This window comes from Vespula pensylvanica, chromosome 25, assembly GCF_014466175.1.
Source record: "Vespula pensylvanica isolate Volc-1 chromosome 25, ASM1446617v1, whole genome shotgun sequence".
Lineage (NCBI taxonomy): Eukaryota > Metazoa > Arthropoda > Insecta > Hymenoptera > Vespidae > Vespula > Vespula pensylvanica.
This window is the reverse complement of record NC_057709.1, coordinates 1-70,745: the sequence shown is the minus strand read 5'-3', so window position 1 is coordinate 70,745 and position 70,745 is coordinate 1. Positions and strand designations below refer to the sequence as shown.

Here is a 70,745-nt window from a genome sequence, read left to right as displayed (position 1 = left end):
TTCCTTCGAAAGCCCGTGTCCATCCATCGGGAGTTAATGAGATCGACACCCCGGTAAACGAATACCAACACCGAACTAAATCCACGATGGTATTTGATCTTAAAAGGGACAACGACCCTTCTTAGACCTCTTCGATGTTTCTCTCGAGCTCGTCCAATCTCTTTCCGCTACTATTTTTCTTTCTCTCTCTCTCTCTCTCTCTCGTCTCTTTCTACCTCGTCCAATTCCATCATCCGAGCAACGTGGAGCCTCGTGGGTGGACACGATCGACATTAAGGGTGAGTACCATCGTCGGACATATGGGAGCACCATGTGGTCACCACCGTATCGTTTCGCCGACGAAAGCAAAGGCCGACCCCTCGATGCCACCGCAAGAGAAACCAACAACGATGGGGATAGGAAAAGAAGGCCTCGCAAACTCGAACGGTTCCGACGGCTAAACGCTCGCCGCAATTTGTAGCAATTTGTTAAGTAGCCAGCCAGAACATTACCTATATTGCGTTTACTCTCCCTCGAGCGAACCGGAAGATATACGGGGGCACGTTCAGATTTATCGTCTTTCTCGAACGGAACGAATCTAGCACCGCGAGTCTCGCGAATCCGTCCCGACGCGAACCTCTTACGCGAAAGTCGTACCGAATTACTCGAGATTCTGTGATATATGAGACGAGCAAGAGGAAAGGTTACGGATATTCGATGAGATACAAAATACGATACCCGATTCCATCTATAGTTTATCGAAGCCGAAGAAGAAAAGGAAAAGGATGCGTCGTAAACGACGTACAGAGATTTAACGTTCGCCGAGTTATTTTTAAGCCGATCTTGAACTCTCTTCCAGAGCAGAGGACTCTTTTGCGGCGGTAAGATGCTCTTTGGGGGCGAAGATTCGAGAATAAAGCGGAACGACTTTGGCTTTCCGCGGATGCTTTTAGTCGATGAGTTCGCTTCCCCATATCCCGTTTCGTTTTCCTCTCGTTTCGTACCACCACCGGCAGCATCGTCGTTCTGGCCTAACCCAGCTCGCTCATCCATATGTAACAGTCGCCTGGTATTAATGACAAGGGGAGAGAAGGAGAGAGAGAGAGAGAGAGCGGGAGGGACACGGTGAATTCTTTATGTCGCGGCATCTTTCCTTCCTCCTTCCTACTCGTCTTTCGCTTCCTTTCGCAGACTATTGCGGTTTTATCCTCGTCTTTTCATTATCTGATAAATATAATGGAATTGTTTATCCGCCTTTTGCCCAACGATTACGTCAGAACGTTCCAAACGTCGATTTCCATCGACGTTAGCCTTCCGGCTAACGACCATCGTGCATCGCTGCTCCTCGGATTTGTAAGCACGAGTAAAGAGATACGAAACATTTTTTATTTCGAAAGTCCATCAAGGCACATAGCCATCCCTTCGGAGACGGTCGCTGGACGATTGCCAGTGGCTCGATTCGACGTATACCCACCGTTTAATAGATACATAGTTGTATATGTACTCTCTGTCGTCCAGCATATCGTATAATCGATATTAAACGTGCCTTCGACGATCGTATCGTCGTGCCTCGTCCATATCGAGATAAGAGCGTGCGTATAGCCATTGTGGGCAGAGCGCACAACGGGTCGATCGTTAAAAAATTACCGACATCCGTTTATTGATTATTTTTCGTAGAACTCGAACCGCCTCTTTCCAGGTCAAGTGACGACTTAACGCACGATCGCAACAACGATGATCGATGTCGTCGATTACGACGATCGTTCCGATACGAGAGGACGCGTCCTGCCTCGTTCCTCTCTTCGAAGTCGACGCTAGTCTCCTTACCTCTCACCCGCTCTAAAACGCGCGTTTCAATTTCGCCGGTGTATTTTTAATAGCGTCGACACGACACTCTCGTTAATCGCGCGTTATCTGCCGCGAAGGATCGCCGCGAAGGATCGCCGCGAAGAAAAGAGGAGAACGCCGTGATAAATATTTCGATAAGGATCTAGCGTCCAATTTAGACCGCCCGGATCGCGTTCATCCATCATTTCGAAAGTACTAGCACGGAGTGGCACCGGTGCTTGACGAAAAGCGTGTCGAGCGGGCGCGTTTCTCTCTCAGCTTCCAACATTTCCTCGTAAAAGATCTAAAACGTTCTAAACTACGGTCGCGGAGACGAGCGACGCGAGAAACGGTTGAATACGAGATCGGCACCCTTTGTTATAGCCGTCGTAGACATATGTCAGAATTAGTCACAATGAACGGCGTACGTATAGAAAGCGAACGAGTCTTTCTCTCTCGCTCGCTCAGTAACCCAACCACTTTTTCCGTCGTCCGTAAGTACTTGATAAAGAGCCAGCAATCGGTTAACCTTTTTAAGCACTACACGATGACGGATACTCACCTGCAGCTCGGTGGCACTCCGAGGAGAGCGACAAAGAGATGAAAAGGTCGAGGAAGAGCGGTAGAAGGGATGAAAACGGACGTACGCCCGTTGTCCGTTTCAATGCTACCATCCGTCGACATCAGTTACGGTCTCTCGACTCTCGCGGTCTCCCTTTCAAGGAATTTCTTGTCAGCCTCGGATAATCTTACTACTCTTTTTATTTCGTTGTTCTCTTTTTCTCCCACCTCTTTCTCTTTACTCCTTCGTGCCAAAGAATCGACAGAATTCGAGACATTTTTTTACTTTTTGTTTTCTCTCTTTCCTTTACGCTTCTAATCGAATGATTTTTAACGCCCGTTTCATTCCGTGAACGCGCATAAGGCGGCATTAACGAGTAAGTAGGAACGATTCGATTCGTGCTCGTTGAAAATGGTCCCAGCGCGGCAGTTAGCCCGATGTAAATTGTCTCCTACTCCTCTCCCTTCGTCCTCTTCTCCGCGAACATCGGCCGTACGAATTACGCGTCGACGACGGAAGACCCTATATTCCGAGGCACCGAACCGAACGTTTCGTGCCCTGCGGCTTGGACGAAGAGTGAGAGAGAGAGAGAGAGAGAGAGAGAGAGAGAGAGTCAAGATTCGAACATGTGGCATCATTTGTTACGTGCAAAGTGGGCTTCCCCTTTGAGGCATGGCTTATCCAAGTCCGTTTAAATGCACCCACATACCCGGAAAGCCAAAGGCGTAAAGGAACGAGGAATCGTTGAACCGTGTAAACGCTTCGACGTCTCCTATCGACGGAAATCGAAAATAATCGATGGGAAAAGGGACAAATTCGCAGATGCGCGTCTCTTAGACGTACTCGCTCGCGTAAAGTACGCGCGATCGTTCGATAGGGAGACACTTTTCTCGACTTGGTGGAGAAAGAACTAAGTAGGATCCTAGCCGAGGATCCTACTGTTTCCAACGTGTACGAGCTTAACACCTTGGTAGGGTCCGACAGAATGATTTACATCCGAACGCAGCCGGTGACAGGTCGAGAGATAGGGTCGTCCAGGAAATATCTACCTTGAACGGCGAAAAACGTGCGTGGACTAGGCGAGAGGGTGAGCGGGGGTGGTACCCCATAGGGTTCCCACTTTCCGTGGACATATGGTCAGGCCGTGGCTCGGTCTCGTCGTAACAAAAAAGCGCTACAGAAAGTGCGACAGAAGTTGGGAGTGTCGGTGGGCGATATATCAGGGCTTAAACTGTCCCGTCGTACCAACCATGTCCTACCACCGACTCGTGCTCGGTAGCAACGTGCTTCTAGCGGAGCTCGACCGACCGAATGCTCACCGGCTTGCTTCGCTGCTTGGCTGGCTAGCTGGCTGGCTGGCTGGTGCGCGTATGGCATTGCGTTCGACAGGGGTCCTGGCATTAGTTAATAGGACTACCAGTGTATCGAGGACACACGCTAATACGTTAGAAGGAAGGGATATAACGTTAGGAACGGGACCGATCGACGTCTAACCGAATGCGGTTTCCAATCTGTTACGTTTTTACCGTCTAAGCCTAATACGCTTCGCGCCTGAAATGGTTCGGATAGATTATATCGGGAATTCGGCATCTTTTTTCTCTCTTTCCTCCTTTCTCTCTCTCTCTCTCTCTCTCTCTCTCTCTCTCTCTCTCTCTCTTTCTCCTAAAGAATCGCTCGTAACTACCTGCTGGCATAAATATCGACCGAGTGGCCTCTCCCTTCTCAAAGTCATTTGCGCGCGAAAGCCGAAACGAGAAGAAGCTTACCGTGGGAGTAACTCGACGGCAAAAGTACGTAAAGGCAAAGCTAATCAGAAGAGAGCGGGTCCACTCCGTCGCCAAGGGGAAAACTCGTTACACATTCAACGTGCCACCGAGATTATCATATCCCGGGTCCTTTGACGGCTGTGTATAGCGTATGGATGTATATGTATATACCTACGTGTACCTAGACTCGATCCTCGACGAAAGACTCTCGACGAAATATAAAACTTGAAGAATCTCGGCGCTTACGTCTCTACGACGATCGCTTCGGTTATATCGCGACGGTGACGGCTACGACGACGACGGCGACGGCGACGGCGACGGCGACGCCGACGGTGATGGCGACGACGACGACGGTTCCCGTCGTATCCTCGGCCGGCCAGCTCCTACCATCTCGAGAGCAAAACTTGCCCTCGACGCGCGATGAATAAAAATCGTTTGATGTATCGCTAGGTGCAAATTAATGCATAATCGTCAAACGTAATGAGCTGTCCTGACGATGACGCGAAGAGGCCGAGGTCGGTCCCGTAAAACGTTGTCTCGCTACCCGTCGAGTTTCCTCTCCTACCTTCTCGAAAGTTTGATTATTTTTATAACGACTTGGTACGTCGAGTGCGTCGACGGGAAAGTAACGCGTCGCGCGCTCTGAATTTCTTCCATCTTTCTTCCTTCGGACTTTCCGTGCTACCTTTCGCGTCCCTTTCGGGCCGGAGGGAGGAGGGGAAACGCTTTCATCCGGGCTTAACGTAAGTATCGTTCTAACGACGTTATGTAAATTCCTTACGTCAAATAATTATCAAGCAAGGTACAAAGTCACGAGCTAAGCGAAATATGTTTCTACAAAAGGTGGGCGCCTAAAAAACCGGTCCATCGAGAGCTCCTTCGCTTTCTAATATCTCCGCCAGTCATTAGTCAGAGGGATACACCTGCGTGCACGTACGTCAAAATAATGATCGCGGTGCGTACGTGTCCTTCGAATCGAAACGTCGATCAGGATTCATCGAAGCGTGAGAGGAGTAACTAGACGCGACCCGATGGAACTATGCCTCGCAGTAGATCGTAGCTTTTTCCACGGTGCTTACGCAACCCTTCCTACCGATCTCGGTGATGCTGGATCACGCGGTATCAATTAATTCCATCCATATATCTCGTCGCGACGCATGGAACGTATAGCACGCTCTCTCTCTCTCCCTCTCTCTCTCTCTCTCTCTCTCTCTCTCTCTATCTCTCTCTCTCCGTTTCTCCTTGTCGCGAGCCGACTCGTTTTCTCGGGGACCGGTCGTTCGACAAAACGACGACGGCCACGCTCGTTTTCTATCGCGGCACGTGGCCCGCTGCTAACAACAATAGCGCCAAGTGACTTCCCCGCATCATCATCAATCGCCATGGTCTCTCGCCCTTTCTGACGCACGCCCACCACCCTAGATCACCTCTGCCTAACTTTGAAATACCAAAGGCAAACAAGAGAGGAGCAATGCCAAAAAGCGTTCCTTCCCTTTTGCTCTCTTTCGATCTCTTTCTGCTCGCGAGAAAAACGTGCCTTGGGCGTGTCACTCTCACGCGCTTCTGGACCAAGCGAGCTTCCTCCTCTTATTTTATTGCTTCGGAAATTAATGAGATCGCCGAGCGATACGCCGGATACGCTCCGTCGCGAAAACGATCGGTACACGCGCTGACGTTATCGATACTTGGAACGTTTCTTTATCTCCTAAACGCATCCCTTTTCCGTGCATACGTCGAAACGAAACGAAACGAAACGAAACGAACGGGCGGCGATTCGACGAAAACTAGAGGTACATCTGGCGTGTTATGGTTGCCGCGAAAGTAATCGCCGAGGAATCCGTCGACCAACGGATAAAAACCACGATACTCGGGCTTGATGGATGAAGATCGATGTCGTGTACGCGGCAACGGCTTGCAAAAGCGAGCACACCCACCCTCACGACGGCGGCGACTCGCGCGCGCGCGCTCGACGTCGTTACACACCTCATATCCTTCCCTTCGACTTAATATCCTTCGACGCGCGAGAAAAGCCCCAAGGATGCGAGAGATGGTAAACGCGTCAGGTGCTTCTCGAGGCAGCAAAGCTTGTTACTCGAGTAGCTACTCTATCGGCCGCCTATTTCCTTTCCTTTCGTTTTATTTCGCTGTATTTTTTTATCATGCTTATTTATAAAACTCGTCGAGCCGTAAACGGAATGTTTACGAGCTATTCCTATCCATCGAGAAGAATTGGAATCCGAAAAGATCCAGCGGCTTAGGCCACGGCCGGACCTGTCAGAGAGCGATTATTGATGATACGCATTGATGGCCATCGAGAAAGAGCTGACCGCCGACTTTGCTTGGCTAACGCGAATATAATACCGGCTTCTTCGCCCTATCTTCATAAGGGCGGCCAACAATACAATTTTCATTCTCGGACGAAGGGTAAACGCTTCCGCTCGTTCGCTCTCTCTCTCTCTCTCTCTCTCTCCCTCCCTTCTTGACGTCGCCATCATTTTCCATACGAGTGGGATATTCATTTTGACGAGGCATCGTCGACATTTCCCTCTTCGACGTTATCGTTCTTTCGCGGACACATCGGAGGTAATGGCGTGTGCCCTTTCGAAAGCCCTCCGTCACGGACGATTTTGCCTCGCGGCGACATTATTTATCATTTTCCAGTGAAGTTTCTTCCAGCATGTTTTCTCCTTTCCGGTACCTCTCGTAGAAAGGCTAACGCATTTGCATAGTGTTCCTTTTCGTACATTTCATTTCTTCGGCTTCGTTCCTCGGCCTCTGTGATAACTCGTCTCCAGTTAGGATTATCCCGTATCGTTGGAAATAAGAATGAATAAGTAGGTGGAAGGAGAAACGCGAGCAAACAAAGCTGACGCTAGACACCGCACGTGTGTTTGCCGCTACCCGCGGTGCCCTGCGAGAGGTCCGTCAGGAACGAGATAGGACTCTTCCGCGAACCTTTTCTGCGGCACGGTATCTCTGACGCACGAAGAGCAGAGAGAGAGAGAGAGAGAGGGAGGGAGGGAGAGACTGACCCGTTGCGCAAATCCGTGAAGGGGAAGTCTCGCGATTCGGCATCCCGCCGAAGGGATCGCCCTTGCCACGTGACGTTAGTGTTTGCTGGGTACACAGAGCTCGGTGTTTGGTACACATAGTTCTGGAAGGCACAATGCTCGATGGGTTACCAAAACAGCGGCGCGACGCCAGCATAAGCGATATTTGTGTCAGCATAAAGGGTACCCTCTATAAAGCCACGTTAAAAGAACAACCTTTCAACTCTCTCTCTCTCTCTCCCTTCCTCTCTCTCTCTCTCTCTCTCTCTACTTCTCTCTTTTCTTTCACCCGCGTTCGTCGATTTTCGCGCAAATGTGAGAGCAGTCGAAAGGCAAGACTCGTTGAAGGAATTCAAATGCATACCGAGCAATCGGATTAATCTTCGAATATATACGCGGAGAGACGTCAAGAGTAAGAGCCGCTGCCGTGGGATTAATCGGCATAGATAGTCGTGTAGCGGAAGATTATGATGGCTCAACTAGAGTGCGTCAGCTCCCACGGAGATCCGACGGGAGACAACCCTTCGTACACGGTGAGCCCATTTGTATGCAACTTTGAAAACAGGTAACAATTTTTCCTTTTTAAAAGACGCTTATTATTTAAACTCGTCGTCGATCATTTAAAGTTTCTTTTCGTCGTCGACTTTGACGCGAAAAAGAGGCAGCTGAAAAAATTGGTCGATCATCGACCGCTACGCTAGCCAACAACATCCCGAACGAAGCAAGGATTTCGAGCTAAACGACCGTTGACTAATGTCGCCAAAGACGAAAACGCTTTGCAGCCGGTTCGTACGCCGACGACAGTCGCATTAGCCACAGGACGAGATTACAATGGACCCCTCTGTTTTTCACGCTCGATCGGGGCAACTCGAAGGGAGAGGTAACGCAGCAACCCCCTTGCTTTATCCTTCAGGAGCACCGTATTTGCCGGAGGAGATTTGTGAACTAGTCGCGAATCTACTTTCTACGTGTCAAAAATTTATCGACCACGCTTGGAGATAGCCTCGAAATATTTGCAACCTAGCCAAAGAGATTCTTTTTCTCTTCTCCAAGAAAATAAATAACTCTGATAGAGAGCCGGAGAAAGAGACGGGGGGAGGGGGAAGGGAGAAAGAGAGAGGGAAAGAGACTCTACGAGGCTGGTTTTACACCGTCGGTGTCACGCTAAATCTCCGATGCATTGTTCGCGCCCCTTCTCACCGCCACGATTTTCCATCGGCACCCCTCGGAAGCGCGTCACAGTCAAGCCAACCTCTCTACTCCCCGTTGGACTTTTCGAAACTCATTCCCCTCCGCGCCAGAAAGCATCGGGGGTGATCGCGGAACAAACGTATATATCCGTCGAATCGATTCTACGATAGTTACGCGCTTGGATCCGTTGCGCGCGGAAACAGCTAACTCCTTTTTTATACCACTCGAACGATCCTTTTCTATTCCGCTGATTTCTTGAAAATGCGATCATTTCAGGAAAATACGATCGCGAAAATTCCTCTCCCCGGTCCCGTTTATTTCGAACGGAAAGAATAAATACATAAATAATAACGCTCGCAGGCGATTCGCTCGATTAGCGAAGGCGATTAATAATTAAGATCTTTGGCGCGGGACCCTAAAAAGCCGCGGGCAGTCTCCTCCACCGTCGAGAACAGCGGGTAATGGCAATTTACGCGTCCCGCGGGACCAGATAACTTCATATCTGCTTGCTGATCATTCATTCTCTCAATGGCCATGATATTGCCAAATTGAATTAGATAAGCGAAGGCATGTATCTTGCGCGTACGTGCCTGGACGCAAAAGAATACGTCTCTCTCTCTCTCTCTCTCTCTCTCTCTCTCTCTCTCTCTCTCTTCTCTTCTATATGTGACGTCTCCTATATTATTCCCGATACTTTTCCGACGTCGTTCGCGAACGATTTTCCTTTCGCTCTAATTAACGAAGTTTAAGGGAGCTAATTACAGAGGCGAGCTTCGATCCGCTAACTTACGATCCGGCTAAACTAAACCATAACGGATAAAAGTAAGATAAGAAAAATTCGACACTCGGATAAACAACGCAAAGACGAAGTAGTTCTGTGCGCAGTCACGTTTATCGTTAGTGAATTCCATCGAGGCTCGTTGGCGGAGACGTGAGGGCGGGTAAACGGTGGTGTTTCGTTACCACTGATGGCGGATCGGTGCCACGTGGCCGAGATTAATGTGTTTTGATTTTTGGACTTTGTATTATAACCGTCGTAAGCCTACCCCGTCATCGCATACGAACGTTCTCGCACGGCATGGTGCCTCGTCCTGACGTACTCCACGTGGTGCTAGCTCGCGTTATTCTTCTCTCGTGAATCCTCTAGAATCCTCCTGGAAAATCGCATCGATCTTTCTGACACGCGACGGATATTTACCGTGGAAATATTTGAAAAAAAAAATGATGCGATTCCTTTCGCGAACAGCGAAAGTTTCCGAGTCGTAAGGGTTTAGAAGAAAGGAGAAAAGGACGGGTTGCTTGCTATACGCGTCGTTTCAATTTATCTCCCGTTTTTTAACGTTTCAATTTAATTAACGACACTCGAGCGAGCTAACGTCGGTCGCATGGACGATGGGAGTGGGAGACGACCCGATTAATTCCTTTGTCGCCTATCCGCCGTTGAAATAACAAACCTCTTCGACGGACGGGAGTCGAGAGGATACAAGGACGATAAAATCACGAGGGTTCACGGGATAAAAAGGCGGCTCGAGGAGGATGAGGAACGAGGAGGGTGGCGACGGGCAGAGAGGAAACGATGATCGAGAATGGAAGAGTGGAGTAGGGACGGTTTGTGGACCTCCGACACTCTCTCCCCCGCCTTCATTTTCCAGGTTCGCGAAAGCCGACGGAGAGAGGAATAGCAATTAAAAGTATCTGGTACAATCTTCGTTAAACTTCTTCTTCCTCGGTCCTCGTCGGTGGCGGAGAGACTGGCGTTATTAAAAGGTGCACTCGGAGATGCGAAGGACGATCTCGCGCGGTCGAAACTATCGAAACTATCGAAGATTTACAATCTTCGTTACTTCCTCTCTTCGCTCGTTTTGACCTTTTCTATCGGAGAAATTTCTTAAATATATATATTTTTCCTTCTCGCAGGACAAAACGCAGAAAAGAATCTAATAACGCGAAGAGGAGATCCAGTTTCGCCATTATTCCGTCGACTCTCGAAATACGGGAGTGAGAGCCTTGGATGAGGACGAAAAGGAGGATAAGAGGAGAAAGAGGATGAGGGAAGTAGAAGGTCTGTAGTCTCCTGTCGGGAGCAAAACGTCACGAAGGAAGCCCCGGTTTATCGAGAATTTTGAGAATGGTAATGTAGAGGGTAAGAGAGCCGAATTCGCAGACGGAGGAAAGAGGAAGGCGCAGAGTCGTGGGAAGAGGAAAGGGAAGAAGCGGAAAGGTAAGAAAGGGAGAACTTCTCCGGGTCTCTCCAAGTAATCCTGCTGCCGGTAGAGGAGAGGGAAGAAGGTAGGAGAATATAGGATGAAAATACCTGGAGTTAGAGAGGTCTTACTCGACTCACCCTCGCGCTTTCTCTCTCTCTCTCTCGCTCTCTCGTCACCATCTCCGACCAGGCTTTCTCGTACCGCACAGCACACGCCAGTTGGTCCCAAATAAGACAAAAGTCATCATATAATTCCACGGCTAATACTCGGCTCGCATTAATTTCTCGCGAGCTTTGCCCAACTTCTTTTCGAATTTCTTTCGAGGAAAAGTTGTATCAACGAATACCACCTTCTAACGTTTCTGACTTTAACTTGTACGCAAAGAAACCACTCGATAGGAGGGAAAACTTTGACTAACTGTGGAAAATTACCAACGATAGGATTACTCGAACGATTACGCGAGATATTCAATTGCGTCGCAGTTGTCGAGAACGGCTTCCACATTTACGATTGACAATCGTAAGGCACATGATGCGGCTCGATTATTCTAATTCTAATCTAATTTCTAATGGATCGCATCTCTTTTATCGTTGTTCGTTGTTCGCTCTTCTTTGTTCGTTGTTCGCTCTTCTTTGTTCGTTGTTCGCTGCTCTTTGTTGTTTCTTGTTTATTGTTCGTTGCATAATAAAATTTTAAGGGCGTTTTTCGCTATATAAATATACGCATTTAACCTATATATATATATATATATATATATATATATATATATATATCTACATCTATAAACGCATCGTAAAATAAGCTATAGAAATTATCCTACGATAATTATATATATATATATATATATATATATATATATATATTATATATCTCTAAAGAAGGAACGTTAACCTAATCGTAAAATTATCATAAATTAATCTTAATACGTAAAAGCCGAAAAGAGAAACTTACGTCTTACGTGTATTCCCTCCGACGGTCGGATCGTCTTTGACCGCGGACTTTCCAATGTAATACCACGAATGACTTTGAAGAAACTAACAAAGTCAAATACAAAGATCGAACGTGTTCTAAGTTGTTATCAAAACGGAACAATAAAGATCAACAATCGAAACAATATCATTACATTCCGGTAACATAACAATATTATCTTGTTTACAAAGAAGCGGTATAGACGAACAAAGAGAGACAGAGAGAAAGAGAGAGGGAGAGTGAGAGAGAAAAAGAGAGAAGTGGAAAGCCGGCAAGCGAGAGAAAAAAAAGAAATGAAAAAACGAATGTCGATGAAAAGGCGAGGTTTGACTCGACGGTGCTCTCTTCTCGAAGAGGAGGAGTAGAAGAAGAAGGAGGAGGAGGAGGAGGAGGAGGAGGAGGAGGAGAGGGTGCTTCGAGAGCACGACGAAGAATTCCGTCACGATCTCGTCCACGTTCGCTTTGTCCTCGGCTTTGATTTCTTCTCTTCTTGTTCCTCCTCTGCCTACGAACAAGAAGAGAGTAAAGAAGAGAGCGAGAGAGAGAAAGTCCACGGAGAGATGCAGACAAAGAGCGGAGGGAGGAGAAAGAGAGTGAGAGGGTTCGAGAGAGAGAGAGAGAGGGTTCGCTCGGTTCAGTACCGGGAGAGTGAGCGATATTTACATGCGATTTGCATACTAGTTGATCCCTATTGCTTCCATCTCCAACGAGCCAGCAGGGGCGGCAGACCTACGCCCGAACCCTCCGTCACGGTTCGTCCTCTTCCTCTTCCTCTTCCTCTCGTTTCGCGATTCTACGAGTATCTATATCTCGCGTTCTCTCTCTTTCTCTCTCTCTCTCTCTCTCTCTCTCTCTCTGCATCTCTTTCCGAGTAGTCTCCGAGTACACCACGTACATTTCGCGCGCTTCTGGCAGAAACGCGTAAGCGAACCCCTTAACTACTAAAGCGAATCCGAGAGAGCGAGCTTCGACGTTCTTCGAATCCTCCTGCTCGTTATCGTGACCCTTAACGAAGTGTCCTGTAGATCCCTCTGCTTCTCCTACTCTCACGTAACTATCGCCGTGTGCGAGTACACGCGTCGACGGCGCATCGTCGACGCATCGTCGCTATATGCTTCGGAGGATTCGAGGGAAAGAAAAAGGAAAAGAAAAAACATCGAAGAGATAACGCGACGACAATACTGCACTCTATAGATATGCCAGAAGAAACACGGCTAAAGCTTTCGGATTTCGGTAACAGGCTTCGCGGATTTAACAGAGTTGGCAGACCAACGTAATCGGGTCATACAAATGTAGCCGGCTAATTGCAGATAGGCGGACCGGATTGTCTTACACGTTAAAGACACCGTGGAAAGGTAAGGCGCCAGAGGATATTTTGGTACTTGATGGACGGAAAGAGAGGACAGAACGGAGTTTCCTATCTTGGGAACCGAATGGATAAGGGTAAATTAGTCGGAATAATCAAGGTAACAGCGAAGAAAGAGGAGGAGGAGAGAGTGAGAGAGTTTCTTTTCCATGGAGCAAAATCCCGACTACGAGTGTTATGCAAACGAAGATGTAAAATAGCCGAGCATACAGGTTTATATAAATATCGAAAGGAAGTCGTCGTCGAAGCGACGAAAGGAGTGGGTGGGAAAGTTTGAAGGAAACCGCGCGTGTCCTGGTCCATCCATTCTCGGATGGCTACCGAGAGAAGAGCCGATTGATATCTGAGCCTCGTGCCACGGCGTCTAATTAACTCCGTGACTGGCTGACCCCACATGACCCGTGGCTCGTTGCATGCTCGTACGGTGCGCTCGTGTGCACAGCCGCACACGTGAACTTTTCTCCCTCTTTCTCTCTCTCTCTCTCTCTCTTTCTCTGCCTTCGTGCCTCAACCGTACACACGTGTTGCATTGGCTCGCACACCTAACGGATCGCTCTCTTTCATCGCGAATAGAGACATCATCGTACCGCCGAGCCGTTCCCCGCGCGTTAACCTTAACGCTGCTGCTTCCTTAAGGACGAGCCTTTCTCGTCACCTCGAGCATCACGCTCTTACGATACTCCTTTCGTTTTTGACGCGAGCCATCGTTTCGTTATTTTTTCCCGCTGACAAATCTCAGAGCCGTAACTTTCAGCCGCGCGAAAAATAATCGATCCGATTGAATTCGTAATCGGTACGTTCTCTCTGCCTTTTTCTCCTTCTTTCGGTGTATCGTTAATTAAAACGAACGAACGGGTTAATTTTATGCGGGTGGCGAGTCCCGCTCGGTATGCACGGCTTTCCCATTACGGCAATGGCTCCTTCTCCCCTTTTAGTCGGCACGCTCGTCGTCCGTTGCTGTCACAAACGATCATGCTCTCCAATCGTGTTATCGTCTTGTCGGCGATTCGTTCTACTTCAAAATCTAAAAGTAGAAATGTATCGTACAAATACAACAAACGATAAAGGGAAAAGCAATGGGAAGGTAACGAGTTCTTTAAAAATGCGTTCGCGATCTAACCGCATGTCCGTATAAAAATGTTCCAACGTGGGTGGAGAGAGAGAGAGAGAGAGAGAGAGAGAGCAATTGGAAAATTTTGAAAGCGCTACGTGACGAGGAGAACGGTGGTAGCTCCAGGGTGAAACCAGCGTGGTACGCAGGGTGTGGCGCGTGAGAGCTAGCTCACCTGAAACAACACAACGTTTTCAGATCGCTGATCCCATAAGCGTCCACGTTTGATCCCTCCGTTCGTTGTTTTGCGAGCGCATTCGCTGCTTGCCTTCCGGTTAATTCGCGAAAAACTACACCGACGTACTTGGACTCGGCGAGGATCCTCGCGCTGTATCAACCAATACTGACCGTGTTACCGGACGAAACAATAGAGAAAGTAAACGTTCTTCTCAAAAGCAAAGTTTCTTCTCTGTACCGGTAAAGTATCCCTGGTACAGGTAAAGTTTCGATCCCAAATACTCGTCCCACGAGCGGTGCGAAAAAATCCCTGAGAGAAGGTGCGAGAGAAGGGTGAGAGCGCGACCGTAGGGCGAGGGCTAGCGAGTCGCGTACAATGCTGGAGATATATCGTGGCATAATATGCAAAGCGGATCGGCCGTACCCGGCGGGGGGTGAAAGCAGGAGCCAAGGGGTGATTAGCGGGACAAAAGCCGACGCCGCTACAAGTGGAACCAAATTGGTAGAAAATTGATAATCAACCGCCAATATCAACCTCCATCGGGAGGCATGGCTCGGTGTACGTTCGGCCAGAAGCGAGAGAAGTCGGAGGGTAAAAAAGCGCGTATAACGGGGGAAGGGAGAACAAAACACGCGCGCGCGCGCGCGCGTTCGTCCCTTCGCCCTGCGCCGCTCGTTTTACAAGAGGAAAAGCATTTATCCCTTTCGATCGGCAGGATGTAAAAATGAGAAGAGAGAAGGCAGAGCAAAAAAATGGAAAACGTTATGGTTGAAAGAACGTCGGCTGGGTGTATCCGAATGGGTAGGTATCGGGGTGTCGCATCTATCCGAAAAGTTCATCCTTCGAAAGGGCTCCACTAAAAGAGTTTTCTCTAGAATGCGCGAGCTAAGTTCAGAAACGACGTGGCAAGTGTGTAATCGAAAGAATCGTAGAGCACTTTTCTCATGCAAATACGGCCCGACGCTGCTCGCAGGGAGATACGAGTAACTTTTTCTTTGGTCTGCTTAAAACTTCAAACTTAGGTCCCTTTTAAATTTAAATGCTTTCTCCTCCCCCACCGCCCTTCCATGGCTGACTCCATGTGTTCCGCTTCTTCGGGGTGACTCGCCGAGGTGAACCGGATCGACGACGAAGAATAGCGGAAAATAATAAAGCGACTCCGCTGACAAATTGACGGCTGAACTTTCGAACGGGAGATGCGCAACGTATTCTCCTCTCTCCTTCTTATCTTCTAACGGGAAGCGATACGAACGTCTACGCGTTACGTGCGCGCCGACGAGGAAAAAGGAAGAAGATAGCGAAAAGTAAAGAGAAAGAAACGCGCGAGTGTCCGATTCCGTGCGAGTGCCGTTCGATCGAACGTCACGGGGAGTTATTAAAATGTAAATATAAATCGGCAGGCCGCGTGTAAGCCAACGTGTCCCGTTAAGCCGCGATGCCGCGCCGTTCGCTGAACCGTAGTCTCGAATATGCACGAAAGTGCGAGGACGTTCGGAAACGCAGCATCGATAAAAATCCAATCGAATTTCTTTTTCGAAATCGCTTAAGTACATCTCAGGAACAAGCGCGTTTTCATGATAATAACGTGATATAAAACCGAGAGAAAGGGAAAGAGCCGCGCGACGGTATTTTTCTCGGCTCGTTGAGATCAAGAGTCAAAGGGATCCAACGACGATCGTAATAATCGAAAAGACGTTCGGGATCGTCTTCGACGAAGCTGTTGGAAATAAAAATTTCTCGACATTCTGCTTCTGTTTTTTACGAGGAGCCTCATAAATTTATGCTCAGGGATCGAACTCACCCTGCGAGTGCGCCTTACTCTCCCCGTACCACGTACCGTGTTCCGCGTCGCAGATTTATGGACTTATAGATTCTTCCTGCTTCCTGCGACTTTCTCCGGATTCCACGAGGAGCTGGAATACATATAATCCTGAACAGCAGACAACTCTCTTTCTCGTGCTCTTTCGCGATATTTCTCCTCCGAGTGTCGTCGTTTTTGCTTTCGAATTACTATGCGGAAAACAGAAAGAAGTGGAATCTGCTTGGACCAGATAAATTTTATAAAAGAAGAGAGTACGAAAAGTCGGCGTGATCGGAAAGGAGACAGATACATCCGTTAAGAGCAAGCTCTCGCAGGATATGACAGTAATCGCAAACGGTTCCTTCCACGACTGCGATTTCATTCTTCGACTCTTCCTTCTCAATCTTCCCCCGTCTTCGCTCTTCGGCAAGGGGTCTTTTCCTTCTTCTGCTCTCCTCTCTCTCTCTCGCTCTCTCTCTCTCTCTCTCTCTCTCTCTCTTTCTCTCTGTCGTTCACTCTGCGCGCCAGCGGCCGCGATAGCTCATAAATATTCAATGGCCACGCGGCCAAGATAAACTAATTAAAACTTAGATCTCGGTAGTCACTTTAGATTTTTACTTACACAAGAAGCATTTCAGCGACGGCTGCCCGCCACGAAAAAAGAGAGGAAAAAGATGGAGGGAGCGAGAAAAAAAGAGAAAGAAGGAGAAAAAAAAAGAAAAGTCCATACTGCCAACCGCGAATCCGATTGGACTCTTCCCCTCGCACCAAAAGATTCGCGACCGGGGTTTCGAAGCAAAAGAAGACGCAAAGAAGAAAGCTTTACTCTGTACTTCTCATTAAGGAAACCACGTTTTCTTTCCTCTCGTCCTTCTTTTGTTCCGGACCCAAGGCCCTTCCCTTCGTCGTCGTCGTCGTCGTCGTCGCGAAATCAGTATCCTTTTTCTCTTCGAGCTTCGAGCGCATCCTCGAACCATAACGGGTGTCCTCGAATCAAACGTATCGAATCTCGTAGCTATGTATGTACTTTAGGAGGAGCGACGGATCTCGGTAACATTCTTCCGCGAAGGAGAACAAAATCTCCGTCCTCTCGTTGGCAAGATTGTCGAGAGTCACAATTCGTTCGCCCTTTTCCTCGTCCCCCGTATTTTAATTCGTCGTTCGTGTTTTCGCGTACTCTCCTCCTCGCCTTTCTCTCTTTCTCTCTCTCACGACTTTCGTCTGGCAACTTACTTTTTTTCCTCCGTACCCTAGGCCAGGTTTACTTAAGATATTAAAGCACCCACCCTCTTTCCTCCTTCCCTCTTTTCTCGGAATCGTACTCTTCCTCTTTTCTTTCTTCGACTCCTTCCAAGGCAAAACTCTCCGGGGAATTCGGTGCAGCTATGCCTTAATTTGTAAGCGGATTTTTGCACTAATCAGCGAATTTAAGGAAGCAAACGGGGGTGAGGGAGCACGTAACCGCTCAAAGACGAGAGAGGTGTGGCCGAGGAAGAAGAAAGTCATTTGAATTTATTTTAATTATACTAACGAACAAGGTACTGGAAGGAAGGCCTAACGAATTATTTGCTCGAATATGATTGCGCGGAATTTCTAACGAACGTTCGGCCGATCTTACTTGTCGTCGTAAGTTGTCTCAATTCGTAACCATTAAGATGGTCGATTTTTCGCGTATGGGGCAAGGCAACAAAAGGGTCGCAGGATGACGAATAGATCGTCCGAGATTTCGTCTGGATCTCTCGCAGGAGACTAGCGTGACCATCGAATTCACGCCTACGACGTGGCCCCGAGGGTGCATCGTTGGCTTCGTTGCTCCGATCCCGCGAGTCGTCGAAAATCCCAAAAATCTCTCTCTCTCTCTCTCTCTCTCTCTCTCTCTCTCTCCTACCTATCCCGAACTACTTGGCTCTGGCGTAAAAGCCGAAAGCGATCGAGGGGGAAAGAGATCCGCCGAAACGGCGACGATAGTTCGCGAGCATCGATCAGCACGTTTCGTTTACGCCGCGTGCAAAGTCGTTATCGTCTTTCGCGATCTGGGAGGAGGAGGCCACCTCCCCCCGGCCCCGTCGTGACCGCAAGCAGCAAAGTGGCAGAGCGACTGCGGAGGGAACCGAATGCCGTTCCGTGGCACGCGGAACACGGAACATCCGTTTTAGTAATGAGCTTACTTTAAGGCCGCGCACACAGCCCAGTCACCCCTCACGGCCACCTTTAGCTCGCGCGTGGGATCCGTACGCGCGATGGAGATCGGTAATTAATCATTTAGGAAGCCTCGGAGTGCCGGGGCTAGGCCCTTCGCTCTTCGCCCTTCGCTCTTCGCCCTTCGCCCTTAGCCCTTCGCCCTTTACGCAAGCATACGAAAGGCGTACGTGCGCGCGGGCGCACCTCCGTGTGTTTATACACATATATATGCGCGTAGAACGCTCGGCCGAGGAAACGCCAAATGGCCAACCGGGACTGAGATTGGCCCCGGCCACGAACGCGCTGTTCCGGCTTACTTGGAACTGGGGCTTCCTTTACATACGTACCACCTTCCTCGCACCGGCGTAGGATCGAGGGACGCCCTACGAGGGTCTCTCCGTTGCTCCAAAATAAATTCCTCGAACGGACTCGAGATAAACTTTTCGCGATCTCCCTGCGGTCCCCCTCGATATATTTCTAAAAGAGATATTTCCGATCGGAAAGATGTAGATGTTCGACCTATCGGATCTATATATGCCTCGCTCGATCGCACGGTGCCGAAATCTGCGAGAAGGAAGAAGGAAGAAGGAAGGATCGGAGATGAGAATTTGATCGGAGATAGAAAGGGACGTTTGAAGGAAAAAGAAAACTTTACTACTTACGACGTTGAAAGCGGACTGCGTAATACGAAAGTACGTACGTAAACCGTGTATCCTACGTATGTTCTACTCGTTATCACGATCTCGACCCCGTTTGATATAACAGTCACTGTGACGACTATCGTCTTCCGACACGCAAGGCCGCTGCGGGGTTTTACACAACCGCAAGGACCTCTATGAAATTGTTACAATAGGCGAGGTAACTAATGGCGATGGCGATAACGACGATTGGTAAGTGCCAGCGTCAAGCGTAAAAACGTTAGAGTCGGAAAAGGAAAAATCGATCGGTGGCCACGACGACGGCGACGGCGACGACGACGACGACGACGAAGGAAAAGAAAAAAGAAAATTCGTTGCGAATAAAGGCTCGCAAAGTCGCTTTTAAATGGCAAAAGGATTAAGGAAGAGGACAGGAGGGCAAGATGATTTTGCGAAAGAGCGGAGAAAAAGGACGAGGGGAAGGACGAGGTTTGGACGTCGAGGAGGACAGGATCCATAAACGTCGAGCTTCCGATCCAGAACAGTTAGGAGGTGCTAACGAGTGTTCCCTCGTGCTCGAGCGATCCTTCGAATCCGAACGTTGTCCCTGGGGCTGCCATTACCGTTGCTTTCTCCGTCTCCGCCATTATCCGCTACGAGTACACCCTCGCTCTCTCGCGACCCACCCCCGATTCGGGGCCACCCCGGAATCACGACCCTCCTCGTTAACCTCGAAACGATCCTTTCGTGGCTTTCCCGCTCTCTCTCTCTCTCTCTCTCTCTCTCTCTCTCTCTCTCCCTCGCTTCCATTTTTTCTCTTTGCTCCTCCCTCTCCCCCATCCTCCTTTGGTCTTGTCGACACGTTCGTCGCGCAAATAAAAGATACACAAACGTTTTCTTCTACCAGTAGACGCTTCGTTTTCTCTACAAATTCCTTCTTTTGCAAATTCACGCTGTGCTGCGGGCAAGATTAAATCTACGACCTTCTTTTCCCGAAGAAAAGAAATCGGAAAAGTTCGGTAGCGGAACGAAACGTAGCGCGGAAACATAATTTTATAATAACCATAATTAGATTTTCTAATTGGCGCACGGCCGAGACGGCGTAAAAGCGTTTCCCACAGCGCTCATAAAAAATGCGTGCGCGCGAAGCTATCGGTAAATATAGAGTAAATTGCTTGGACTTTGCGATGCAATTCTAGCACGTACGCCAAGCCCTCCTAATAGCTGACCATCGAATTCGGAAAATTATGAAATTGTTCTTTTCCGTTTGTCTTTTCTCGACGGCGCTCGACGAGAAAAAGCACTTTTTCCTTTCCAAAGATGACTTTGCGCTAAACGCACCAACGAGATATGCCGACGATTTTACAAGGCTCCATCTCTCCATCGAGTTTCCCACTTGCAAAAACAAACCGGTCTTGTTTTCACGCGGTGATCGGTCCACCGTGAATCGCCGCATCGCCAACCAACCCCCGCTAACGTACCTCGTGTTTTTGTAAGTAGAGAAACAACAGTTTCGTCCTACTCGTACGAGCTCGAACATTATTTTACCGTATTGGAGCAAAAATACGTGTTCCATCCAGAACGAAAAATACCTTTCGAAAAGTGCATTTTTCCTAACGACATTTAATAACGTTTCGAGAAATGCGAGAAAAACAAATCGTCCGATCGTCCGAAGAAAAAGGAAAATAGAAAGAAGAAGCACCGGGGATTGCTCGTAAATCAGTGCCGGCGCGAAATAACTGGCAAAACTGGCGATAAATCAGGGATCTCCGCGGGGAAACCGAATTAGGAAATTGGCTGCTTAAAAAGCGCCGTTGACGTTAATCCTAGCCAAAGAGAGACGACAAACCGTTAAGACCGTCCACGTAAATTTCTCCGGTTTATTTTGCCGGCAGTGTTTATTATCTAAAAAGATTCCATTTCGAGCAGTAACTAGAGAGACTCTAGGAATTCTATACTAATGTCTGTTACTGTTAGCACAAATCACTCGTCTCAAGTACCTACTCTTTCCCGACGCGAAGGCAGTAGATACGCCTCGATAGAAAGAAAATTCCCTCGATTTCGTCTTCGATCGACGAACCTCTCGATCGTGAACTGCCTGGAATAAAAGCGGAATAAAATCAACGTAACTCAATCGGGCTTGTCTTTCGAGATCGACCTTCCTGCCTTCGACGCTGATAAATGTTCGAGTACCTGTGTACGAAGGGCTCGTTCTTTTAATTCCTCCCGTACTCGATCGGAGAGGCAATAAAAACTCGAGGGAGAGGGAAGAGAGAGAGAGAGAGAGAGAGAACAGGATCGAGCTTTGATATTTCGACGCGAAGTCTCGGGACGCGAAGCGAAGCGAAATCGATGGACTCGAACGTACGCGGAACCAAACTATAGGCGGAAAACGCAAGCGGATAAACGAGCCGACCGACGGACGGTCCCTTCCGGAATATGAAATGACGCGTTAATGAGTTTTGTCCTGCGGCGTTCGGTCCTAAACGCACGGGCGAGCGAACCGTGGAAAGGACGCGAAGCAGGAGCGCGTTTCTCCATTGGAATATTGTCCAACGATTGATCGATCGACGGAACTGAATCGACGGAGCGATCGCGCCGAATCTATTCTCAACGAGAGAGAGAGAGAGAGAGAGAGAGAGAGAGAGAGAGAGAGACACGTTCCGGATCGATGCATCGATCGTCCAATTAATTACGTAGTTCCATGCTGATATTGCGCTCGTAATCTGTTTGCGAAATAACGTCGGAAGACGAACAACAAACCGGAAGAACCGATCGTCGCGTCCTTTTTACTTTTTCCATTCTCGTCAGCCGTATCGTCGCAATATTTTCCTAGATTTTTCAAAATCTACGACTTCGAGAGAACGAGCACCTGCCGTGCAAGTGGGGCCGCGTGCATCGCGAAGCAAGTGTACGCTAAGAATACTCTCTAAGGGGGTGCGTGCAAAGAGCCGCGGCTACGGTTATTACACGCGTCACGCGGAGTACCACGGTCACGCATCCCCTTCCTTTCGAACGAACCCTCCGACCGAAGCAACCTAAGAGAGAGAGAGAGAGAGGGGGGGGGGAAGGAAAGGAGGCGTAAAAGAGAAAGAGGAGGGAAGTAGCTTATCGGCACCCTTTATCTTGTCAGGCCAGAACGCGGCCTATTATGCCACTTACGGCGTAGCTTACACGCTTCGTGCCGAAGACACAAACCACCTTACGACTACTCGAGTTTACGCCCGGAACAGCCTGCAGGAGAGAAAGACGTTGCTCGGCACCTGCGATCGACCGATAAAATCCTCCTCGTTCTCTTTTTTCTTTTACTTCTTTTTCATCCGAATTTACTCTCGCTTCCTGGAGGAAAAAGTAGAAAAAACAAGGAGCGAGCTTCTTTGATAGCGACTGACGTTTCCAAGGAAGAAAAATGAAGGCAAAGGACGAATAAGGGATGAAGAAGAGGGAGTCGAGCCAGTAACAGCGGCAGCGGCAGCGGCAGCGGCAGCGGCAGCGGCAGCGGCAGCAGCGTTCTTTCGAATTCCGCGAGACAGAAGTAGGGAGCGGAGAAGAAGATGGTCGCTCCGCCGCAAGAGCTACGCGAGAAAAGGAGAGAGAGCCGATATAGAGCGGACGATATAGAGCGGACGATATAGTCTAGCCTTGATATAATGCCGAACGAAGGAGTTTCCTCGTCAACATAGCCAACGCGTAGTCTCGCAGCGTCTTGAGGGGGCGGAACGAAGAGAAGAACCGCCGCCGTTATCAACTCGGCCGACGATTGGCCGAGCCCCGAGGAGCTTTTCACGGAGGGCCAATGGCGCACTGGTCTCCGGTTTTCAAGGAATCTGCCCCCGAAATCCTGGGTGTGAGCGAGAGGATCTCTTCTCTCGAACGGCGAACGCTTCCTCCGACTTTCCCTCTGTGCGCGTACGTGTCCCTCCGACACAAGTGTGGGAACATACATCAAACCGTCCCCGCTTGGCCACTACTGGTCAGTCCTATTCGAAGACGACTGTCCCTCTCCTCTTTTTCTCTCTTCTCTTTTCTTTCCTTTCCCTTCCTTTTCCTTTCTTTCCCTCTCTTTTCTTCCTCCTAGCGCTCCTAGCGTCCAGTCAGGAAGAAGGCGCACAATGCCGCCACATGCGTATCTACATAGTACTTTGCCGTTTTCTCCGTTTTCTTCTCGACTTTCCGAAGACCGAGACAAGTATTCTCTCTTCTTTCAGACGTTAATCCCCGTCTCTCTTTTCCCGAAGAAGAGTTATCTCCGAAGCGAATCCCGATACGCGCAGGGAGACTTTCCGCTTTTCTCCACTCGAAAGAAGAATTTATGAGGGAACTGCCGCTGACGCGTTAGACGCGAGACGATGTTAAGGAGAGATCCTTTAAGATCGCCATCTCACCTTCCACCTCCCTACCTTTTTTCTTTCTCTTTCTCCTTCTCTTCCTTTTTCCCCCCGAAGGTATGGCGTCCTGCCCCTCCGACATAGCGTCTTAGACGTCGACGGCATATAGACTTGGACGACGCCAAGGAGAAGGGCGATAAATTCTTGCGCTTCCACGATCGCTCAACGAGCGGGAATGAGTTGGATGGAGTCTCGGCAAGTCGAAGCCGAGTCGAAGCTGAGAATATTGTAAATAAGCGATGTAAAGAGGAGAGGAAAGAAAACGGTAGGGCAAGAGGAAACGGGCTCGAGGTATTGATAAGATTATCATAAAAGCGGCGTTAAATGGCCTCGCAGACTGGCGTACCGGATCGCGATCGCGGGCAAAACGGCCGAATAAACGCGTTTACTTTGTGCTATAAAAGCGGCGTGCTTTGCCTGTCGGCGTTAAAACGTGTACGTAGTCGCGCGTGACTGTGCGCGCGCCCTATACCCTCCATACATATCCTATGTCTCTATCCTATCGTACGCCCTCGTCCCTCTGCACGGGAGGAAGGAAGGAAGGAACGGGAGCATCGAAGCACCGCCGGCGCGCTTTACGGTAAAAGCCCTCTCTCTTTGAGGGATCCGTTTATTGGTTGCTAAACATCGATATATTGCTTTGGAGATTGCGCAAAAAGTAGCGGCGCGCGTTGTCCTCCGCATATTATATGGGTTTCTCTCTCGTTCCTCTCGTCTCTGCGCTAAACTCTCGCACAAACGCGCTCGAGCGTGTACGCGTCGAGTAGACGCGCCAGACGCGCACGACGCCGACTACTTACCCGCGAGATACCGACTAACGCTTTCTGAGCTTTTGAAAGCACCGCCGGCATTCGTGAGCCGAATAAATGCCGAATAAATGCCGAATAAATGCCGTATAAATGCCGTATAAATGCCGTATAAATGCCGAATAAATGCCGAATAAATGCCGAATAAATGCCACTCTTCCGAGGAAACGAACTCTCGCGCTTCTCGAAAATTCTTTTAAAGTATCCCCCTTCCTTTCTTTTCTTAGAAGAAGATCTTATAACTCCGATCTCACGATTCCAGCTTACACGTTTTAAGATATTCCGTACGTGTAACCGAACTCGAAGACGATCTCGACTCGATCTCCCCGCCGACGTCACAAATGAAACTTTGTCTTCGATAACGTTCGATATCTCGTCCCCGTTCTTTCTTCTAGTTATTCGTAACTAAGAGGAAAGCCCGAGGACGAACGTACCCGATGTTGGAGGAAGAGCGTTCGCGGTGCCGTTAACGTTAACGACCCCCGAAATTTACATGAAATTGCTTATTAAATTACTAACTTTTTCGCGATGATTTAACGGTAGGTAGGCCATTTGTCTCCTCGCCTTTTATTTCCTCCATCGCGTTAATGAAAGTGCTTTGCGGTTAGGCTTTACGTCTCCCGCGTTGCAACAACTTTTCGCATAATTCTTCGCTCCGAAGGATACTCTCGGAGTTTCCCATTTCTATTACATCGACGTTAAATCCTTTGGTTACTTGACGAGTAAAGTAGCAAGTAGCGGATATCGATGAGAACGGGAAAGCTTTCTTCCTGGGTTAGCGTGCTAACGTTCGACTAACGCCCGCTGCGTGGGCTACAAGTGTTTCGCAAACCGCAATCCGTCGCTGACGTTTCGAATTAAACTCTCCGGCTAGCGGCCCAACAGCTGACGCGTACATGAAGGATAGACGAAATGACGCGATCCTACGATCTCGAGGAGCGAGAGGCGGGGAAAATCAAAACGAACGTACTTTGGAAGGGAAGTCGAACTTTGATGTCTGCCTGAAAGAGAGAGAGAGAGGCTGGCGCTCGCGCGAGCCTGCGTCTGCCACCCCTTAAATCCCGAAGACTGCAAGCTGCGAAGACCGAAAAAGGGTTCTTACGGTCTTCGTTTCCAGTTTCAGATAAGCCGATATGCATTCATTATAATAAGAAATGGAAGGCGCCAAGTGAAAAGTTTTCAACGCGGCCCCGGCTTATCAACTTGGTCTGAATTTTATATTATTTAAGGGAACTTTGCCACCCTCCGGCTCTTTTACCTTCGTAAACGTACTTTTTCCTCTCTTTCTCTCCTCTCCGAGCGATACCGCTTATGGAAAAGTGCGAAAGGTGTAGAAAGTTAGCGCACGACTTTCTTCTTCTTCTTCTTCTTCTTCTTTCGATCGCAAGAATCAAGACGTACGGATCTTCAAAGTATTACTCGCGCTCTTCGCTCTTCATTGCATAGATCGCTATAATTTCGAGCTCTCCTTTCGATCGTGCGTTCATGCGCAAAGAACGGTGCAACTTTGCTCGTTGTTATTTAATATTTTAAGCGATACGAGTTTTACGAGCCGATTCTCCTCGACTTTCGACTTTTCGCTATATACACGCATGTACGGATGTTGCCTATCGTCGGAGTCGCGCCGGTTAGTTCGGACGTCGGTTGGTTAGATGGCGCTGAGCGTCTCAATTTTCAACCGTCCCTCTAAAGTTCTTTACCGTTATGATCGCGTTACCCTTATGGTCATATACCGAGATATCGCTGAGAAAGCATTTATTACGATCTCCGTGCCTACGATATATTAATAAAAGATATATCCCTATTCCCATGAGACCGTTGATCCATAGAATTATGCTTTTCAGGCGACGATCGATCGAATCTATGTTAATCGTTTTATGCGGGCGAAGATGCGTCGTTTAAAAGTCAACGGGATGTTACTTACCCGTTTGCTTGAATTGGACGACGCGAACGATTTTTCATCCATTTGTCCGATTTTATCCCTTCTTCGTCGTCGCTACGTCCACCGTTTCGTCCACCGTTTTGTCCACCGTTTCGTCCACCGTTTCGTCCACCGTTTCGTCCACCGTTTCGTCCCCCGTTTTGTCCGCCGTTTTCTTCACCGTTTTGTCCACCATTTTGTCCACATTCTTTGTCCAATCGCTGCAGCCGCAAATCCTTGTCCCAATCGTTTTCCGTCTAATCATTGCGAACGATCCAGTAACTTTGCCAGCTTTCTAAAACTAAGAAATGTTCCTATAAAGAACTAAAGACGAGCGCTCAGTGGTACCAACGCGAGATATGTTAAAATCGCAGACACAATGTGCTTGGCCTATTTCATCCATACAACTGCCGAAATATGAACCTTCGCGTTGTGTAATTGTTGATTGTCCGTTTTATTGCCTGACGAATCATTCGAATACTGCATTTTTATAATCGAAACGTTTGTAATATAACTTTTACGTTGATTCGAAATAAGAAACTGAGACAACACCAATATTTTATCTTTTTGGCCGATAGAAATCTCACCGGAGAGACTCATGTCTTTTTGTTCGCTCGGTTTTTAATGTTTTGTATCGAAAATAGACATAAGCATGGATGTCCGGAAAGAGGTACGTTTTAGTCAACTAATTATGATTTTCCTTACAATTTCAAACGTTATCCGTTTCGATCTATCGAATGTGCTCGCACACCACTATCTATAAGGTTAGAATTCAAGCATTTTTTAACTCTATCGAGAATAATCGTCGTCCGATGACTCAATTTTTTTCTTTTCTTACAGAAATTACGATATCATACGATTATTCCAACTGTTTCGATGAATCTTTCGAATCTTTTGAATAGGTATATCGATAAATATGCTCGAAACGAGTTTTTCGAAACGTTCTTTCAACGAGAAAATGCGTTCGATTGATTGTTCAGAGATATCTTCGGTTGGATAATCGTTCTTATATCTTATGTTTAAAAGTATAGTGAAATATTAAAATCTGTGCGTTTGTTTATGTACGCACGTGCGTGCGTGCGTAACGTCGGACATCCTTCATCTATTTTTCTTTCAGCTTGATTTTCAATTTTTGGATCTACACGACTTGGGTGATAGCGATAAAAATCAGTTGATGGCAATTTTAAAATCTAGTAATGTCACGGACGCATTAAAACTACCATGGGATACCGTCGATAATAATCACGAAGCAAACTCGACCGTAACAGAAATATCGGAATTGCAAAATCATTGGTATCAAAATGGTAATTAAAGCGAATTAAAGTATCTACCCTTCGACAATTGCATTTCAACTCTCTCGATGCGACGATTACGTGCTAATAATCTTCGTCGATTCTACAGCAGGAACCGAGGAAGGTTTCTTAAAGTGCAGTAATCCGACGAACGTTGCTTCTTCTATGGTCATGTCGGCAATTCCGCAAACACATCCCTACAACCAGCAGATAATAACAACGATGTGCAGCGATTGGCAACCTATGTATAACGTTCCTACCGACGCTCATATACAATCGTATATTCCTGGATTAGCCTATTCGCATCCTATATTTCCCAATACGGGAAACGAAATTCATGACGTTTCGTATGGAAGGGAAAACGGAAGACGTAGTCGAGGCAGAGGCATAAGAAGAGACAATTTTACCAGAGGCATCAATCAAACCACCGAAATACACTCTGGATACATGGGCGAACAGAGTCAATTTCACCCGCCGATACCCGTCATGTACTTTTTGTCCGATCACGCTGTATCTCCGCAACAACATCAAGTTGCCGGACCAATCTTTTATCCCCCCATATATTCCTCGCCAACTATCCATCCGCATACAAATACGCATCCGCATGCGCATCCTACTTATCCGTCGCACCATCATTCGTCTAATAACATTAGATACGGCAGACAATCGCAATCCGTTATCACGCAGCAAAGTCAAGAATGTCTGAAAACGACGACCGCTGCTAAAACGCAAGAGAAACGTCCACAAAATGTATATTCATCCGTCAAACCATCCTATCACCAATTGTCAAACGAGGAAGATAATAATTCCTCTCAGACGAACATCGTGACAACGGTTATCGTAAATAACAGTAATCGAGAGTCTTGCATCGATAACGAGGACGAAAGTACTGCCACCAAGAAGAACGCGAATAACAATACTAAAGTGTCACCGGTTAATGTAAAAATAGAACATAATATAGTCTCGACCGTCAACGAAGCTTGCAACGGTACGGAGAAAAGCGATGTACCATGTGTAAATATTAATAGCAGCATCGAAGTTAAACAAAACGGCGAAAGCGAGAAGGAATATAAAAATGAAACTGTTTCTAGTATTAAGACGACTGTCGTTAAGACACTGTCCACGTCTACGTCGAAGTCCGGTGAAAACGAAGTACAAATCGAAGAAAACGGCCCATCCAAAGGCATATCCGATGAGCCACTCGTAAAAGCTTCGAATAATTCTTTAATACCTACGAATGTATCAAGCGCCGCAAGTTCCTCGCCTTCTATCACGCCGAATATGTCTTGGGCAAACGTTCTCAAAAAAGGCAGTTCGGAATTACAAAGTACTCCTTCGACGTACAAGCCAATGGCGCGAATCAATCCGTTACCAGCCACACCTGTGATCGAACAGAGCGCATCTCCGAAAACGCCGTTGCAAACGATCGTGCAAAGGGATCAACGTATTGGAAGTCCATCTCTTGAAAACGAAAGTCTTCCTCCTAGTGCGCACAATGTACCGAGCGATTGTACGAAACAGCAAACGGAATCGACGCTCAACAAATATGACGATCCTACCGTTTTTAGAATGGGCGGTGAGTCGTGTTTCCGTGGAAGAAACAATTTTTCATGACGATTTCAACGTAACCCGATCGTTTCATTGAATTACGCTAATATTCTTTTTCCTTTCCCTCCCCCCCCCCTTTCCTTTTTTTTTTCTCTTTTTTTCTTTTTTTCTTTTTTTCCCCCTTTTCATGTCTCTTTACAGAATTTTTATTAAACTATCAGATGGACAAGCAAACGGTAAGCTTGCTACCGCGCGGCTTGACGAATCGTAGCAACTATTGTTACATCAATAGCATATTACAAGCGTTACTTGCGTGTCCACCCTTTTACAATCTTCTCATGGCTCTGCCGCATTCCAAAGGCAATTGCAAAAATTCGTCCACCCCGCTCATAGATAATATGTACGTATATGAAATATACATTGGAATTTGTTTCCCCTCCCGCGCGTTGATATTTATGTTTTCCAATTTTCTAGGATCAAATTTGTTCACGAATTTACACCTCTGTCGGACAGCGCGAGATTAGCCAGAAAAGATAGGGTACACAAACGAGGAGATAATTCGATTGTAGACATACAAAGCGGTATGGCGTTCGAACCGTCTTACGTGTACACCATGCTAAAAAATACTTCAGCCGCCGGAGTGTTCTCCGTAGAAGGGCGACAAGAGGACGCAGAGGAATTTCTCTCGTGCCTTCTAAATGGTATCAACGACGAAATGTTAGAGGTACGATTATCGGTCCTATCTCTTATGCGCACGTACTGCCGACACAACAGTTGTTTCATTACAATGTCGAGTATCGTTTCTTTCAGCTTATTAAATTAGTAAACAATGAACCAAATCCAGCTGCCAACGCGGAGACCAACATTAATTACAATCACGCGGAAGAGGAATGGAAAGTAAGAGACGATGTTTTAGATTCTCTCGGTTAGAGAACTTCGAATCAAGAATATATTGTATAATCGTTATGTCTATACGCACACACGTATATTGCAGGTAATGGGACCAAAGAACAAAGGATCCATCACACGATGCACCGAATTTGGTCGGACTCCGTTGTCGGATATCTTTCGCGGCCAATTAAGATCTAGAGTATCTCGGGTGGGAGAACAACCGACCGACAATGTGCAACCCTTCTTCACGTTGCAGCTTGATATCGAAGTACAATTATTTACGCTGCATATATAGATGTAGTTTGTTCGAATTAAGAATTTTACTCGCACCGTTTGTTTACACCGCTTACTTGTCTACTTGTTATATTAGAAGGCGGAGACAGTGACAAGAGCGCTCGAAATACTGGTCGGAAAAGACCAATTGGAAGGGATGACTTGTAGTAAAACGAAGCAGCAAATAGAAGCCTGGAAGCAAGTCACTTTGGAAGAATTACCTGTTATACTTATATTACATTTAAAGTGGTTTGATTACAAGCTTAACGGATGTTCGAAGATATTTAAGAAAGTAGAGTTCCCCATAGATTTAAAGGTGGATGCCAGTAAGTTCCTTGTGAAGTTTCTCCCTTAAACGGCTCAACTTTTACGCGTTATATATTAATCCCTCTTTCCATCGTTCGTATCTTTCAGAATTCTTGTCACCAAATATAGGAAAAAAATTGAATTCCAAACAAAAGCAGTACAAATTATTCGCCGTTACTTACCACGTTGGGAAAGAAACAACAAAAGGCCACTACGTTACCGATGCCTTTCACGTAGGCTACGGAGGCTGGGTAAGATACGATGACAGTTCGTTACAAGGTATTTCAGAGAATGACGTTTTAAATCCAGTTCCTCCTAGCGTACCCTATTTACTATATTATAGAAGGTGCGACACTATCGGGAATAATCAATCAAACGCAGGTAGAACTCGTTGAAATATCACTATTCATTTGTATAGATAAAAGTCCTATTCTAAACAAATATAGTGTATCACTTTTTACGATTTCACGTTTATTGTTGATATTTATATCTGAGTAAGCAGAACGTTTGTTACAAAGTATGGTAAAATTGAATTACTATTTCCTTTTATCTTACTACACTCTCATCAAATATTTATACTAAACTGTTACTAGTTTTACGCGTAGTTTTTCTGATACATAACTTGAAAGTAGCTAAGGTAAAGCAAGTGTTCATACTAGCACATTTTATTGGCGTTGGGTATTAGAAGCTTATACTTTATAAAATAAAAAATTAGATATAAATTTCTTGTATATATGTTTCTTCTAAGAATATATGGTATTATGTCGGCGTTCGCGCGCGTGTTTACATGGAAAAGTAATTTATAACGTGAATTTTTGCGATCACGTTGGATCTTCTTTCTTTTTTCTCTTTTTCTTCCCGTAGAAGGAAATTACAATTTAATTAGTTTTTTCCTGGATTAATAACCGTCATTTTATATCATTTACAAAGAACCTTTTAACGACGTTCATTCGTTTAAGAAGCATCGAAATCTTTGTTCGCTTAAATTATGTTTAAAATATAAACATACCGTCATATATTTCACATTTAATCATTTCTGGTCATCTTTTTATCAAAAGGCTTAATTATATAAGTTGTTTTACACGTCACGTACATGCCTGTTGATCGTTCTGTACAAATAATTTCTTTAAGTCTGCTGAATTCCCAATAGAATTTACTGTGTCCAACTTTTGATATTCGTTACTCGTGTTTTTAAGATTTCTTAAGGTTTCTTAGAAAGATAAGACTAAAAGTTACGATAAGTGAGAAATACGTTTTTTATCGGGCAAGTGTGAACATATTTTCCAATTTTGCCTTAAAATCTTTGGCACCGACTGCCTGTCTTAAAGAGAGAGAGAAAAAAAAAAAACCAAGATTAATGTAACGTTCATCGATCCCATTATAATGTTCATAAGCTCGTGTATTTCGTTAGAAACAAATGTCCATAAGTGTGTCATTTCTGCATATAAGTAAGTCACTTTTACATATTTCTAACAAGACCAGTTTGTTATTCAAAGATCATTATTTTAATGAACTTTTTCTTGAACGGTAAAGTTATATAGTATTTGCATTTTTACATTTTTCTCAACTTAAGAGAAATATTTTTCGTCAATTTATATATCAAAATTAACAATTTAGTCATTATTGAAGTAAGGATTATTATGCGGTAATATTGTACTGAACCTCCATTATAAGATATATATTTACCAATTGTAAATCAATCAATCATATCGTTGAAAAATTTCTTTCAAACCGATTGCATCTGTATCGTTTATATTTACATACGACATACTTTCCATTTTTGCACCGACAAAAGTCTGCAAATCTATGTTCGTTAATGGTGATAAAATTGTCAAACAAACAACAAACTAGTAAAAAGTATATATATATATACACGCATACACACACACACACACACTTTTATGAAAAGCTGTATAATATGGTGTAAACTTTTATTTCTTGTGGAAATACAAGAAATTTGAGTAATATACAGATAAGATTTGAGTAATACTATAGCTATGCAAAATGGTAAAACTAGAAATTCTAATTATGAAATATCGTATTTACATACATACATTATCTATAAAGTAAAATGTTTATAATGTAGATAAAATCTTGATATAAGTGAAATTTTGCAAGTGTATGTAACTTAACAGTAAAATACAATATATTTCTTTTCATTTTAGTATATCTACTATAAATTGTAAATAAATATTTAGTTTATAAAAAAAGAAAAAAACAAAAAAACAAAAAAAATAAATCTATGTATATACATTATGTATAAGCTGTCATGTGTATTAAGATACAATATATGCAAAATAGGAATATTTTACTTCATCATGTATTTCTATAGCACATGGAAAATTCTGTTTAACGAGTAAAAACCATTTGAAACGTAATATCTAAAAATGGCTCTCTGCTGATCTTAACATCAGCAATATTGGATAGCAATTTTCAAATTGTTACAAGCATACGTTGCTCTGATAATTTGGACAATACAATGGACTGACAAGTAGACAAGTAATTCTTTAGCGTAACTCGGATATTTTTTAACTTACTTTTACTTACTTACTTTTTATATTACAATTATTTTTGCTTACTAACCGTAATACGTAAGAAAAGCAAATCAATAGGTATAACGGATTGAAAAGATGTCGTTTCTTTAAGAAATTTTAGCCCAATCTAATAAAGTCTCGCTGAACTTTGAAATGTAATCCCTTTCAAAATATATAATACTGAATATTAAAAAGAAACTAGTATAAAGGGCATAATTAGAAAATATCATCGCGTAACGCTAAAAATGTGGTAAACATACTTTTCCTGCAAAAAGTTCAGAAATAACTGTGATCCATAGTGCCAGAACAAAGAGGATATAAGAGATTCCAACTTGATGTGAATTTGGTAATTGGTACGGTTGTCCACCAATTTCGTCAATGTAAAAACCCATTGGAAATAGAACAGCCGCCAAGCAAAATAGTACCACTGAAATATTATAGTGTAACATTATTTTATGATGTAATAATATCTATTATACGCACTTTGAAGAGATTTCAAATAAATTATTAGTAAATATCTGATATAATATCATTCTAATTTATTTCATAAGGGTGCATACCATTGCCACGAGGGAAGATTACGACGGGCAATGTCGCTTACGCTTGTAATCGTTTAAAACTACTTACTCGCCGTAAATCCAACCCATCTTGCGTAAGGAATTACATTACGGTCCCAATGCGAACTGATCAGCAATATCACAGTTGTTGTTATTAAAATACATCCGACCAATATAAAAACAAGGGCTAGTAACCATTCTGGCTCCAAATCAGGCGTATAACAAACTCTTGGCCTGTTGTATAACGTCATACAAGACAACATAAGACCTAATCGCGTATCTCCTACAAATATTCATATTGCGCTATCTGCATTAACCTATCACTCAACCTGCACAACTCTATCGAACATACACTTTCTTATAGGTTGTATCTTTGCGTGTACCAACAACGATTAAATGTTAAAATTATTGTTTCATTTAATATATTTACCGCCAACATCAGTTATAATCCAGTCAGGCATTCCCAGACTAACGATTGCAAACATATCAGCTGCCAAAAATAGAGCTCCCGAAATGATCGTTAGTTTATCCATTTCACGTTATTAATTTAAACAATCGATCTCCTCGTTAATATACGCGATTGCATATTAATTAATTACAACTTTGCATATTTAATAAAAACACGTATTGTCACAAACTTGACGATAATAAACTTTACTAACCTCAAAATAACATTCGATATGTTACATTACGAAATATATCTAATAATATTAGCAGTTTTAAGGTTTTTTCGACATTTTACTATGATCGAGATACATTATTGTAATATAGCGTCCTTTTCGGTACATTCGTATCGTATAAAGTAATAACAAAATGCAATATTATCGCAGCGAGTATTTTCAAATCGTACGAACTCGGTTAACCAATTTAGAATTTTACCTTATCGACGAAGCTCGGTACAAGTCTCCTGTCCGATCTGCTGTTATCTTCCGTGTGATGGATGTGACCTTCTGTTGTTACGATCGATCTCGTTCAACTTAGATCACTCATTTTTATAGATTGGCCGACGTATTTCAGTTTTCAGATTATTAGAGCATTGATTAATTATTCATAGATCATGCATCGACATTTAACGATTGCGTGCGTGGTATTTATAATAAAAAGAATCTTCCATCAAATATTTTTTTTTCTTCTTTTTAATTTTTTATAACTATCTCAGCGAAAATGAATTGAAGAAGAATCTACAAAATGTAAATAAAATAATATGGCCGTATTACAAAAGCGTTTGATGCAGAGAAAGAGTTTGGAGGATAAGGAAAGAATTTTGTATCGAAAGAAAACGTGCTTGACGTGGCGGAAGAAAATTCAGTAGCGAAAGTACGATCCCGATATTGATCGGCTCAACGAATCGTATAATTCTCTTCCATTAGCATCGTCGATGCAATGCAATAAAATTCGTGGTACGACCGATTTCATGGACGCGCGAAAAACTAGTTTAAGAAAGTGAAATCTTTTGAGGAACGAACGAAATCACGATGAAATGGTATTACCACTTTTTTCCTCGAAAATCATGGCGCGTGTCTAAACGATGCAACACATCTCTACGATAAATTCGTCTAAGACCGAGTTTTCATGAATTTTCGAAAGGTTCAAGAGAAAGTCGACGAGTGGGTGGAAAAAATAGAATTCGCTCGAGTCGGCTAACGGAGAAAATGGTTGTTTTTAATGCCAATGTTTGCGAAAATCGTAAGATTCGATCTAGATCTCGAATTTCTAGACATTTTATGAATGAAAAAAAGGTTAAGTGGTACGCGCGGACATAGGGTTTTAATGAAGCGAATATATATATACACACACACACACACACAGACGCGCGCGCCATACATGTATGTGTTAATGCATATATATGTAATATGCATGTATATATAGACTAGCTTTCCCAGATGTCGAACGAGTACAATGGGGTCGTACAATTTTACGAACCATCGCGAGTGTGTATTTCGGGAAAAAAATTGGTGAAACCGGTTACACCCGCTCGACCGAGTGCTCGAACATATGCGGAGGGACTTGCACACGCGCGCGTACGTACACGAAACGCAACACACACGCCAGTACCGTGCGTTCGTCTAGCCGCATACAAAGCGCGTGCTACAACACATCGACCGTGTGCATACATATGTACATTCGAATGCAGGGTTGCCGGTTCAGAATTTTCCTACAAATTTAAAGGCTGTTTTCTATTTTAAAGACGAAGTTGATAGTCTCCGAAGAAAAAGAGTCTCGAGTTACGTATAATCGAGTCATCGACGAAACGCTTCGACCTATTAAATAAAATGCTATTCGTTAGGACAGAATCGTACTCTATTTTTGATCAATGAATCGGAGCAATTAACGAAGGATAATAGCCAAAACGTCAGGAGTATCGTCTCGACGACGAGATATCTCGCAAAAGAAGGAAAATGTCATCGGCGGAGCGCATACCGTTACAAAAGTAAACAGGAGCGAGCGTCTCCCCGTATCTTGCTCCGGTTTCCAACGTTCGCGCGCACCTCCTTTCGCGCCGAGTAAGGAATCGAACGTTGGTTAAACTTTAGAATTATTTGTCTAAATTTTGCTTCGGTGTTGCGTCAAAGTGCTCGAAAATCCTTCGAACTCGATGAGACACGAGAGAACGGTATTATTTTCGAGGAAGAAAAAGCAAACGAGTTAAAATATTAACGGATCAGAACCGTCGGAGTAGGGGAACGAGAACCATTCGTACGTACCTGAACGCGTCGCGGAACCGGCGCGGAGGCGGTTCGCCGTTCAGTCGTGCCGCGACCACGGAGCGGTGATTTTCTGCGGTCTTTCCTTTTTACGCGATTTTTACCGAGAAAAGATATTCAGGACGATTTCATCCTGTAGCAAGCCACCGCAAGAAGAATATGCGACGATGCGTTTGATTCGACGTTTTGCGTAAAATAGTGCGCGCGCGCGTGTGTGTGAGAGAGAGAGAGAGAGGAGAGAGGGGGAGAGAGAGAGAGAGAGAGAGAGAGAGAGAGAGAGGAAGAGACGAACGTAAAAAGAAGATCCGGGAAACTCATTCGTGTGGAATCGTACCTCTCTCGCGTCCGGCCATTCGGTAGTACGCGATAAGTGAAAAGTGCGACGATCGTAAACAAAAGCGTTGACTCTGATATACGGTAAAAGGCAGGAAAGAGAGAATCTCGCGACACGTATACATACACGGATGCACGTTGCACACACGGATTTGGAGTAAAGAGGAAGGAAAAGGCAAGTCGATCGACAGCGAGTGAGCGAAAAGAAAGTGTAGAAGGAGCTAAGAGGCTGTAACGCGTTTCGTCGCTGGACGATCGGTCAGATCTGGATCTGGCGCGTTTTGCCGGTGCGCCACGCCGCGGGCCTCGTTTCTCTCTCTCTCTCTCTCTCTCTCTCTCTCCTCTCTCTTCCCCTTTCTCTCTGCAAGTAACAGTACTTCCTCGCGCTCCACGGAGTAAGCCTCTCTCCGAAGAACGGGACCCAACGCTGCCGTGTCCGCTCACCATACCTCTCGTCGTACCTCCCTCTCGACTCCCTTGTGCCTCCCTCGCACCTCCCTCGCGGTCGCAACGAAGCAGTCCGGCTGGTCGGGTCGAGAGGTTTCACGTAAAACCAGTCCTCTACCCTTTCCCTCCCTACCCCTATTTCTCCTTCGAACGAACCGCGAGTTACTACTCCCTCCTTTACCGACGCACGAGGACCTTTCGTCAACTGGCACCTGCCGACTGACTCCTCGAACCTCGTCTTCCTCTCGATCGTCTTACGAACACCCTTTCCTCTTTCTTATCGATCCTTCTCCGTTTAAAACGAAACAAGGATATACATGTTCCCATGCGACTTTGAAAGACGTAACGATCATCAAACATTTCTAATCTTTCCGAATCGTAAAGAGACAGACGATATCGTTTATTTCTCGAGTATCACGGACGTAAAAGAGGAAAGAAAGGGATATACGAGGGATATCATCGTGTCGCGATGGTATTTGTTTGATCGAGAAAAGAAAGTGGTCTTAGTTTCCGAGATCATCGTCATGGATGCAACGCGACTTTGTCACACGGCTTTCCGCATTTTCAAAGGAGAGTGAGAAAAGAAGGATCGAAGGGAGGGGAGTGAGTGAAAGATAGAGGGAGAGGGGCTGAGAGAGAAAGAAAGAGCGAGAGAGAGAGAGAGAGAGAGAGAGAGAGAGCGCTTGAGACGCAGCGGCGCGCGTAAAATGAGCGAGAGACGTCCGAGACGTTTAGAGCCGTTGCAACAACGAGAACGGCACGAGTAGAGTGTAAAAAGGGGCCTGTGCTCCTCGTCTGTTGGCCGGCCGAGCGGTGAAGGCGTAAGCGAGTTCGCCAAGGAGAGAAAGGAGGGAAGTTTACGCGGCCACTTTGAGTCCCTCTCTCGCCATAACTAACCTCCTCGAGTGGCTCGCGAAGCTTTCTCATTGTCAGTCGGGGCTAGCGTAAAGTTCGTAAAGAAACGTGCGCGCGTTTCTCACTTTTGATATGACCGCAAAGGGAGAGATGAATGTCCATTGTATCGGTGCGTGAAACGATATTGTTTGCCTCGTTTTTTGAAAGATAATATACTCTTTTCTTTACGATCGAGAAAGAAACAATCGATATTTGTGGTGTTCACTGGACAAACCGACGACTCGTAGCGCGCGCGTTTCCTTTTGCCGATCCTCGCTGGTTTGTTTTCATTCGTTTGTTCGAAGCTCTAGTCGAACTCGCGATCTAGTCGTTAGATCGAGGAAAGTGATACGGCTCGCGAGTGTGGAGTGAAAGAGACGCTTTCCGCCTTTCTCTCTCTCTCTCTCTCTCTCTCTCTCTCTCTCTCTCTCTCTCTCTCTCTCTCTCTCTCTCTCTTCTGTGCTTTGAGAAGATCGATCAGTGGCGGCGTATCGTCTAAAAGAAGAAGATCCCTCTTCCCTTCGAACGCGATCTCCGGGAAAGAATAAGACGAACCACGAGCCATGAAGACCATAAGGGCAAGTACTTTCAGGTAAATATGCCTTTCTCAAACTCTCGGTTTATCTTTCGAATCGCCAGAATCTTTGTTATAAAACGTCTTGTACAAAACAAAGATAAGCGTGGAATTTGGAAAAATCAAGAGACGTCGCACCGAAAGTGACTCTGTCGGACGTCAACGTTGTCCGCGGACGGGATGTAAATTAGATCGAGAGATTACGAACCGTGAAAGCAAACGCACAGCGTACTGGGCTCTCGTGGAGAGCCGAGAATCGATAGGATATAAATTAACGAGGTCTCGGACATGGCAGAAGTTCCCTCTCTAGCTCCCTCCCCATCTATCGTCTGGAGCAAGCAGCATTTATTTATTTACCGTAGCGCGTCTAGACCCCAGGGAGACCGGAATGCGCGCGAATAAAGCAGAAGGCGTTCGGTCTCGAGTAAAAACCGAAGGATTTCGCATTTATTTTCTTAGGAAAAACGTAAGGAAGAAAATGTTAAGCGTACGTCCTTCCAAGTATCGTTGACGAACGAAAGAAATTCTTTCCGCAAGGGTTGCGTGCAGGGTTGCTAACTGTTGACATTTATCCGCGCCGAGATTCGACTCGTTTTTCTCGTTTGCCGCAATAACAATCGACATTTATGCGAAAACTATAAATACCGGCTCTGACGGTGGCCGCTCATTATGCAAATATCGTGTTCCCGCTCGCGTCGCCGTCGACATTGGCGACATTGGCGACGGCGGCTGCGACGGCGACGACGAAGGCGACTGCGAAACTTAATTAAGATCGAAAACCCGACGATGGTCGACTGATCCAATTTCCTGAAATTCCATTAAACGATAAAGTCTCTTTAGAATCGATCAACCATAGGAAATACAGCATTGTTCTCCGGTCTAACGGTGACCGCCATTACTTTTTATTTTTGACCGCTATTACAAAGAAAAAACTGTGCAAGACTTATCGACCCTTTTAAAAAGAAAGGTTAGCTCGCGAGCAATCGTAATGACGTACGGCCGGTACGCAGGTGGATAAGATAAGGTCGATGTCGGTCCCGCATGTAAATGTCTGCGTATTCGAGCTTCCTCTCTGCCTGTGCGTCCCCCCCCCCCCCTTGAAAATGACAACCCGTTGGTGAGAGAACGTGCCGCGTACGCCGGCGAAGCAGTGTCGCGGCGCCCGATGTCGCGCATACTCGCACGCGGAACACCTGCGGGACAAATTGAAATGCTAATTCGCCTGGCCCTTCCTTTTTCTTGGCCCTCGCATTCACCCTTTACTCTTCTCTCCCTTTTCTTTTACCTTCTATTCTTTCTTCTTGTTTCTTTTTTTTCTTTTTTCTTTTCTTTTTTCTTTGTTTTCAACTCTCCATTACATCTCTAAAGCTAAAATATCGAGTACTGTTGGCGCCTTAAATAACGCCGCCTTGAAATATCGCGTACGATATTGGGTTCTACCGAAAGACAGAGAGCGAGAGAGAGATCACCTTTTAGAAACGTTTAATGACTGCGCGCGTTACGGTTTGCGACTTTGCATACGAAAGAGGGTCGTTATCCGAGCCTCCTTGAAAGTGTGCCTCTGCCAATAAAGGGAATAGAAAGTTACAAAAACTGGGGAGTCGAATAAAAATAACAGACTCGAAGTGGGTGTAAGAAAAGCGCGAATGCGAAGGAACCAAGTAGTTATAAATTTGAGGGAAGGCGTGAAAAAATATTTAGCTGAACGATAACACGAATGGTTTAATTAAAACGTAAAATGAAAGAATAAATGAGCGATAATGCAACGGCACGACATTGTTCGAAAGTAAAGTGAGATTGTTCCGATATAAAAGTGGAGGAAGACCCGAGAAAGCAGAAGATTAAGAATCTTCTAAGAATCGTAGACTTTCTTAGTCTCTTCGTTAAAGCAAACTATCGAGCATATCATTTTATTAATCATTTTATTTTCTATGATATCGAGTACCGAGTCAAAAGAGTCGACCTCTTTCACGCGATTATGCGTTTCCCACGTAAGGCGGAGGAAATTGCGGAATAGAGTTTTCTCCGAGCCAGCGGTACTTCTCTCTCTCTCTCTCTCTCTCTCTCTCTCTCTCTCTCTCGCTCTCCTTTATGGCGCCTTTCTATCTCCTCTTTTTACACTAACGAAGCGACCGAAACGCTCAATTAAGCGGTCGGCCCTAATTAACGCGCGGATCACTCGCTCATTGTAGAATCTGCTCTCCTGCCATCTCGCAACTTACGAAAGATCTGAGAAAGAAGAACTTTCTTTTTTCCCTCCGCGAGAAAATTTCGAAGAGGGATGTGACGAGAAGGAGAACATTGCCGTAGTAACTCACGATCTCAATGTTGCATCTTTTGCCAAACGAGTTGACGCGATCGAGATGCGAATGATCGAAAAAAACGACGACGTACCATTACGACTTTGAAGGCTAGAAACTTAATTAGGCCGCATCGAGTGCACAAGTTGTTCGGGCAACAAGTTCGAAACTTATTTTTTTTCCTTACCTGTTCACGAACTTTTGAGAACGTTTAGAAACATTTACGAACGTGCGCGTCCCATCAACCAAAGCTTCCATAGTCCCTTTCGACGTTCCTCCTTTAATTTCAATCCATTGATACAAAGTTATTCTCGTTTTGCTAAAAACTCTTACGATCGCGTGACCATGTTAACTCTCGTTAACGGACGGATGTGTTACCGAACGTTCTTCGATCGTAAAGACTAACTCGTTGTCGTGTATCAGCGAACACGATTTCCTTTCTTTCTTTCTTCCTTCCTTCACATTTCTTTTATCCATGACTATTTTGGACAAAATAATAAGTCTACGAGTATAATATATAGGTATAATTGAAATCAATGTAATGGTTATTTTCATACGTGCAAAAGGATTTCTCGTCGTTCGTTCCTCTCGATGTCGATCATTCGAGGCGCGTACTCTACGTGATTTTCTTATTAACGGCTTCTCTTACAAAGGTGAGAGTGACTCATTGACCGTCGCTTGCGATCTGAACGTGGCCGTAAACACAATCGTACGTATCTGTACGTATTTACGTATCTAACTATAGGAGCCCTTGCGCGAACAATTTTATCGCAAAGACGCGGACGTACGTACATAAAGTGAGTACTTCCTCCTTCTCTTATCTCGCTAATACCGCTCGCGGAAAATAATAAATATCGCAAAAGGTGGATAAGCGGTCCGAAGCGCGTTTGTAACTGCCAACTGAACGATCTTCGTTGAAGGTGCTTCTTTCGTCCGATAGAAAAATATCAAAAATAACGCTCGAGATGGAATCCTCGATTAGACCGGATCGCGTTCGATGTAAATTATCAAAATACAGAACGACGTTGGAAATGTTGCTAAACGTCGACACGAGCGACTTATTTAAATGTGAAAAAAGGCACGGCCTCGTTACCAATGAAAAAGACGATTTCGACGTATTCTCGGAGATTAGCTCGAGTTTGCCTTTGTTAGAGAGCTACGAAGCTTTCCGATGAGATGAAGGGCGGGGAAGGAGAGGGAGAGGAAGAGGAAGAGGCGGGTGGTATGGCTTTAGACAGGTGAAATGTCGGTGCATCGATCGATCGCACTCGAAAGCCGAGCCGAGAGTGGCTGCCAAGCGCGCTCTCGTAGTTTTCAGGCTTCGTTTAGCGAACAATGCTTCGTTCTAACGGCTCCTTGGAATTCATTGTAAATACGTAGATATATAGACGAAAAAGTAAAAAAACAATGCTTTACGCCGATAAATGCCACTCTAGAGTCACGTCGAACGACTGCTAGTAGAATTCCATTTCTCCATTCGTTCGTTCTTTTTCTTTTTCATTTTTGTTCATTTTATTTACTTATTGTCATAATTCTTTTTCTTCATCTATTTGTTCTTACTTTATTTGGCAACGTTAACGATTAACGTCACCTCCAACTCTGCGTGCCCTCGGACATTGCCGTCGAGTACGACGATATATCCGACAAATGTCGAACGAAAGAATTGTATCAGATGTAAATTGCGTGCGGCAACTTTTTACATCTGACGATTTCACGAACAAAGGATAACGTTGTTACGTCGAATGAGTTTGTGAATTTAATCTGGGTCGAGCGTACTACCGGTGCTACCTCCGATCCCACCATCGACTGCTCTCTCCCCCACTCGACGTCACGTTCCTAACTGTAACTCGGATATCTTGCTCGAGGATTTTTGGAAGAATTCCCTTTGAAATTGATTATATCTTGAGAATAATAAAAGAAGAAAGTAAAAGGCTAGAAAGAGCGCCAGAGAAAGACCCCCCTGAAGGCAGACGACGTGTGCCCTTTGCTCCTATCCCGATCGCGAAAAAGATTTTTGCGAAGGGGGGATTCATCTACAATTTAAATCGACGGATTCTCCCATACATAGGCGTATATGCTTTGGCGCACTTCTTCCACTGCTGCTACTACTACTACTACTACTACTACTACACTACTACTACTATTACCATTCTCCTCCTCTCCGTCCTGATCCTTCCTTCCTTCCTCCGCTCGCTCGCGTACTCTCCCGCGTTTCGCCGCCGATTTATGTTTATTCGTCACACGGGTTACGATCCTATGAAATCACGATCCCCTTGTAGATTTATATGTGTATTCAAATGAGGAAGACTAAGGGAGTTACCGAGCCTAACGCGTCGTTGTTGGATTCTTGGGATATGCGGCGCATACCTTTCGTTTTCTCTCTCTCTCTCTCTTTTTTTTTTTTTTTTTTGAGGAATAGGAAAGGAAAGAAATAATTATTATATAGGTATTTTCGTGTAGGAGTAAAAGTGTTACTTGTATCTCGACTAGAAAATCGTCTAGATAAATATGTGTCGGATCATTCCGAACTATTCCTGCACCACTTTCTATTTTCTGTCTGTCTTCGAACAACGTTCCCCTTTGAACGTTCCTCTTAATATCGCGTATCCATTGCGCACAAGTTTTACGGGCGATACGACGACTAGTTAAGATTCATCTTAAATTAATATATAAAATAAATATTCATCGAGGATAGGGGGGAGGGGTACGTAGATATAGTATTTAACTCGATTTATTCATTTTTCACTGTAAAGATGACCTTGCCAATGCTCTTGAACCAGATTCCGTGAAAGTAAAAGCGTTGAAAAAGACGGAAATAGAATAAAGAAGAATGAATGAAACAAAAAAGAAAAAAGAACAATAGAAGAAAAGGAAGCGATGCAAGTCGGAAAGTTGGAGCATCGAAGGCATCGAAGGACGAGCCAGGAGTAGCAAGAAAGGAAGATAGCGAGCGGTAAGTTACGGTAATGGCGAACCATCGGTGAGTTATGTCAGGACGACGAGAGAAGAAGGAAGAAAGGACACTGCATACGTACCCACGTATATGTGCCTACGCATGTGTGCGTATGTACAAACATAACATATATGTATAGGTATCGTACGTGTGTACGTAGGGTACCGGATGAAGAAAGCGAGTTCTGCAAATAGCACCGCGATCGAACACCAGGATGAGGTGGTCAGGTGAGACGAAGAACGGAGAAAAGAGAAGAGAGAGGAAGATGACGTACGGCGAGTCGCGATTGGCAGCTGCTATGAAAAAGAACACGGTGCTACGCCTCATAACGATCGTTCCATCATCGTACATATGTATAATATGTATCTATGCGTAATGGTATGTGTGCGCGCGCGCGTGCGTTTCTACGTATATCCTATCTATATGTGTATCAACTACTGAACACCAAACGCGCGAAATAGCTTGAATTTACACGCTTTGTCCAAATAATTATTGTGCATTTATGTACATAAGTGCACGGACATCGTGTGCATATATAGTATTTCGTGCGCGCGCGGCTGTTCAGAAAGAACGCGCGGCACCGCCATACGTTCACCTTTTCCTCGGCAAATGCCAACTCTCCGAGAACGTGTTCTGCCTCTAATGCCGATGTAGCACTATCCAAGAAGAAGAAGAAGAAGAAGAAGAAGAAGACGAAGACGAAGACGACGAAGACGAAGAAGAAGAAGAAAAAGGAGGAAGAGGAGGAGATAAGGAAAAGGATGAAGAAGAGCTTGAAAAGGGAGAGGAAGAGGAGGAGGACTCAGCATCGAGTTTTTCAGAGCGCCCAACGTTGCTATTAATTATGCAAGAAATCCGATTCAATCTCCTGCTTTTCGTCTTCATACCTTGTGGATCTATGCTCTTCTCTGCCTCTTCCTCCTTAATCTTCTTAACGTGTAAATTACGCTGTAAAATATAATTTTTTTCTTTTTCTAAAAATTAAATAATTCGTTGGCGTATTTGATATGAAATTTTACTCTCGTATTTTAAAGAATAGATAAACCTTCTTTGGGAATATCATATAAGGTACGAGGCCCACGATCCTTTTATTATTATAGATATAGTTGGTGCACATCAAAGTCCCTAACGAGGTGGTTGAGGTGGAGGAGGAAAAGACCTTTTGCTCGTTTCGACGAAATATTCTCTCTTTAACGAAGATCGCTTTTCACGATGGCGCGCCAGTAATGCAAGCTTGTATCCGGTGTCCTCGAGGTACGAGCAAAAGGGGATTACCTTCTTGTCCCCGGTGGAGAAACCTTCTTGTTCGTAGCGTGGCGGCCGCGATATATCCTTTCGATCGATCGCCAGACTCTCTAACTACACGACGAGTCGCCTTTTTCTCTCTCTCCCTCCCTCCCCCCCCTTCTTTCCTTTTCTTTCTTTTTTTTTCTTTCTTTCTTTCTTTCTTCCTTCCCTCCCTTCTTTCTTTCTTTTCTTTCTTCACTCTTCGTGCCTATGCCGCATCGAATTTACCCTAACGAACGCTCCTTTGGAAACAAGAGATAGATAGAGATAGATAAAGGGAATGAGAGAAAGAGAGACTTCGTTTGCGAACGGAAACAACGAATCGCTTCAATGTTTAGCAATTAGGGCTTGAAATTTATTCGCAAATAGTTATTGGAAAAACGTCGAACGTTGGTTGCGTTTTGATGGTGAAGCAATTTTTTTTACTCCGTTGCAGGTACGTATCGCAGGCAAGACCAAGGAGATGGAAGACCAACACTCGATAGTTTTATAACGGAAAGTTTATTCCACAAAAAGCGATCCATTTCTAGTCTACGCAAAGATTCATATCTTCGAATCGCCTTGGGAAGTAGGTACATATCTACTCCAATTAGCATGGTACGTGTTTTCTCAAAGGAAGGAAAGTCAAAGGAGAAGTCTTGCGACTTACAAATTTCTCCTCGCTGCTTTATCGAGATATCGTAAAGAGAACTGAGAATACTTCCGACGAAGAAAATACACCTATTGCACCGAAACAAGAATATGTACGTAGAACGTAAAACTCTCGTTATGTTATTTGAAAATCGGCCTTGCTATCATCCATCGAGTCGATGTTATACCATAATTCGAAATGGATGTAGGTCTAAAGCGTGTCTCTTCTCGACCGGTGCGTACCACGTTGCAAGATCGTAAAAAAATAAACGAAAAGTAGGAGGTATGCTTTACCCAACGAGAAGGTGAATCTCGATCGCTTGGATGGAGAACGTTCGTGTTTGGAAAAATCATGCGTCCGAAGCTAACGACGAGTCTTCGACGATTATCGTAAAACACCCACTCGTGCATTCGAAAGAAGCCTTTGAAAACTTAATCTTAAAATTGTGCAATATTTTTTGGAATATTAAGGTTTACGATCTTTTTTATTTTCATTTTTATGTATAGTATTTGTATAGTATTTGCTTATGCTTACGTCACTAAGCGACGCAATTACTCTCAATTTCTTCGATCTAAATATATACTCGATTTAACGTTGAACTTAAAAGTATTTCCTTCGTTCGTTAATTAATCAACACTTTGTTCTCGATGCAACTCCGCGCATACACGGCGTCAAAGCGTAATTAACATCAAGAGTAAGCATCTGGAAAGTCGCTTGGTCGATGTTGTGCGGGACAATATAGCGGCTAACGCGTGCTAATTTCGAGCGCACTTGAAAATTCTATCGCGGAAAGCGGGTCACTGCGGACTATTAAAAAAGGAAAAGGATAGATTAAGAGGAGAAGGATACGGAAAAGAAAAGGAAAAAAGAAGTACGAGAGACGAGATACTAGCAAATGCTAACCCCGAGAAAGAATCATTTCGCGTTGGAAACGAAAAAAGCTCGTTTCTCATTTCGACGTATGCTTTTTTACATATTATTACGTCACGAACTAAAGCCGACGGAAGGTAGTAGTATCGACCTCGTCGATGATTTCTAGGATAATCGGATCTATCCCACTCCTCGTTACGACTTATCGTAGATACTAGGGAGCGTATGTCCTATGACGCACGTCATTATGTACACACGGAATGCACTCTCGTCACGCGTAACAATTGGATGCCGATATTAAGATGAGTGCAATGATGCGCGATCGTAGCACGAATTTATCGGTAAATGAAAACTAAAGAAAAGATAATAATCAAAAGTCTTTTGTTGTTTCCATTGGCTCTCGACCGAAAATGGATCGACCGGTAAATAATATTTTTAAAGAATTCTATGTGAGCTCAATATGGATTGCTAATTGAATAGATTTTTAATGGGGAGGGGGTAAAATGTACTTTACCTTACCGAGGAGATAAAGCTACAAAGTATAGTAGTAAGATCGAGAAATAGGCGCGATATCGTGCGGCTCGAGCGATAATAAACTTGCCGATGATAAATCGTTTTCCACGATAGATTTGGAAAAAGTGATAAAATCGTGCATAAGTGTAAAACGTGAAAAAGACAGAAGGAGAAGATGGGAGGAGAGATCGATGCTACTTCGTTCGGCCTCGGATAAACAAAGAGAATGGACGAGAAGTAAAGAAAAGATAAAGGAAAGAAAACGGATCCGCTCGTACACGAGTTATTACATTTTGAATCTTTTTTAAGCGAAGGGCCATAGTCCCTCGTTCGGTTAAAAAGACAACAACAATGAGACAACGATCCAAAATAAAAGTGGCAAAGTCGAAGAAGAAAAAGCAAGAAGAAGTTACGATAACGGCATGCATGTTCAATGTTCGTTCATGGTCACTGCGTCGATACGACATTCAGATAAAGCTTACGGCAACTAATACGGACTTATCTACCGTGATAGATTACGTATTTGCCGTGTTGAGGATAAATCGCAAGAAGAGGGGAAAGAGAGGGAGAGAGGGGGGGGGGGAGAGAGATCAGCTTTTTCGAGTTGATGGCCAGAGGCGGAAAATACAAGTAATTAACGATGCGAATCTACGATGTTCTAAAGGTCTCTCTTTCTCTTTTTTTTTTTTTTTTCCCTTTTACTTTACCCCTTCCTTTGCGTTTCGTTCGTCTCGTGGCGATACTTTAAGCGTTACGCTTCCAAACTCCAGTAAAAGACGCTCGAACCAACTGCGATCGTCTAATAAAAGGAAAGTCGGTCTTCTTGCTGCCAGTCACGTGGAAAATGAATGTCGTGCCATCATTCATGCTGCTAATATGCTAACGACACTTCTACTTTCTTCTGAAGACGAGAGCGTTGAGTCAAAGTGAGAAAAATAGTAGTCGACTTTGCGAGAGCTTTAAGAAGACTCGGGGTATACGTTCTATCTCTCTGTTTAATACACATACTGTGTATCTCGGTGGAAAGTAATTGATTGCGCGATGCCCAGGATACATCATCTCGCGCCTTTTTGCCGGAATATTGCACCTCTGCTGTTGTATATCGCGTATCGGTTTCGTAGTAAATAAAGGGAATACAGGTTCGTGCACACGCGTGCTCACTATAGAACGAAAATTTATCGCCTACTTCGCTTCTTCTACGCGACGATGTATTATAGAAACGCTTGAGGGCAATGAAAGAGAGAGAGAGAGACAGAGAGAGAGAGAGAGAGAGAGAGAGAGAGAGAGAGAGAGAGAATCCATACGTCGCTTTTGAAAAAGCGTATGCATTGAACATCGAGTTTAAATTTAATTACTTTCAATTAGTATGCAATAGTTTTACTACTTAATAATTTAATGATTTTATTAATGAATATTTCCACTCACAAAACAGTTTCAGAATATTTCAAAATAAATTCTTCTTTATTCATTTCATTTGTTATCTCCTTTTTACAATTTTCACCGATTACGTTCGTATATGATGAAAATGGAAAGAAATATATAAAACAAGGAAAAGAAACATAAGAAGAAAGTTGTGTTCAGGGCTATACCAATAATGAAGGTAACAATGTTGACCTCGCGGGTCGGTAGACACACCTCTGCAATATTCTTTCTCTCTTTCTCGCAAGCATCTCTTCGCTCGACCATAGAAACATTGCTTTTTCGTTCCTTTCAAGCCTGTTCACTCTCTCTCTATCTATCCATCTATCGATCTATCTATCTCTTTCGCTTGTGCTGGCTTGAAGGAGAAAGAAAGAATGGCCGATACCTTCTTCTTAAACGCAAGGTGGAACCCCGTGGGTTCTATAATAAGACGTATCCTACGGTGTACACCGTCTGGTACTGCACGTGTACCTGATTTCATGATTGGCCAGCACCCCGCAATCTACCTCATACGTGCGTGATCTATACACCGTCCTTCTCTTTTTTACACCTCCCAGCATCCAAGAAGCTCCGCGAGAAATGGAGAGAGAGAGAGAGAGAGAGAGAGAGGGAGAGGCAGGGAACGGGGCAGAGGGAGATCGAGGGAAAGGATGGTAAGAAGATACTATCCTCTGTGTTCTCCTCTAATGCCAACTACAAATTTCATTGGCCAAAAGTACTTTTTTTTTGGACCGCAAATAATAATACCTACGTTTATTTCAAGTAACCGATTGAGATTTGCGAATTGATCAACAGACATCAAGAATAAAATCATCGTCACTTATAATTGAAAATTTAACAGGTATTATTCGAGGCGGGTGAGATGTTATTTATCTTATCGTGTCTACTTTAGATGCGTACGTTGATAGAATTATTTATCGCACTTTGTTTATCGCAATTGTAACACAAGTTCAGTCAACGTTCTTGCAGTCATTTACTTCAAGTCCTTGCGTTCTCGTCTTTGCTCCTTTCTAGCTGTGCACTTTCTATCGACTATTTATACTCATCGAAAGATTTTCTTTCGAAACTATAACATTTTATTTCTAAAACTAAATAGCAACTCGGAATGAAATAATTAAACAATCAAGCGATATACATAAGTATCAAAACTGAGCGATGTAGCAAGGTAAGTATACAGGATAATACGTATAAGGTACATAATAAAATAAGTCTAGATCTATACCTATCACAAATATTAACTAATATTCGAGTAAGAAAGTTCTAATCGCAATAGAATCGACGAGTAATCAATTTCTACCTTCTCTAGATAACGAACAAAGACTTTTGACCGGTCTTTTAAATCGTCTTCTTCCCGTTGAAACTGTCACGACACTCCGACATCATTCGTCCCTGGATGGATCTTTTTGATTCTGCCAAGAGCCCAATAGAGCGGTGGTAAGTTGTTCTGCTTCAATAGCATACTTTGAGATTCCCATCTCTGAATCAAAATATTTTATCAAGTTTAGCTCGATGGATGTTTATTCGAAAGGCTTCCATCGCATCGCGCGTATTTTTAATATTATTCTTACATTACATAATATCGTTAAAATATAATAGATATTACGTGCTTTTAGAACTTTTACTCTGTATCATAATTAATGAGTATACATGATGTTTTGTATCATATAATAAATTTCTATATTATCCATTAATTGCAACATTGCATCTCAGTTTTTCCTTTCAATACATTGCATTAGCTATTAGTTGTCGGTGTATTCGAAAGCTCATTTCCGAAGCTAGAGATTTCCACGTCGTTCCTGGAAATTGTTCTGTTTTTTTTTTTTTTTTGTTTTTTTTTGTTTCTAGGAAGAAAAGGTCTTTCCGTTTTATTTATTCGACTTAAAAAAAGAAATATTCTAATATATATTTGTGTACTCCGTAGAATCGATGCACCTATTTACACAGATGAGTATTCTGCTTATACCTGTGCGTTCTTAACAGACGTATGACGATCGTTTACTTATATAGACGATAAAATTATATTTTGTTCGCAACTCAATATTCTCTCATGGTACTTTTGCCGCGTTTCTCGTCGTAATGCTGGAACTTTTTGGCGATGATTAAATCCATTCTCCATTTATTCACTTAATTTGAGAAAGCGAAGCGTTTTGGTTGACGGACAGAGGCCTGCGGGCAATCAGCTCTAACTCCAAAGAATTCGGAAACAAGGAACTGATTGTGATTCTACCCAATACACGATACCCGATTCTCATCGCATTCGTATTAAATAATATTGTTCTTGCTATCGACGTCTCTATTACATTTTAAATAAGACGTATCTGAGAAAAATGGTTCTGATCAAAAAAAGATATCGCTCGAGAGGTAAACAATTCTTAAGTTGGAACGTAAACGACGATAATAAAACCTTGCACTTCCCCTTGCAGCAGCAGTTTCGACGAAACATCGATGGACAGCTGCCCGTTGGTGACGGTAACGGAAGATAGGGTAAACGATTTTTCAGAGGAAGTGGTAAAGGACGGAAATGATGTGGAAGTGACATCATTGGAGGAAGCGAAAACAGTGATAGCAGCGCTTAGAGCGAAACAGAGGGCACAGGCACATCAAATGCTAGCTTGGCGGAGGACGCTTAAATTGCAGGTAAGGTTCCCGACGACGCAACACCTTGATAAGATTCCGATATAAAAGCAGATATAAAAGGTTCGCGCGTGATAAGCAATACTCAGACACTCGAACATTTTCCAGGAGGAACTCGTGGCGAGGCTGACGAGAGAGAAGGCCGAACAATTATGCACGTTGTCTTCCCAATTATTTCTCTTCGAATCGCGACTTTGTCGAAAACAGAAGGAAATCGAGGCAAGCCTGGTGCAACGGGAATCGATTATTCTCAGGCAACAAAGAGTGATACGGCAATTGCAAAGCAGATTGGCGGAAAGGAGTGGTACAGGTACGAGAGACTCTCCGCCATGCGACGCTCTCGACAGACTGGACAGCCTCGGAGACAGCGATAGCGCCGTCGTACTCGAGGAGGCCGCGGACGACCCTGCACCGCCGAGGTAAACGTTATAACATAAACATGCGCATGCACCTATATATTTCTTAATAACATAGATTTTTATTTCGAAGACTTTTTATTTAGAAAGACTCTTCTAACAAACTGTTTGACAATCAAAACTGTCCAACATCGAGACATATACGAGATACGAAAAGTCTCCTTGCATGTTTAGCCTCCTCGCAACCCAGACGCAGCCCGACCCCGTCCCCGGCATCCGATCCAGCAAGGGGGCTCCGCCTCCTGGCAAAAAAAAACTTCACGGCCGCTATTTGTAGGCTGGACCGCGCGGGAAGCTTCTTACGTTCTCATAGCGTAGCGAAAAACGTTTCGTAAAAATGATCGTATGGGATTGCTCGTATATATTTTGAGACAAATTGTCCAAAGTTCTCCAAAGTTCTCCAAAGTTCTAATCCAAATGAATTCTTTTTCCTATTAAACCAAACGAATTCTCGGTTATAACATTAGCGAATGTCCTATGCTAAGAAAAAATTAAAAATGTATTCATCTCCTTTGTTTTCTCTTTCCTCAAGATTTCGTTCGAACATCACGGACGTAACAGTTATACGATCGGTATCGGATGCGGTCGAGCCATCGAGCAAATATTCATCGATGCGAAGATGCAACGGTTTTCTACGTAGACCGGAGATCTTGGAAACCGTGTATTCGGTAGAAGAGGATGGCGACAGTGAAAGCAACCAGGAACCATCCGAATCTACGGAAAATTACGAGTGCGATGAGAGGCGGACGAAGAACTTGGGAAATGGGAAGGGCAGACTGCAGGAGCTTTACGGTAGCTTCGAGAGACTAGCGCAGGAAGCTGATTCTTTGGAAAGTGAAAGACCGAGAGGAGACGAGAGCCAACAAGCGCAGGTGAACGATGATCGAGAACGACGATCTTTGCGATATTTTTCGATAAGTGACACACGTGTATTTCCTTACTATTTACTCCAATTTGCTTGGATTCTATAAATCCTTTTTATCCTTATTGTTTCAGGTGACGTACAATAGAGTAATGAGTAATCACAGGTCGGTGACAAAGCCAAAAGACGTAAAATATAAAAGGATAAATAAGGCAAAATCGAAAAGTTTGGAGGAGCTCAGAGGAAGACTGAGAAATTGGGTAGAAAAAGGAAATAAAATAGCTATATCGTTAGATCAATCCTACGCTTGAACTTGTTCCATGAAAGTATTTAAATTATTTTTGCGAAGATTTATAAATTATTATCACCGTCGTGGATGAGATACCGTCGATAGCTCGTTCGGTCCTACGAAATCTATGGTAATTTTTTCCTTCTTAGGCAGCAGCGCGCTAAAGTGCATTCAATCGAAATTTCATCCTTCCATGTGATATTTACTCTAGTATGATGATATCGTGCATGGGTATGCCGATAAAATTGACGAATTGGGGAGGGAGAGGGTGTGTGTGTGTGTGTGTCTCTGTGTGTGTGGGTGTGCGTGTGCGAAGGACCGCTTTAAAGACATATGTGATATGAATAGACATGACCGTCGCGTTGGGAGTGTCTTATATTATTATATGCGAAACTCTATTATTTAACTAATGAAAGTTCGACTCTCGACAAAAGAACGATCGTTCTGATATATACAATTTCTAACGACTAAATTCCCCCTCTCCTGTCTTCCTAAACACCGTTCTTGCAATAAGTTCAGGCGCATTAATATGCGCCATTGCATGTTTTTTCGTTGCCGATTTTATATCTTGTCACAATAACAAATCGATTTGAGCTTATTTATCTAAAAAATTTATTAAACTACTTTCGAATGAAAATATTATTTCGATATGTAAAACAACTTCTCGTTCTCTTTACTACTTTGCCTACTAATGAGTCGCATTTAAATACGATTTGTTCCAAGGCATTAAGTATAATATTGCAAGGCGTTATGTATCATCATAAATCGTAAATCGAACATCTTTGTCAATTAAAAATATTACTGTGCAATCAATTAAACGAAAAAAATGTTTAATCGAAGGGCCTTTAATTTTTTAAAAGAGGCTTACTTTTAAGATGAGCGATATGCCTCTTTGTTATTATCTCATCCTATAAAATTAGTACTGGTAACTATAACGTTAACTTTATATACATATTATAAAAATGAACGAGTGTACTATATCTGTAATACGAAAGTAATTCCTACCGACTCTAAGAATTCGCACTTTTTCATTAAATATCGTTAAACTAATCGTACATGCCAGATACATAATGTTACGTCTTTCCACTTACGTTTCGAAATATCAAATTCAAAATCTATCTTTGATACGATTAATTTCCTATCACTACTATCGATATGTACGTCTTTTGCGAATTTTATTCTCTTCGTTAATAATAAGTAGTCTTACCAATCTGTAAAATTTACACCCATGATTCGGTAACATTGCGTATAATTTACAAACTACTTCTGCTTAATTTGAACGATTACACACTTAGTAATTTCATCACTTTGTGACATGTATTCTGCAATTCTTTAAATGCATTATTCAAGCCTGTATTTGCTTGGCTGTTCCAGTATTTTGAAATTTTATAAAAATGCTATGTCGTTTCTATCTGGATGACTAATATAAAAGTTGCTTTAGACTTTTTCTCAATTACCCGATATGTAAATATATTTGTATGATTATGTCAGGCTTCTAACTCTTGAATCTTTTCTATTTCCTCATAATATAACCGAACAAGATCAATCGATTTTACGTCGTTTTAACAAAACTTAAATATGATGCGTCAAATTTATCAAGATATTTCGTTTACATTCTCATACTTTACACATGTGTTTTTTCAAGATATGGGTACAAAAGAGCTTCCGACAATCTGCACTTTAAAGAAAATACACGATATCTCGCTGTTCGCTTGTACATAATTATGAACGTATTATTAATTTAACATATTAATATCACCTTCGATGTTATGTATATAAGTATATTCTTCAATTCTTTAATAATATAAATTTGAGTTTTATGTTCCTGTTGGCTAACTACTGGCCATTCAAAAGTATAATCGCGCTCGCACAGCTGTATCGTTATTATCGATGTTATTAAAGTTATTAAATTACTTTTTGATGTTATTAAAGATAGATGTAAAGATATTTACTAATAATAATAATAATAATAATAATAATAATAATAATAATGATGAACAATTGAAAAATTTGGAAAATTAGATTAGTGTTAAATTAATTAAACAGGTTACCTCAGCTCTGTCATCGAAGAACGTGTCCGTCCAATCTTGGCATTAACAATAAGGATTGAACGTAATGACATTGACTTGTTTTCAAACATTGATTTGTTTTCAAATCTATTGGAATATACGTTCGACCAATCAGTGACGATCGTGCGATCGATTGTCGCGCTACGCGTATAGATGGCGTTTCATACGCATGAGCTAAATGACGCTTCTGTGTCTGGGACAAAGAAGCATTAAAGTAACATGGCTCTCGTTCTTTGAAGCGATACGACTAAACACGTGCGTCGAGGTTCGTAAACATTTTAACAGCATATCTTTAATTAACTATGTTTATAACTTTACTTTATGTATTTTACTTCTTTCGAAAGTACGCATATGATAGTTATTGTAGCAAAAAAGAAAATAATATGAATACAACACCTGCTGTACGGGATGCAATCTATGACTTAATAGATCCCGATACGCTTTTAAATTATTACGAGGAAAAAAGAATAAGATTTTCTCCACCAGCTTCCATACAAAGATATTATGCAGCAGTCGATATACTTTCCAGCGATAAATACGAAGGCCAGATACGAAAGGTCTGATATCACATTTATATATGCTTTTTCATAGTTGTGTGCATTTTATTTATTCAACATCAACTGTAGCAGATCATATAGCTCTTGAAATTTATTAATGAAATTTATCATCCCTCTTGATAAATATTTCTTAAACCTAATAAAGTTTATCACATTATCTATTTCCATGTTATTTTCATAGATTGTAGATTTTGGCTGTGCAAATCTTAACTTTTTGGTTCATCTGAAAAGTATCTCCGATGTAGACGAAATATTATGCGTAGACATTGATAGAACTGTTCTCGATATTAACAAAAGTAAAGCCAGACCATTGGTTTGTGACTTTATACATTGTCGACAAAAACCATTCGCAATACATGTTTACGAAGGGAGCGTTACAGACCATGATACAAAATTGGAGAAAACCGATGCTGTGACTTGCATAGAATTGTGCGTTACGACCAACATAATTATTTCTTAAAAGTCTGTTTGTATCTAACTGTAGTAAATGAAATTTTTTAGGATTGAACATTTGTATCCAGACGCATTAACGGATCTTCCATTTAATATCTTTGGTTATATCAAACCAAGAATAGTTATTATAACAACGCCAAATGTAGAATTTAATGTATTATTTTCTTATCCCGGATTCCGTCATCTAGATCACAAATTCGAATGGACTAGGGAACAATTCCAAGATTGGTAAATTTTTTACATCTTCTAATTACTTATACATATACGTTTATATAGTTACTTTGCAAAGAATTATATTCATTTGTAGGGGACGTAATATTGTTCTAAGATATCCAGATTATCAAGTGACATTCCATGGCATTTGCGATGGGCCAGAAGGTACGGAGCATTTAGGTTCTTGCACTCAAATGGCTGTTTTTTGTCTTAAGAGTGAAAAGTGCGGTTCGGAATTGTCAGGTACTGATGATTTATTTAAGCTCGTATCTTCGCATAGCTTCCCATATAGAGTTGATGCCCGTTCAGACGAACAGAAGATTTTGGATGATGTTATGTATCATGTTAACCAAGCTATGACTTTTGATAATTTAAAAGGAGAATTGTCGCTTAAATCTTTGGTATCGTTATTGAGTAAATTTAAAGTTACGATGGTATCATTGAGAATAATTTTGGAAGAAGCAGGATGGCCCATTGTTGATCACGGAGAAGGTCCCGTTACATATATTCCAGAGCAACCAATTATCCCAGAAATTGATGACGGTAGAATGAATGAACGATACGAAATCGGACGTTATTTCGAGGGATATACAGAGGAACCCTGGCAATCTGATAGCTGGGATGAAGAACGGAGTGATAGTAGTGACTCTACCATAGATTTTAGCGATACTTTTCTGTTTAATGTTGAACATGAATCACCAGATGTTAATAATCTTCCTGATAGCATAAACGTTCACGAATCTTCCGTTGATTCAATTCCAAATAATTCCATTTTACAAAATGATGATGCGTCATCGTTTGAAATGAAATCCTATATGTCATCCGATAGCGATACAACCAGTGATGCAAACACACATAATGACGATAATACGTTTATAAAACCCGCTGAAGGACTAAATGAGACATTAGATTTTTACCATTCTACGTCTGTATTATCATCTTCGATATCGCCTCAACCGCTATTAATTCATTTGGATCAATTGAACAGTTCCTACCGCGATGACACAGTTATAGATAAAAACTTGTCACATTCGTCATTGCTGAATAACACTTTTCATTCGTTAGACACATTGAGAGATGAATCTGTTAATTTGGAAGAAGCAACTGCTTCTTGTTGTATGCATTTCGATACATCTTTGAATGGAAAAGTATCATCATGCACAGAATGCACAAATTATTTTCAAAATGAAATTGATGAGTGTAATGAAACGAGTATTGCAGAACTTGAGCAAGTAAATACAGAGGAAAAAAAGATTTATTATGAAGATCATTTTGTTCCAGAGGATTGTGTATCTGCATCAAGTACAAATCAACCGCAATACACAAGTTCTCCACGAAGTATTGCAAAAGCTAATAAAGAAACAAATTGTAATCACAAATCGTTAAGGCTTGAAAATATAAGCAACGAAGATACATTACAATCTGAGGAAGTAGAAAATGTAAATAATATTCAATTTGAAACATGTTTAATAAAAACTGTTATTGGATGTAAGAATTATCCAAACAATTTCAGTCCAAAGTCTATAAAATGTTCACGTAACATTGCAGAAATAAAGCCTAATTCTCCGGAGTCTTTAGAGACTCCTCCAAATAGCTGGTCACCAGAGATTATAGATTCTGGCTATCCAAATTCTGCATCGGCACCGGATATGACACCGGAGTATGATCTATCTAGTATAGCACACGATCGGATACCTGATTCAGAATCACCAAGTGTAGCGGAAGCACCACAGTTTGAAAATCTAGAACCAGTGGTGATAGAAAATGGCGATCTCGCAAATAATAATAGGGATAACGAAGGAAATAATATGATGGCTGTTGCTGATAATGATATCGAAAATCTGCAACCATTCATTAATGTTTTGGAAAACGATCTTGAGAATGAAAACGATATTTATGTCGTTGAAAATGGCTTTCCTGTATGGCTATTGAGAATATTAGAAATGGCTAATCCAATGGATGTTGTTGACGGACATATTTTAAGAGATCCTAGAGAATTGGTCCCCTTTGATCTTATAGAAGGTAAATTATATCATATTTGTCTTTGAATAATATTTTTATATCACACGTACGTTGTATATTCAGGCGGCGCGGAATATTTGGGCATGGATCGCGATGAAGGCTTTGATAGCAATTCCTCCGTAGAAGATAGCGATCAAAATAATGACGAAATATCGAGTAATTTTACGGATGCGAATAATATTGATAATAATAACGAAGTAATACAAGACACAGATAGCGAGGACGGTAACAATTTTGAAGACATCGTTTCCGTACATTATTCTTCTAATAGTAACGCTGATAGTGATGAATGGGTAAAAAGAAATACGTGATACTATCGAGGAAGAAAATTCTGACATATCATCATCATCATCATCATTCATTGCTGCCTATATAATTCTTCGAATTTGAGCTATAAAATTAAGAATATTAATAATTTTGATACATTTATATTTCATTTAATTTTTTTTATCTAATTATTATTATTATTATTATTATTTTTTTTTTTTCTTCTTCTTTTTTATCTAAGTTTATTAACATATCCAGTGAAGTATACTTTTTGATTTAAAATGCAGTGGCCCATTTAAAACAATCCATATAAATATCATTATAAGCGATATGACAAAAAGTTTAACAACGTATAGTGATCTGTTTTTTTTTTTGCCCCCTGTTAAAGTATTACAAAATACCAAAGTTTGCAAAAACATACTTTTTTATGATACAAGATTTTCCTCAGATTATTTTTTTTTTTTTTTTTCTCCGATATCTTTATGATAAGAGAGTAGTAGGAAAGTTATTCCATTAGCATATATTTAATATTATATTTGTTTTGTATTTACATATAAGCCAAGTCCACGATTAGTTTAGTGGAAAAAGACTCAATGTAAGACTGAAATCGCATGTTTTTTAATTTCATTATTGTGTGGATATCTTTAACAAATAAACGATATAAAAGTTCTATATAAATATTATACTTATTTGTGTCATTATATTTACCAAGATCCTTTCATGTGTTTCATACGTTACGCAATTTATGATCTATTAAGAAAATGTTTAATTAAAAAGATTATCTTACAAATAGTACAGAGATGTGATATTTATTTCAGTAATTTTGCTATGATGTTACAGGGTTTACAGTGATAAAATAAATGCTGATATACGTGAGTGTATGTACGTCGTATGTCGTGTGTATACACGCACGTATTATACCTACGAATACACGTATGTGTATATATATATATATGCACACGCACGCACACTATATATATATATTTATTTATTTATATATACATAGGGAGGCAGAGAGCTTTCCACCCAAACTACGAAAGTATTTCATAAATTGGAATAATCTTTGTATTATACTTTTCTTTGTATTTTTTCTGCTTGCTTCCATAGTTTGTTGTCAAAGCTCCAAGACATTTTATATTCCTACAATTTTATGGTACTTCATCTCTTTTCAATATTATATATTTTATATTTACAGAACAAATATCCACAATTTTATAATGAGATTCTAGATTAATAACTAAATCGATAACTGAAAGTTCCATCAGACTAAGATTAAAGATAACGAAGTTAGAATTAAAAAAAAAAAAAAAAATATTTACATATTACAAAATAATGGCACAAAAGAATTTAAATAGTTACAGTATCATTACAAACATTTTTTTACTATCTGAAATTTTTAGAAATCAAACTAACTTGTATAATTATTGATAAAATCCACTATTACAATATGTCATCGATTTATAGTCAACATTCTAATTATATAACCCTCGACGCGAGCTCAAATTGAGAATTCTACACGAAATCACTTTAAATATGTTCAATTATTTTATATAGATAACATTAGAAGCTACATATATTATTTTATTGATCCTTCTATTGCATATTTTGTCATTAATATCAGTGCGTTGTGGCAAGATTCTTTGATCCTTCAAATATCTAGCATTTTCCTTAAAATAACTAAATCTGGATGAAACATACTGATCTAGATAACATATCTTAATTTTTCCAGATTATATTTGATAATATTAAATGAATATCTGCGAAATTGAGAGAATGATTTATAGTAAAATCACGTTTGTAAGACTGTATGGCTGATCTCATTAAAAAACTCTCATCATTAAAATTTATATTATGATCGGATTACATGTGTACATATACTTATAAAACTGTAATGACACACAGAGTGGTCTGTATTATATCTAGTTCACGTGATATGAAATGATATTAATGAATTTATATTTCGAAGTGCTTACAAGATATTTGGAAATTTGTTTCGTTCTGAAATAAAAGGAAATAACGACTGCCATAATTTTTAGAAAAATATATTAACGTACGATATTTATATTAATATTTTAACATATAAATGCCCCAGTTTTCTTTACTTAAAACTAATTGACACACAATAAATATAATATTGCTTTCATAAAGCTTTGGAATGTGAATTTAACACTTATGAAATCAATCGGTACAAAAAATAAATTAAGTGATTAATCTCTTTTCATTAGTATTTATATGTTAAATATCAATTGTATAAATATGTAAGTTTGCCTATTCAATCAGCGAGTATGTATATATACATATATGTCCACATTAGACAATTATTTTTTAAACTATTAAAGAAAACGAGAGAGAAAAGACCGAAAAGATTATATATGGCTTAAGAAAAGAAATATAACACTTGTATTGTTTACAAGATCAATAATATAAGTAAAAATTTTAAAAGTCATCTCGTTAGATTCAACTGGTACCTATTCCATTGATACCTCATGTAATTACAATTAGTGTTACAATTATTATTAAAATTAATTACAATTAGCAAAGAGAATGCATAAACATAACAAAAAATAGCTTTTCTGTCTTTTTCTTTTTTGCTTTTAAATATCCTTAACAGCCCAAGAAATAATTATGTGTATATATATTTTAGTTTAGACATATAACATATGCATACATATGAGTGAACATTTCTCGCAACATTTTTATTTTCCACTTTTCGAATTTTAAATAAATACCATAGAAAACATGGGATAAATATTTTCGTTTCCATAATTTATTATTGTGAATAGTTTCTTTTGTCTGCATGCACAATGTCATTCTTTATGTACTTTTATAATGAAACTTTTTTATGCAAATTTGACTAAAGTTAATTATTTGCTTATTTAGGTTTCTTCTCATTAGATCTTGGTCACTTCTATAAATTGAAGGACAAAAGCACTAATATTTCAATTAGACTAACTCTGTAATTTATAACTCTATATTTAGAACTATTCGAAAATTTGCACCATGCTCTTTTTTATGTAATTTCACGAAAAAAAAAAGAAAAATAAAAAAAATTGTAATTTTAGTGTTAATATCTAACATGTTAAGAACTTATAAAAATAAATGTGCATATTAAAAAATAATTTCTTAAAAATAAAAAAATTAATACAACATTAGTGTAGGAGATAATACAGCTGCATTAGTTATAGGTACGTTATGCATGCGTTATGTTAATATAACGAATACATAAATTTCACAATATCAGCAGCAAATAAATTTCATAATATTAGCATATATATATATATATATATATATATATATATATATATATATATGTATGTATATATATTTCTTCTACTACTTTGGCCTACTTAAAAAAATCATGTTATTGTGATGTTTTCATTGAAATAATCATAATTTTTAAATGCAATATTCAAGTATAATTGCACATGCCATGAGAAGATCACTTACCATATTAAACCATTTCCTTAAGACTATCACGACTATCACGGCTACGTGAACTTATTATATGATGATGTACGTCATCTCCTGGAGTACTTTCACGTCTTAAATCTCTTAATGACGAAGGACCTATAACATCTCGCTTGTTTGCTGCTTCCTTTATACTAGATAAAGTTTTACTGAGCCATGGCCAACTATTTCTTGCAGCTTGAAGTTCAGAAGCAGTTGCATGTAATTGGTGTGTCAAATCCTAGATTATATTCACTATATATTAGATTATATCTTTATAACAATTTTACAATATCATTTAATCGTATATCATATATACACACACACACACACACATATATATATATATACTTATATCTATTTATCCTTTAAGTTTACCTGATTTCTACATTCTGCTTCCACATGTGCTAATTTTGTCTGTGCCAATTCTAATTCTAATTCTCTTACTCTTTCTTGTACTCTATGCAACATAGGGTCAATTCGATTTTCTAAAGGATGTGCTATATCTGCTAATATACTAGATGAATCCATTATGCATGTTCTACATTTGTCACACCTTGATACCTTAGACTGTAAAAAGTGTTTTATGTTTTATCATGATTTCTACATTTATCAAGTTTAATAGTGGTCGATAAAGATTATTCACCCGTAATTCACTTAAAGTTGCTTTTGCAGCATTATAGTCATCTTCCAAACGTTGACAAATCTACAAACAAAAGGTTTATTATAATACAAATGGAGTTAAATATTTTGCAAAATGATTAAGTACCTGTTTATACTCAGCAATAATAATATTACTTCTACGGCTCTCTGCATCTGCTCTTGTTACCTCACGCTGCAGCATTTCTTTAACTTGAGCAAGCTCTGCTTCCAATCTCTGCTTTTCTTCCTCGTTTCTTGCAACTGTACCTCTTAATTGTTCCACCTCATTACTGTATTCATCTGCATTTTCTTGAGCCTCTGGATGAAAACAATTTACATGAATAAATCATGAATGCTTATACTTATGCTTAAAATCTATAATACATTATGTAATATTGAGCTTTTTTTTTCTATTTAGTGCCTATGATTTGTCTTTATATATATTATTTTATGATAATATTCTTTAAACGGAGATTGACGCTTTTTCAACATTATCATCTATTACATGTTATTTATTAGAAATGATTTAGAATTTACTTTTTCTAAGACTACTTTCATTACCGAGTAGTTACAATAAAGCATTTTTATGATGTTGTGATCATATAACAATAACATTAATCTACGTTATAAGTACATTACTGATTTCTACTGAAGTCTATCAATGTTCATGCAAAGAATGGTTAGAAAAGATAATGCAATGCTACTCATCTATTTTGACTTCTCCCTGTCTATCTCCATATTCCTATATTTTAAATTAATATTATTCAAATAATAATATTTTTCTTTGGGATTTTAATAAAAATGATATCAGGGATATAACTTAAAATAAATTCTATAACAATTTCGTTAGTAAAGTGTTTATGCTTTTATATAAGCATAAAAGCATAATCTTTCATGCAGCTCTTTGTGTAAGTAAGTGAAAGCTTTGTTTTATTAATTATAGGATAACCAGGATAAAAAAAGGTAATTGATACAAGTAAACAATATTCTAAAAGGATAATTTATTTTTTCAGTGAGCTATGATAAATAATTTATAAATAAAAAGCAGTACAAATTCTGCATCAAAATAGTAAAAAAGAAAAGCATGGAATAATGTAGATACACACAAAATGTTACATTATAAAATAAATAACTATTGAACATACAAGAAAGATGTTTTTGCCAAAACAAAACTTGACATAAAACTAATGTGCATTAATCAGAAATTTCGATTCACAAATAGGATGTGGATAAAATAATTGTAAAAGATTTATTAAAGAGCACAATGATATACAATGATAACGGCAAATAATTTTATCTTGCAAAATAATGATAAAAAAGCATACCACCACCTGCTTTTTAGGAATTATATGAAGGGTATATCTTTTATACTTATCATAATATGATGTTCAGTAAAATTTTATCTTCACAAATAGCTACATAAAGAATAAATAAAATAAATCTAAGTAAAAAAAAAAGCAATTTTGTTCTTTTTTGTTCGTGGGTTTTTATCCCATATAAAAAATACATTATTACGTGACTAGAACCACAATTTTTACTTTGGTACATAACATAAAGCTTGTGCCATGTGCGCTTACGCGCAATCAATCACATACATACACAACGGCCAAACACACACGCACACACGCGCGCGCGCGCGCGCATACACATATGAATAGAATCAGTAGAATTATGATAACATCGATTGTAATATGACACGTTTAAGTGCTATGCGTTATGTGTTATATTTAAAAAAATACAGGTATAACATTAAATTTATATTCTAATTCTATGCGTTGTTAAAGATTATTGATTAATTTTTATCATGTCACAAATTAAATCTGACTAGTTTGTTGAAAAATTGTCTTCATTAAGTACTATGTTTAGAAACTAACTGTAATATACGTCAAACCTTTTTAATGAACAACTTGTTATACCTTATAGAACTTACATACACACTGGCAAGTAATAACTTTGAAGTAACATATAAAACACGTATGTTTACTCCAAAGAATTATAGAAATTTTCGTATATATCTATATACATATTTGATTCGTTCAAACATAAAATATAAAATTACCTTTTAGTGTCATGAATTCTGCTTCGTATTTCTTCAATTTCTTCAATGTAACGGAACAGGCCAGTTTCATTACATAACGTGATATTTCTTCATTTCTGCAGCGTTTAGGTAAGTGCACTCTAAAGTACTTTAAAATGCTTTCAAAATCCAGTTGTAATAACTCCTTTTTGCATAACTGTAGAATAAGAAGGAAAATCTTTGGTTTATTCGTTATTTGTAATAATTAAATCATTTGACCTAGACCTAGTTTGTGTGAAGATAGCTTACCATTAACAATGCGAGAGCTACTTGGAAGAGAGTGTCGAGTCCTTGTAAGAGGAAAACATCTAGAATGTGGAATACAAGGTACAATGGAAATCTAGCTGTAAATAGAGTCAAAAACCATTGTGCTGCAAACATATGTGTTTCAACACCACGATCGCAGAAATGTTTGTAAAGTTCGGGAAGTTGATCCTGAAGACAGAATAGTGTTCATAAATTATAATTATAGAAAATCTAATCACATCACGGTCTTTTTACTGTAAAAATGATTCGACTAACCTCTATTAAACGATTCAATTGATAAAATCTCATGTGAAGATTATCAAATCTGTCTTTGTATAAATCTCGCAAACCATAATCGTACATTAATTTTACCAGAACACAAAAGGCTTGTTCTTCCGGCATCTACAAAAGGATAGATTTTGTCAATTAATGTCAATAAATGTTGTAAGCATTAAAATGAATCGGCGATATAATAATATATGGATGATGCATGAAGTGTTTAGAAGACTTCTATTAATTACTTACGTGTAACAATAAGCTAGCAACTAAAAAACTTAAACCCTGACAATATCCAACTTCTTCATCATATACTGCATAAGCTTTACTTATTCTGTACAAAGAATCTTGGCCTAAACCACCGGTTTCTTTGAAGAAGTCATGTGCTGGAAATGTTCTGTTGATGTCCCTCAATATAACACTTTCACAGCTACTTTCCTGTTAATATATTTCATATACGTTACTTTGGCGATATTGCGTTTCTTTATATATCCGTATAATGAGATTATAATAAGAAAAAAAACAATGATAAAAGTAATCGAACCTTAGTAATCAGTGTTCTATACTTGTCCATCATTTCCTGGGAATTGTCACAATTACTTAAACGTTGCCATACTTCACCGCGCAATGCTTCAGGAATTCCTTGTTTTGTGAGTTTTATTAGAAGCTTCGGACGTTGCTCATTAATTTGCCAACTGTCTAAAACTTCTCCCCAACTTGCCAATTCACCTGCAGAACAATCTTTCGATACCTCTCCTGTCCCGCTTAACATTGGCTCATCTCCATCTATGTACGAATATATGAAAATATATATTATTGTCACTATAGAAATTATATTATAATATATATAGTAAAATTTGATTATATTAAAAACCTGAATCTATTTCCTCCTTAGGGGTTAAAGTGTCGATGCTAGTCAAAGAAGGCGATCTGATTAAGGAAGCTAAATTAAGAGCAAGATTTAATCTATTTCTGTCTAATTCTCCTGATGTTTCTATACTTTGCACCTCGTAATGAACTTCACTTCCATCGCCAGATATTATCTGTAGTTGAAAAGTTAATCTTATGAAACTTCGTAATGTTAGTAATTTGTGTAATAATAAGAATATTCTTGCATTCGAAAAGCATTTTACCTCTTTGGAGTTAAGATAAAATTGTTGTACTAAATTTCTCTTATTAAAGTACCAAAATCTCTCATTTTGTGGAAATACTTTAACAGGAGTTTCGATTACGAATCTGACAGGTTCCCTAATACCTCGTATAACTAAATCAACTGCTACTGTCATAAATATTTTGCCCTCTCTAGGTGTATCTATGTTAAGAGTTTCCAAAGCTGGATCAGCTGGATCCCACTGACCACATATATTGTAACATCGATCCTGGATTATTGGACCAGTACTAACTTGCTGCAACAGTAATAATTTCTATAAATATAAACTACTATATGCGCACGTACGCACGCACACGCGCGCACACACACACACACACACACACACACACACACACGATTTAACGTCATAATTATTTTATATCATACATCAATTTAATGTCAAGTTAATATTGCATACCATTTCAAGTAATCGCATATCACTATGTTTCACATTACGTCCTGGGCTAACAAGAACACCAAAACATCTTTCAACCTCAAGAGTAATACCTCCTTCCTTACTGGAAACTTGTTGAATACTCAAACAAACTTGCTTTGCTATATTACTCCGAAATTTGAAACAATTTCTGTCCTTAGGAACAGTACTAAACCCACCTTTTCCATCTTCCTCCTTAACTTCCATGGTAACTTCAAAAATAAATACACGAGAATTAACCTTTTCACCGCCTGAATTATAATTATTAAAGTCACTCCCTGTCAAAGAATTTGTCATTGATCGTGGTATTCTGTGAAAAGCTTTGGAGAAACAAGCTGACACTTGTCCAACCTACGGACATGAGAACGAACGATTAATTAACAATGCATATTACGGGAATTGAAATAAACATTAAACATAATAGAACACTTACTGCTTCTGGTATATTACATCGAAAAACATGACATTGATAAATGGCAGATTCCAAAGTATCTCCATGGGACCATGTGAAAGCGAAACATGCAGCGCATAGTCCAGAACTTTCTCCGCGCGCGTAAAATAAAATTCGTTGTACTTCATAATGGGCAATTGGTTGCTGAGTGGCAGCATCGTATAAACTATAAAAACAAGGTAAAAATGTTACATGTCATTTTATCAATCATAAAGTTTCATCTCTTAGACATTTTATTATATTATAATTAAAAGAAAACTGCAATTTACCTTTTACCTAACATATTGAATTATTATACTACTTACACAACAGAACCTTGGGAACTACTTGGTACAGAGACTGAAATTTTAATACCCAGGTTAAGAGATTGTTCGGCATTTAAAATATTCATATTACGTTGTATTTCACATTCTGATTTTGGTGCATTTATTGCTGCAGCTCCCAGATATGTAACGCCATTGAAAATTGTGCATTCTTGTTGAACATGCGATAACGTGTTTAATTCTAAAACATACAAACCTTCCTTTTGCAATTTTTAAATTTTCTTTTATAACGAATCCATTGGATATACTTAGTTATAGAATAAAAACAAATGCTACTTACCCTCCTCTACGAAATCATCAGGTTTCATTACATCTTGCTTCTCTGTACCATTTATACAGGAACTAACGTCATAAAATTTGCTGTGTCCTACTTTCTTAGCTTTTTGTTGGCCAGGATTTGCTACTTTGTAATCTCTACCCTCCATTTTTGAATCTTCCGTTAATACCTTAAATCATTTCAATCAGTAATGAATAAATAATTATAACTATAATTAAAATTATGTATCTTTAATTTTTCCATCAATTCTTTTTGCATACCTCACGAAGATTATTTTGCAAATCTTCTAAATTTCCGTTATTGGCAATTTTTAACATCGGTGCTTCAAGTAACGTTTGTTGTTGCTTGGTAGTACCTTTGTCACTCACAAATTCATATTCATCGCTGGTTGCCACTGATTCCATAGACTTTACACTCATACTATCCTCCATAACTATATCTGTAATGCACGACGCGTAATATATATATTATATTCACTTTGTAAAAATAGGTAAAACGCTATGATTGACTGGCTAGAATGAAATATGATATGAAAAAGTAAAAAAAGAAAAAAGAAAAAGGAGAAAACAAAGCAAAGAAAAACATCTTTATTTCATTTATTGGCTACATGTTGCACTAATATTGCTCTTTTATAAATTAGGCAGAAAATATAACATTTTAAGATTAAAAATACATAAAAAATCTCACGAAATATTATGGTGTTTGCTTCGATATTCATTAGGCGTGAGTAAATAAGATGAAACACAGAGTATTTGGTAATTCTATTAGATTACACGCAGTCACGTTGAGAATTCATATAGAGGATGTTAATACGATGAAAAATACATAATTAATATCTCTCTGCGAATCCAAGGAAAGGAAAATTGAGCTAAAGGAGGATCGCGTGTACGAAGTTCGGTACGTCATAACGACACGAATTGGGAACTAACTCAAATCTGCGATATTTCCCTTTTTCGCAAAGTCCTTCGAATCATCTGATTCGCATAGTTTACGGGCTCTTTCGTATTTTCGTAATATTTTCTGAAAAATATTTCAAGTTCCTCTCCTTTTGTGCCTCCCGCTAGAAATGGTGATTATTATCTTGCGTGTGTATGACAGAACAAAAACTTGCAGGTATACCGGTGCTCACGACCGTTTTACCGATCATTAAAGTAGTCACCGAGTAGATGTAAAATATTTCGATTTTTCGCGCGACCCGACTTTTCTCCACTCTAATACATCCGATACGCTAATATTACATGAGTTTACAGAATCAAAACTATTGTACTTGACAGAAACGATAACCACGGTGTCCGCCATTCGAGCAATGCGATTCCGGAAGTCTATCTTGAGAAAGATTCGTCGGCGAACGCGGAAGAATTTTGAATCTCTCATTGGACTATTGCAATGAGATTCTTATATGAGTTTCGTTCAAACATGATTCGGTTAATACAAATTCTCTTTTCCTGATATCATTTATTTTTTGTCTTTACAGTATCTTGTATATTTGAAATTGTGAAAGATAATAAGTTTCATACGAAGTCAAGTGATAGAATAAGAAAGGAAAAGATATATATTTATATCGTAGAATGAAATATTAAATAGATGAAGTTAAACAACTACAGGAGAATATCGGTATAATTAATAGGACTAATAATGATAACAATATGAGAAATTTCGAAGATATAAGAAACATATTCAAGTATGCTTATACTAGATCGTTACAATTACTTCATGCAGAATTGCTTGCAGAGCAAAATCTAGAGCAAAGCTTTCCTCAAGTAACGCTAGGGTGAGCTCTTAATCGATTCAAACGACCAATCAACTGATAGAGTTACCCTTCTAATAATCCCTTACATGGCGGACATTATAATCAAATTAAGGAAGAAGTAGCCTCACTTTTTAATCATTCGCGCGTGTGTGCGTGTCTGTCTGCTGCTGCTGTGCTGTATATACACACATGTGTTCTATACATACATAGAATGTACAAATAAGCATTAAAATAAAATCTTCTTTTAGATTATATGCACGAATTGCATATTACCTATTAATACAATTCCTCCTATCTTAGTAGAGCCATTATTCTATGGCAGAATGCTCATTGTAAAAGAATACTGGAGGCTTTAGAACGCACCCATAATTTGTTTTTACAAGGTGTAACGTTGGCATCCCTGTGACAAAAAGTTGGTAGCCTTGTAATCGGCGTATTAATAACGAGAGAAACAAGGCAAAATAGACAAAGGAGGAGAAAATAGTGAGTGTTATTGAAAAGGCTAAATAAAGTATTTGTTACATTGAAATTACTTACTAATGTATCCAACTAAGATTTATTCATATGTAAATCTAAACATAGATCACGTTCAATTGCGAAACGTAAGTTATTGTACTGCATTCTTTGAAGCTGTTCATCACTTCTGGTCTTTACTGTATTTCATATTGATATCTCTTTAATTTGTATAAATTTAATATTGTTTTTCTTTTGAATTTTTAACTTTCTTCTATTAGCATTTTTTCCACTGTTAAATATTTTATTACGATAATTTTGACTCAAACTTTCAGTAATTTATAATTTCGACCTCGCAGTACACGTAATCAACAAACACGGACTTTTTAACGAATCTATTAACTTAATTTATTCTCTCCTTCTAAGTGTGAAAACTTCAAAATGAATACTTTCGGCGTAACAATTTCAATAATAAAAGATATTCTTATGGAAAATAATTATATGCGGGCGCATGTATGTTCATTCCATGAACATTTTCCTCACAAATATAGTTTTCACGCTTACGAGCTTTATTTCTACTCAGATAGATCTCTAATCAAAATGAACAATTTCCATGGTTCGAACAAGTAAGGTATCGAGAAATACAAACACGCGAAGAAGCCATTGTACAGATGACGTAATGCGCATGCGCGACGGTCCACACGTCCTTGCTGCCGCTTGATCCGCCATTCTTAATTCTTTCGTGGCACGTGTCGCAACCGAGCTTCGTCCTCTCGTTAATTTCAATCATTCGGAATATTTTATCTAACGTACGCCCTTATTTTATATACCGATCGAATGCCGAAAACGTGATTTCCGCGGATGAATTTCTTAATGTCAATTACGATCAACGGCAAATTGCAAATTATCGTACTGTCTTCCTTAACCTAACATAACCATATAGGCCATTGTTATTTTCGATTATAGAATGGAAGAGGTACGACGTCCGGATTTTCGTCATCGATTTTACTTATTTCCAATAATTCGTGGTATACGACACGCGACAACGACGACTGGTAAGCATTAATTGAAAAACATTGTTATTTGTTATCGTTGTAATCTTTACGCGAACGTGTTTAGTTGTGCAGGCGTCAAATCGAAATGATTAATTTTCTCAGTTTAATGTAG

The 70,745-nt window shown here is 41.1% G+C and overlaps 6 protein-coding genes across 13 annotated transcripts in view; 4 read left to right on the top strand and 2 right to left on the bottom strand.

Annotated features, from left to right (window-relative positions):
* Positions 1-11,185, top strand: part of LOC122637270 (voltage-dependent calcium channel gamma-8 subunit-like) — an 83,350-nt gene extending 72,165 nt beyond the window's left edge. Inside the window, exons 1-2 of one of the 2 annotated variants that reach the window (XR_006329201.1) lie at positions 9,058-10,027; positions 10,293-11,185. Coding sequence is in view for 1 of the 2 variants with exons in the window: in XM_043829280.1 (XP_043685215.1) it covers positions 10,293-10,390 (98 nt within the window). In the remaining variant the exon portion in view is untranslated. Of the gene's footprint in view, positions 1-9,057; positions 10,028-10,292 lie in introns of those variants that run through there. The other variant, XM_043829280.1, reaches the window with a different exon arrangement.
* Positions 11,186-26,287: 15,102 nt separating this feature from the next.
* On the top strand, positions 26,288-33,297 carry LOC122637263 (ubiquitin carboxyl-terminal hydrolase 10). Its single transcript, XM_043829268.1, has 9 exons — positions 26,288-26,611; positions 27,059-27,245; positions 27,343-28,809; positions 28,983-29,181; positions 29,256-29,505; positions 29,592-29,678; positions 29,776-29,940; positions 30,043-30,271; positions 30,360-33,297. Exons 1-9 carry the CDS (start codon positions 26,594-26,596, stop codon positions 30,644-30,646), a joined length of 2,889 nt encoding a protein of 962 aa, XP_043685203.1. The 5' UTR covers positions 26,288-26,593; the 3' UTR covers positions 30,647-33,297.
* On the bottom strand, positions 32,166-33,971 carry LOC122637269 (uncharacterized protein C16orf52 homolog A). Of its 2 annotated transcripts, XM_043829275.1 has the most exons (4): positions 33,773-33,971; positions 33,413-33,625; positions 33,046-33,212; positions 32,166-32,947 (listed from the first exon to the last, which is right to left on the bottom strand). In XM_043829275.1, the coding sequence occupies exons 1-4, from the start codon at positions 33,873-33,875 to the stop codon at positions 32,903-32,905; spliced, it is 528 nt and encodes a 175-aa protein (XP_043685210.1). In that variant the 5' UTR covers positions 33,876-33,971; the 3' UTR covers positions 32,166-32,902. The 2 variants fall into 2 exon arrangements, with proteins under 2 accessions (XP_043685210.1, XP_043685212.1); XM_043829277.1 differs by having other exon boundaries at positions 32,166-33,212; positions 33,773-33,968.
* A 4,197-nt stretch (positions 33,972-38,168) lies between these two features.
* LOC122637268 lies at positions 38,169-54,386 on the top strand. 3 transcript variants are annotated; one of them, XM_043829272.1, is made up of 6 exons: positions 38,172-38,313; positions 49,578-49,705; positions 50,695-50,908; positions 51,014-51,324; positions 51,854-52,193; positions 52,318-54,386. In XM_043829272.1, the coding sequence occupies exons 2-6, from the start codon at positions 49,665-49,667 to the stop codon at positions 52,492-52,494; spliced, it is 1,083 nt and encodes a 360-aa protein (XP_043685207.1). In that variant the 5' UTR covers positions 38,172-38,313; positions 49,578-49,664; the 3' UTR covers positions 52,495-54,386. The 3 variants fall into 3 exon arrangements, with proteins under 3 accessions (XP_043685209.1, XP_043685207.1, XP_043685208.1); XM_043829273.1 differs by lacking the exon at positions 38,172-38,313 and adding an exon at positions 49,346-49,436; XM_043829274.1 differs by lacking the exon at positions 49,578-49,705 and having other exon boundaries at positions 38,169-38,313.
* Positions 54,387-54,660: 274 nt separating this feature from the next.
* LOC122637245 lies at positions 54,661-59,357 on the top strand. The gene is made up of 5 exons (XM_043829242.1): positions 54,661-55,098; positions 55,280-55,527; positions 55,600-55,779; positions 55,859-57,786; positions 57,850-59,357. Exons 1-5 carry the CDS (start codon positions 54,844-54,846, stop codon positions 58,095-58,097), a joined length of 2,859 nt encoding a protein of 952 aa, XP_043685177.1. The 5' UTR covers positions 54,661-54,843; the 3' UTR covers positions 58,098-59,357.
* A 1,287-nt stretch (positions 59,358-60,644) lies between these two features.
* Positions 60,645-68,724, bottom strand: LOC122637244 (rab GTPase-activating protein 1). Of its 4 annotated transcripts, none has more exons than XM_043829237.1 (17): positions 68,063-68,724; positions 67,636-67,814; positions 67,379-67,544; positions 67,081-67,294; positions 66,758-66,941; positions 66,310-66,675; positions 65,875-66,147; positions 65,616-65,784; positions 65,286-65,527; positions 64,991-65,179; positions 64,742-64,867; positions 64,469-64,654; positions 64,202-64,376; positions 62,270-62,460; positions 62,147-62,206; positions 61,879-62,070; positions 60,645-61,741 (listed from the first exon to the last, which is right to left on the bottom strand). In XM_043829237.1, exons 1-17 carry the CDS (start codon positions 68,091-68,093, stop codon positions 61,505-61,507), a joined length of 3,180 nt encoding a protein of 1,059 aa, XP_043685172.1. In that variant the 5' UTR covers positions 68,094-68,724; the 3' UTR covers positions 60,645-61,504. The 4 variants fall into 4 exon arrangements, with proteins under 4 accessions (XP_043685172.1, XP_043685173.1, XP_043685174.1 ...); XM_043829238.1 differs by having other exon boundaries at positions 67,081-67,279; positions 68,063-68,723; XM_043829239.1 differs by having other exon boundaries at positions 68,305-68,723.
* Between the last annotated feature and the right edge of the window lie 2,021 nt (positions 68,725-70,745).

Excerpts from the sequence above, each read along its gene's own strand:
- LOC122637263 (XM_043829268.1), top strand. Across the intron at positions 29,679-29,775 it reads ACGCGGAAGAGGAATGGAAA|GTAATGGGACCAAAGAACAA; the intron begins GTAAGAGACGAT and ends CGTATATTGCAG. Across the intron at positions 29,941-30,042 it reads CGTTGCAGCTTGATATCGAA|AAGGCGGAGACAGTGACAAG; the intron begins GTACAATTATTT and ends TTGTTATATTAG.
- LOC122637269 (XM_043829275.1), bottom strand. The coding sequence starts at position 33,875 with ATGGATAAACTAACGATCATTTCGGGAGCTCTATTTTTGGCAGCTGAT. Across the intron at positions 33,626-33,772 it reads GATTATAACTGATGTTGGCG|GAGATACGCGATTAGGTCTT; the intron begins GTAAATATATTA and ends GAATATTTGTAG. Across the intron at positions 33,213-33,412 it reads ATGGGTTGGATTTACGGCGA|TGGTACTATTTTGCTTGGCG; the intron begins GTAAGTAGTTTT and ends ATAATATTTCAG.
- LOC122637268 (XM_043829272.1), top strand. The coding sequence starts at position 49,665 with ATGGATCTTTTTGATTCTGCCAAGAGCCCAATAGAGCGGTG. Across the intron at positions 50,909-51,013 it reads GGAGGACGCTTAAATTGCAG|GAGGAACTCGTGGCGAGGCT; the intron begins GTAAGGTTCCCG and ends AACATTTTCCAG. Across the intron at positions 52,194-52,317 it reads ACGAGAGCCAACAAGCGCAG|GTGACGTACAATAGAGTAAT; the intron begins GTGAACGATGAT and ends TTATTGTTTCAG.
- LOC122637245 (XM_043829242.1), top strand. The coding sequence starts at position 54,844 with ATGTTTATAACTTTACTTTATGTATTTTACTTCTTTCGAAAGTACGCA. Across the intron at positions 55,528-55,599 it reads GCTGTGACTTGCATAGAATT|GATTGAACATTTGTATCCAG; the intron begins GTGCGTTACGAC and ends GAAATTTTTTAG. Across the intron at positions 57,787-57,849 it reads CCCCTTTGATCTTATAGAAG|GCGGCGCGGAATATTTGGGC; the intron begins GTAAATTATATC and ends TTGTATATTCAG.
- LOC122637244 (XM_043829237.1), bottom strand. The coding sequence starts at position 68,093 with ATGAATATCGAAGCAAACACCATAATATTTC. Across the intron at positions 66,942-67,080 it reads AGTTCCCAAGGTTCTGTTGT|TTTATACGATGCTGCCACTC; the intron begins GTAAGTAGTATA and ends TTGTTTTTATAG. Across the intron at positions 62,461-64,201 it reads AGAATTCATGACACTAAAAG|AGGCTCAAGAAAATGCAGAT; the intron begins GTAATTTTATAT and ends GTTTTCATCCAG.